The following is a 62,669-nucleotide window of genomic DNA, read 5'->3' on the forward strand; positions in this document are numbered from 1 at the left end:
CTTTATTGATCTTTCTTAATCTTTTCACACCAATTTGTAATTGAATAGGATCAATCGAATTCACAATTTTATTTTTAACTTCCTCGGAACTAACTCCATCCTTTCTTGGATAAAGTATCAAGTTTGCTTCATACTTGTATATATCACTATTATTATTATCGTTATTATCACTGTTATTGTTATTGTTATTATTACTGCAGAAATTTAGCAATTTATTTTGAAAAAATTCTTAATTTATACAATTTCTTTTCTTTATCTTGTTACAATAGAATGGACAGTTTACCTGGAATATTCACTTACAAAGCCAAATATTAGCGAGCTTTTTATATGGATTAATCGTGGCGTATATTCCAGCAGAGTTGATGGCTGAGAGGTTTAGTCCTCTATGGCTCGTCTTTGTTGGTATGACGATCTCTAGTGCCTGTACTTTTTTATCACCACTCGCTGCAAATACGAATGTTTATTATCTTGTGTATCTTCAAATCTTAAAAGCCACTGGCCAGGTTAGTAACTGTTATTTCATTTGAATAATAAAATTTACTTTTGCATGAGTGCCCTTTTTTCGTGTATAATACTTTGACATTCCATTAATTTAGGTATCAGGAAACTAAATAGTACATAAAATGTTACAATTGTGATAACGTAAGACAAATTTATCTTCTAATATCATTAATTTTCAGAGTCTCGTGTCCCCGGCTTTTAGTATGATGATGTGTGCTTTGGTACCTTCACAGCAGTTAGTCCGTTATGCTGCTTTTACGACAACAGGAATGCATACAGGTGCTTTCATTACTTACGGCCTGGCGGGTATTATATGCAGCACAGGTTTCCTTGGTTGGGAGTATGTTTTCTATATTAGCGGTAATATTTATATCTTAATGCAGTATTTTTTGTGTATTTACCAATACTACTTATATAATACTAATAATTAAGTTTAATTAAATTAAATACGTATTTAACATACTGGTTACTTAATACCAATCATTAATAGCTAAAATTTTGTTTGAAGCTTTATGAGTTATGAAGATAACAATTTTGTATGATGATTAAATTCATATACAAAACCGACAAACTATATTGCCAAAAATACCCAGATACCCACAGTTGTAATCAGAGCCTCATTTGCCACATTTTTATCGGATGGTGGCCCACCATTTTCACTAGTCACTATTTGCACTGCCCTGGGAAGACCACCAACTTTTGATATGTGCTCACAGGAATCACCTTTTATTTCTTCATGAGAGCTACGGTGAGTCCACCACTGAAATTGACAGTTTGGCTGGGAATGTATTCAACATTCTATTTCTTTTTAGAAGTGCTCGATGAGATTAATATGGATACTTCGTAAAGACTTATATCATCGAACCACGGAAATATAAACTTTGCTGAGTGAATAGAGTAACTTTATTTCTATATCCTAATGATATTCTAACGATATAGAAACCACTTCTCCTTGACTGTTACCGAGGGACTTCACGAGTAGAGCTGTTAAGAATATCAACATATATCTCAGAGTTCTTTTATATTTTTCCCAGGTCATAACAGCTAAAAGATCCAGGCCAAAGCACAGGAAATCTGGATGAACCATAATGTTTCTGACATCATATTTGACAGTTTATTCAGCACTTTGGCCGAGCTCTTACGCGTCTGTCTTATTGTTAGAACCAAAGAACTTGTTTCCTTAACAGATCATAAACCAGTGGCCGTGAGGTTTGCACCATTTCAACTGATGACTGGTAACCCTGATGTTAGGCTTGTAAGCGATCCCACAACATTCGATTATAGTATGACATTATGTCATTATGTATTATTATTATGACATTATGTCATTCAGTTGTGGATGACCAATCCTGACGTTAGAACGGAGATAAAAGCATTTTGAAAATGAGATCGAGTGTTCGCTGCTATCAGGGACATATGATTTTTCTTCTGATTTTGGCGTCAGTTATCACTAGGCATATGCCGTCTACTACGCCGTTTTTCTGTAATTTCACATCCTAGACACTTGCATTTTATTAGGCAAGATTTTACCTACAGTTCATACAGACAATGTAGCAAGGTTCACGTTTCATGAAGTGATCTATTGAAACGACGGCACTCAGTGATTGATGCCATAATTAAAATCACTCTTCTACTTACCCCTTATCTGTCTGTTGCATATGTATGATTTTCTAATCCTACGATCAGTATTTTTATCTCGTTATTACTACTCCGGAGTAGTATCTGGATACTTTTGGTCATATATAGTGTATCTTATGTCGTGTTGTGTAGAAAAATTAATTAATTAATTAATTAATTCCTTATCAAAAATTAATTTACTTGTATTCCAAATTAAGCTATACAACTTGTATTTTAATTAATCTGTGTGTTAATTGGTTTACCTTTAATTGGGGTTTTTGTAAGTTAAGATTCGACGTTGTATCATTCATTTTCTCTGAACGCGCTTGACAAAAGTCAACGGGAATGGGGTTATTTTCACGTTATACTCTTGAATAAAAAATAATTGGATTCTACATATTTTAAACTTATAGTGTCAGAAGCAGAAAAATTTTCACTTTAATTTAAAAGTACTTTCATTGTGATAGCTGAAATAGTTTTTGTTTTAAGCTCATTTAATTAAAAAAAATTTGTAATTTCGCTGGACTTTCAAAAAGGGAGAAGACTCTGCATTTCTTGTCACGTTTAAGCTGTTTAGGGACGAGTTACACCACGGTCGCGTTCTACATCCGGTGGGTTATATGGTTACTGTTTCTGCAGGTGCGTTGGTTGGCGAAGTATGGCGTCGCTGGGTAAAATGAGTTGAACTGCCTGGTTGAAAAAAAGTAAGATTTTTTCTACTCTTATATGCGAGGCGTTTTTGTGTTGAGGTTGTCCCTATTTTGGGTGAGTTTAGACGAACTTGGTGTACTTTCGAAACAAAAAGCAGGAGAGCGCGTTTTTCGCGGTCTTGCTCAGTTGTTTCTCATACCTCAATTTTCGTCGTTATGTTGCGTATTTCACATAGGGGTATTTTTGCTCAACAGCGGTACGAGACCATTATGTATTTCTCCGAACTGCAGTAGCTGATTTCTTAAATTTACTTGATTAAAATCATCACCATAACAGATTTCAAAGTGCAGAACTTGCGGAATATGTTAAATTTAATTACGTCTTTTACAGATAAGCCTGAGTATATTCACCCTCTTCAAACAGAACGAAATTTGAACTCGGACGAGTTTCATCGACCATGTGAACTTTCTATCCTTCTGCCGTTTTAAGGTTTCTTCCAAATCGAATAGTTTCTTCGCTCCTAGAGTATGGATGCAGCCGGTTGTCTTCTCTTCGTTTCTTCAACTCATCCAGTGAGTGTGGACATATAGCTGAAGGCTGAGGAATTCCTGTGCCAGCGGGAACATTTGCCTCTTGTCCTTGCATTGATCTCGATTGTCTGCGGCCATGATTTCCAGTCATCGGATCCGGTCTACGTTTTTACGTAGGAACGTCGTGTCCATGTCTTCAGAAAATAGTCTTCAGAATTCAGTCCATGTCTTCAGAATAAATAAGAGTTTTTTTTCAATTATTATTATTATTACACTAGGTTATTTCGTAAGCTAGTAGAAAAATGTAAAGTAAAATTAATTCCTCCCTAAAAGTAAAATTCTGATTAGTGAGTAGAATGGTTCAGCTTAAAAATTTATTTCACCAGCAGTAAGTTAGAAATATTGAATCAGCAGTTCCTTTGTTAAATGTAGGTGAATCCCAGTTAAGTGGTTTAGTGGAAGAATTCTGGGTTTAACGAATTAGTTATAATTCTTCTTGTTGTTATGTTATTCGTTAGAAAATGACGTTAATTGTTAGATTGATAATTGTGTGCAATACTTCTTAATAGAAATTTGCTTTGATTAACTGAAAATTCAAGTAGGTTAATAATAATAATAATAAATCTGTTAATTTTCGTATGACAAATGGTATAATAAATAGAGTTCTTAATAGCTTTAACATCACATTAAAATGTTAAGGTGCAATTCAATATGATTTTATATTATTGTGTTAAAATATATATTTCTAATTTGTTAAATACTCAAAGGAAGGGTTACTTACGGTTTCTTGTTAATATTATCATGTCCAGTTGATCTGAAAGCATTATGTTATGAATGAAAAGAATAAGTTATAGTATATTTTTTAAAAGAAATAGTCTATGTTTAATCTGTGAATATGTGCAATAGTAATTTTATCTCTCCCGGGAGCTTCTGTCAAATATTCTAATTGTTTAATTAAATAGTAATAGTAGAATAAAATTCAAATTTTACATTGGATAAATTTAGTATGTTTTTAATTGCCTTGTCGACACGACAAGGCAATAAACACAATTTATACACGATTTCCGCCAGTTATCAATTGGGTTGTTCGGATATTTATTTGCAAATTGATTTACACAACGCTATAAACGTAATTCATTACTTGATTGATATTTGACAAATTTTACTTATTGCCGCGGAAAGGCGCTACAGAACATTTGTATACACATAACAGAAATCTGAATCCTTATAATTCAGATGTTAAACTTATATGTGATACATACAACATTGTTTATATTTAAACTATAAAATTCATCAGGTCACATGATAAATTTTTTGTCCCAGTTTCATTTCTAAATCCTTTTCTTTCAAAATAAAACCATATTAATCGCAAAACAGTATAATAAGAATATTTTAAAATGTATTTTATCTTTTTTTTATACATCATTATTTTCTTACCTAGTTTAGTTATGCTTCAGCCACATGTTCATAAATGAATTTTTTGTGCACATTAAATTCGGAGCATCTGTCGTAAAAAGGTACTAGATGAAAAAGTGCCAGTTTCCAAAGAAAAAGAACTTCTTTACTACTCCCAATCTGATATTTCTATATTTTATTTCCATTACTCTATACTAAACTTTCTACATTAAAATTTTAGTTTATGTTTTATCTAAGCTTGGGATAGCTCATATAAGCGTGAAGCAGTGAAATAAATTATTTTTGAAGAGAAAATATTTATTATACAGTTATAGTTATTAGCTTATATTAGAGTTAGAAAAAGAAATAACCCAGTTTTAAAGGCATTTAAGCATCTTAACAGAGGACAAACAGTCTAATTTATTTATTTTGTAAGGATTTTCAAAAAAAAAAAAAAAAAATTGAAGATTGGGGATTATGATAAACGTAGAATTTTATTGCCACGTAATGCGATTTGTTATTAAATATCTATGAAGCAAATTACGTACCTGAAATGAAACACATTACATGCTGATGTGACAATACCGTATTTACCGTATTTATTTCCATGCCTTTCCCCTTTTTTACTAATTTTATCGTAAGAAAATCGAGAGAGGAAAATTATGCGTATAATTTAATTTTGGGTTGATTCAATTATTCTAAGAATATAGCAAAGTGGAAAGTATACCTATATAAACTACTGATAGCTATTACATTAATTTGTTTAAGACAAACCTGCTTTCCAATAAGAACACATATTAACGTTTTCCCTATATCCTGAATCCCGCCTGCTTTTAATTGTTGTCCACAGCTACTCCCTAGGCTTCAAACATTCAGTGCTGCTGGAACTGCTGGCTGTACTGTCTTCTACAATCTGCAAGTCGTCTCCATCGTCATCATTTTCATCGTCTTCAACGTCTGTCTTACCACGAACAATAACTTTCAGAATCATGAAGAGCATTAGATATCCTCGTTTCCTTAAAGCTCAAGTTCTTTACTGTTATGATTATCAGTTAGAGCGCATGCACCCAAAATCTATGAGCAAATTAATTTGTATGAAGAGAAAACAACCATTAAGTGAACGAATCCATTTTAAAATTTGCGGAAGATCGCTTTGAGGAAAGAGAAAATTACGTGGTTTCTTAAGAAAAAGTTTGTAGTATTGTGTTAGAGTTAAAAGGAAAAATATGCAGCGAGGATGAAAGTATGAGAAAATTCGGTATTGGCCCTACCTATGAAGCGGATTACATGCCTGAGCAAATTTCTGGAATTGAGCTTCTTATCAAAAAAGGTCTGTCTACAAATCGTTTACCCACTTTTGATAGAGTCCTCACATAGGATAATTCTGTTCCTTTCCATTGCATGGTTTCCCAGCATGACAAATGATACATTATCATGCAAGACAAATAATCTTTATTCAAGCGTTGCTTCATTTTCTGGTAAAAGTTGATCCTAGATTGTGGTAGCAAATGAATCAAAATCTCGAATTAAGAAATCATTGGAGCCAAATTAGTTCATAAAATGTGTGATGGAGCGTTGCTATGACGGAAATTATTTCTCATTTATAGAATTTTCAGATCTGTTTAGACTTTCTGATTGCATTTGAATTGAAAATGAAGTGAATTAATTTAAAACCTCTTTGGCAATAAGATTCGGCTGTTTTATTACTGAAGACTAATTTTATATTAGATCATTTCATTTTCAACCAATGTACTCTTTTTAAACCTATACTTACTCACGTGATATCGTTGAACATAACCTGAAAAATCATTAAAATCCCAAGCGTAATTTAGGCATTGTTATCTTGATCATTGATTGAATTTGTTCAACTTTATTTAGCTTATTTAGTTTTACTCTTTAGTTCCTTCTGAATAAAGTTTTAAATTTTATGTTTTATGCGTTACTGGCATATTCCTATTCTTTCTACCTGATGACAGTTTTGTGCTATTTGTGAGGAGACATATTTCATTCTTACTTTCAACAATTCTTAAAATTAACATTTCAGACTTTAGTCTTTATCTAAGGATTTTTCTTATGTTATAAGGTATTTCCCCCACCTTCTTAGAATGCCTCGTGGTGCAGAATGCCTCAGCACACTCGCGCGTATTCGAGAGGTCCATGGTTTGAGTCCCGGCGAGGGCATTGCTGATTTTTCACTTCTCCAGCATCGAAATAGCCTAATGTCTCTACAGTGGGGTCCGAACTAAAAACGGTGGTGAATGATGATGCTTCACCACCAGGATTTGGCGATTGGGTCCCCTAATCTCCAGTCGCCCTTTAAAAGGGGAAGTATATAAGGTATTTCTCCCACCTTCTTAGCATGCCTTCGCGGTGTAGTGATCAACACACTCGGCACGTATTCGAGAGGTCCGTGGTTCGAGTTCTGGCGAGGGGATTGCTCATTTTTCACTTCTCCAGCATCGAAATAACCTAATGTCTCTACAGTGTAAAAGAAATACCATTCAGCTGCACGGACTAAAAAGAAACAATTTTTTTTTATTCAATTTAGCTTTATCTTCTAAATTTTAACTTCGCATTTGGTGAAGAAAATGCATCTCTTATTTTTAATAAATACTGAACTCTGCACTTCCTGTACAGCTATTGGACGTATAAGATCAATGAAACAATGTTTAAAATTTGTTTCAAGATGAATTTTAACTTTTTCAAATTCCAGTGCAGCTTATATTTTAGATTATTCTTACACAAACATTTACTTATTTGTTTTGATAATTTTTCAGGAGCATCTGGAGTTGTATGGTGTATTTTCTGGTTTTATTTGCAATGGGACCATAATTTTAGGTCGGCATTCAAAATACCAATATTCATTCAAGAAGATGTTAAGAAGGTAAATAAACCTTAAACGTTTGTTTCAACTGAAGAATTTTTTAAATAAGTAACATAATTTGTTTATAGGTCTTTTATGTGTATTTACAAGCGTAACATTTTCCGTCGACAATACCAAATCAAAAAATTAAGAATCCAGTTATGCAAAGATAAAATGCACAAAATTTTTTCTAAAGTCTCCTTTCGCAAATTCTATCTAGTAAATGGAGCATTTTAGTGCAAGAATTTGGAGACACATTTTGTTCAGTCGAAATATAAAACTAATTAAGTAGATATTTCTATACATTGATTTTTTTTTTTATTAAAATGAAGAGGGACATGTATTCATTTTGCCCTTTAAATGCTTGATCATTGATATACAAAGACTACATGACTGGCAACTAATTTTTTCCCCTACAAATCAGAAATATGGCAAATAAGAAGATAGACTGAATGAAACATTTCATCATGTCATTATTATAAATCAGTTAAAACTTGGTCTTTAAAAAGAAAAATAGAAATAGCCTCAAAATTTATTATTATTTCTGTTACGAATCATTATTATTCCGATCATTTGCCTTCCTTAACCTTTCCGCTGTCATATTGGAAGAAAGACTCTCCTATGCAAAATGAGACTTACGCAAAACAGCAACATTATTTTGGCCCAGATTTTGAATAAAGCTGTGTGGATTTTGACGGCGTCAGACATAGGTCCCTTTTCTTCAGGAGCAAAAGAAAGACCTACATCGTTCACAAAGACCTAACTGATCGTTCACAAAATTCATAGAATTTTATTCATCAGTTTATTCATTTATCATTTCCCCTTTCGTTCTTTTCTCCGCCATGTTTTCGGCTATAACTAAGAGGTGTACGATTTCTAAAGTCTCATCTTGGCAACTTTTATTCACCCTTTATACAGATAATTTTTCAAATGCAAACAGTAGCATAATTCCCGATTAAGTTGACGATATGTCTATTTTCCCCAATTAAAGCCTAGCAGAACTGTTTTAATACACTTTTTAAAATTAGTTTTAAAGCAAGATAGCTGATAAAATAGGTGCTGCCCGTCATGGTGTCTTCAAATATCAAGGTGCAAGACAAAAAAGTGAGTGGGAATCACGAGAGGTTGAGTTGATAATTAAAGCTACAATTTGATGCTTAAAGCTAAAATTGCTTTTTAAGGATTAAAAACAAATAAATAAAACACACATTTGAAAGGTACGTGACTATGCCGAATCTTAACACAAACTCTCAGCGATTGCCGATGCTTTCAATGAGGTGATCATCCATCACAGATACTAGCAGTAACCATTCCTGAATTAGGGTTGTTTCCACATGTCTGAGACTGGCTGGAGCAGGGTTATGTCCTGGGTCCTTTTAAGTCCTGGGCTGGAGGAGGTAAACATGCAAAGACATCATGCCCGAGGGCATCCCAAGGGTTTGGAGCATGGAGGTAGGAAATAATGTAGAAATGAAGGATAAGAATAAAAGTCATGGAGATAAGACTAAATATTTATTCATATCTCCATGATTTTGAGGGAGGATTCAACTATAAAGCGAATCCTCATCGGCCATATTCCTCCCATATGTATGACTCATCATAGTAAGCCTATTTTTACTTCCTTGTACGAAGTAAAAAGGAAGTATTGTAATCGCGAAAAGTTTCAGGCAGCATATTTCAACGAAAATATCCATTTTGACAGCTATCGAATGCAATTTAACGATGTTTTTGCGTGATATCTGTACGTAAGGACAGAATAAAATACTCTTTTCCTTCAAAAAAATTATAAAACTGCTTAAATTCTAAAAAAATTAATTCTGAAGAGAATTTTTCGTGGCGTCTGTACGAACGTATGTACGTACGTGCGAACGTACGTACTTATCTCGCATAACTCAAAAACGAGTAGCCTCAGAACGTTGAAATTTTGTATATAGGACTGCTATAACATGTAGATGTGCACCTCGTATTTTGGTTGCAATCGGCCGCACCAAACGTATATAAATATATTTATATATATATCCATTCTGTTACCCGGCTCAGTGATCTCAGTTTCTTTATTCTTATATGTTTGTAAATTGTACATTTTTTGCTTTAAAAATGATTGAATTATGTTGTTTTTATCTTCCGGTTAAGGATTTTATGCCTTTAGTAAATCTGTGTGCAATATTTTTAGAATTATCAGCAATTTTAAAGTTCTTTAATTGCCGCTAAGCCTGTTTTTAATGGCGGCCTTTGATGTTTACATTTGAAACAGGAGACTAGTGGATTTGTTGCCAATCTAGAGAAACTTAGCTTCGCAACAACAAAGATAACGCATTCATTTATTATTGCCAATTAAATCATGCTTAATTCTTTCTGGAATTTTTTCGAGGAAATAAGTGTTTGAGATTTACTTCGTAATTTTTAATGTAAATATTTTGAGTTTTTATGTATTTTTGCCTTCTCGCGAACTGAGAACTGAATTAATTAAATGACAAATACTCAATCGTCTGTGAAAAACTGTTACTTTTTTGTTTTGTTTGCTTAATTTCTTTTATACATCATTCTAGCTTTATTATAGTATTTGAATAGAACATGTGGCAACGATTAGATAATTCTATTCTTTAAATGATATAAATTTTGTGCATTATGAGTTATAATATGAAACAAATATATACGTTAACTGTTATATAATTATTGGATTATATAACAGTTAATTTAGTTTCCGTTATATAATTATTATATAAGTTAATTGTTATATAATTATTAATACTGTTAAGTGAATCTAGCGCCAGAGTGTCGCTATGGTAAACAAATACTAGAATGAATTTTAAAGAATGCATTTATTCTATTGTGGTTTATGCGCTGTCGGCGAAGTAGATTTAATTCAATCCAATAAGTTTAAATGAAATGCAAGAAAAAATGCGTATAATTCAATATTCCAATTTAATATTCCAATACAAGGAAGTCATGTGGTGTACACATCAGATTTTTTTAATATGGGATATTATGTTGCGTGTGGGCGCACGAATAGAACGCCTAAAAAGATCCTAGGATTACTTTTCATGTATTAAGTAAACATGTTTAAAAGTGTCTCCCCTGTCACGTATTTTCTATTCCAAGTGAGAAATAAGGTGCGACATAGTAATCAAATCAAAAAAAGTGATTTGATTACTTTTTGGATTTTTAATAAAAACACTTTTTTGTTTCTATTTATAATTTATATCGCTGTTTTAACATGCAGTAATATATGCTATAATTAAAACTATGCTATGTGAACAGTTTAAGAAATTTGTGGATAATTTTCATGAAAAGTAAGGAACTGATTTTACTCCTTTTATGAATAGTAAAAGCATTAATAATAGCATGATTTTAAATACTTTTATGAACTGTATATTGTACTGAAGTATTAAATATAGTAATACAGGTGATATGTTGCTTGCATGAAATTATATGAATATTAAAAAATATGTAAATTTCCGTTTTAATATATTACAGCTTGAAGCTGAACTATAAAGTGTACTGAGACAAAATGACTTTAATATTCCTAAACATTTTCTTATGGAATGATTCTTTATTAAATTACAACAATATTATGAATAAATCAAAGCTACGTATTTTTTAAAGGAAGAATTGGAAAGTAACAGCTATACTCATGCATTTAGATTTCACACTATTTCTTAATTGTTTTGTGTTTATAATAAATATAGATATTATATTTATTACTTTGGAACAAAAACTTCACAAAAGAGTGGAATTTCATTTAAATAGAGCGGAATGCATTAATACTTTTACTTTAAAATACATGCATGGAACATCCCAGAAACATGTAGGTACATTTCGGTGCAGTTGAGCAATGTTTTGATTTCATTAATATGGCCGCCGCTTGTCAGGCAGTTTTCATTTTCGAATAGTGGAGAAAACTGCGAAATTTACCTCCTTCTATTCTAACCTCTTTGCTTTATAGGTACTCGTTAATGATGATGCCTCGATGTGAACAGACATCATCCTCCATCAAGAGGAAATGAAGACCATTCCAGCCTATATGATGATGGTGCCACCTCTGAAAGTGTGATGTTCGATGATGTTCTAAGCTCGATTCTATGCGTCTCGTTCTCTCGAAACGCTTACACGCTTATCATCTGATCCCACGGCAAATGTGGACTCATCTGTATACAGTTTGTTGCTTCAAATTGAGACAATCCAACTGAAATACAGACGACACTACATTAATTTTACCTTGCTCCCGGATTGGCCGATAAGTGAAATGCAAACACTTGGTAATCCGACTTACATTTCCTTCGTGGGAAGACTTCGGCACACAATGTTGGCACATATTTTCTTGCCAAGTGACGCTGCAGTAATAAATGCAACACTTGCGGAGGTCACTTGACGATTCCGCTTCACTGCTATAGCTATAACCCTTGGTCGACTGGGCACAGGACTCCAAGGAACTATTTGACTTGCTTGAAATTATTTCGCCATTCGCGAAATTGCTGATTAACAAAAGCCAAAGAAAAGAGCGATTTCTTTCGTTGACTGTCCTGCTTCAATGCGTCCGAGAGCATGCCAATAAACACTATATATCATTCTCCTCTTAGACACAGAAATGGGAATGCATAAAAAAATATCCTATGAAAATTATAACCTTTCGTTTCAGCATTTAAATGAATTCCTCAAACACTTTAGAAAGCTAGTGCCTTCAACAACTACCTAATTAACATACGCTTGGACAGTCAATTGGGATAAGCTGCACCACACAATTTTTGTATACCGCTATCTGCATGTGCAGATTTTTTTCAGCCACTTAAATATTCAGCTATGCTTTCGAAAATTGCTGATTTGCATTGCATGCTTTACTTTTGGAAGCAAGAGTATTAAAACTAAGTATTATATTTGATTAAGAAGAACGATGAAGATGTCTTGCTTTTTTGCAGTGTTAATTCACACTGCCTTAAATTTAAAGAGGATATATTAAGTTAAAAAAGAAACAGCTAATGGTCATATACCATTAATTGTTTGAAGTGAAAGATTTCCAAATTTTGACATAGAAATGCAGAAACTTTGTTCTCATAAGAAATTATTGAAGGACACATAATATGCTTACATATATAACGGTGTAAACAAAAGTTATCGTATCTAGATAAAACTGACGCTCGTCTGAGCTGAAGAGTGTAGGTTTAAATTTTGCGTTAAGACTCATTCGATTATGTCTTGTTTTTCTCTCTCCTAATAAGTGAAATATAAGTTGCCCGTTACGAAACACGTTTGTTAAAGCTGTCATTGATAAGATGGTTAAATAACGGATGAATTCGACCAGTGTTTCTGATGAACGTGCATTCGATAAGCGTATGACTGCTGAGCAATTAAAGTAACTAAAATAGCGAAATTTATAAACAACCACCGAGAGGGGGAGACATCATCATTTTACCAAGAGGTAAGGTGGTATTGTCTAGCGTCAGCTTATATCTAGCATTAGGAGACACATCAAATAGCATTGTGAGATATTGTTGCCGTTGTGGCTCAAGACATAACTACATAATTATTACCTAATTTCAAATGCAGGAAGGTAGTTAACTGAAAGCCAAAGGAAAAACTCAATGCTCTGTTAACGAAATATTTAGCGAAATATGAGATTGTGTTCCAGCCGGGGGAGGGGAGGAGCAACTCCCTATATTGAACACCATATAAATATCAGGAACTATCCTCCCGTTTCAGTACCACCGATACCTGATGTTTCCAACTAAGAAAGATACTTCATAGAAGGAGTTTGACGATCTGTTGAAAAGGAAATAATAGAAGAATATGAGTCTTCATACGCTGCGCCAGTGGTTCTTGTCCCCAAACCAAACATAAGAATCCGACTTAGCTTTGAATACCGAAGACAGAATTTTTTTACGATCTCAGGCTCATATCCATACTCATATCTCATTTACGGCTCATATCAATATCTAGATCTTAGGCTCATATCAATATCTAGATCTTAGGCTCATATCAATATCTAGATCTTAGGCTCATATCCATATCTGCTATATTGTGGGGAGAGGGCGCTAAACCAATTAACCTAATCAATAAAGGCGTGATGCTCATTTCCCCTCCCGTAAATAAATAAATAAATATCCATGCCCAGGATGGAGGACTTACTCCATGCTCATATATAGTTATAGAAACATTAGGTATTTTTTGAAAGCAGGATTGATGAAAAATGAGCAATGCCCTCCCCGGGACTTGAGCCACGGACCTCTCGAATACGCCCCGAGCTTGCTGGCCACTACACCACGAAGACATGATAAGAAGACGGAAGAAATACAGTACAGTACATATGAGAACCACTGATTTATGATCTGGTACCATCAAGTCAGCGTTTCCCCTGCAAGCAGAGACAAAACAGCATTTGCTTACCCTTTCCTGTATGTCCGAATGCCTTTCGGACTGAAAACTACTCTGGCCATTTTTCAGAGATTAATTGATAAATTCCGAAAGCGGCTTGAAATATATACTTGTTCTGTGTTACTTAAGTACTATTATAATACTACCAGAGACTTTTGAAAAACATATAGCGGATCTAGAAGCAAATTTCGAGAGACTGTTGCAATTTGAGCTTAATGCAAATCGCAAGAAATGTAGTTTTGCTTGCAATAAAGTATCTTGGTTAATGGATTACTCGTGATTAGAAGTTGATCCATAAAACACCTCTGCAATACAGAAGATGCCTGCTCCAAGAAATGTTAACAAGTTCAGTCTTTCTTGCATACCTGTTCCTGAAATAGAAGATTCATATCGAAATTTTCAGAGATAGCTAGATCTCTACATAATCTGACTAGAAGAAAATAAGCTGGACATGGGGATCAAAAATAGGAAACTTAAAACGTTAAACCATCATTACATCTAGATATTGAAACTACTTCTCGTTAACCCTCCCGTTTTAAAGAGAAATCATGCGACAATGCCTTACATTATTCGAACGGATGCTAGTATCAAGAAAAAGGTTCAAAGGATATCCAATAAAATTTTCTAACCGCTTGATATCCGCTCTCGAAAGAAATTACTCTACAACAAAGCTAGAAACCCTTGTTGCTGTATGAGCCTTGAATAAATTCCTCGGCTATATTGATGGAATTTGTTTCTATAGCAGCCTAAAAGTGTCCAGAAAAAAATATATAATAGTAAGAAAATAATAACAAAACGAATGTAACGCTATCTTTTGTGCAAACCGAAATTACTTTCTTGCCAGCCAAAGATATAATTAAAATGTATTAGAAGACCGCCCAAAACTGCTTTGGGACCGCGAATGTGAGATCAGTGGTCTGGGCAGAAAAATGTCTGTTTCCCCACACAGAGATCGGTGCTGTTTGTTAAAATACACAGGAAAGGAGCTGTGTCCTGTAATAAAATGTTGTCAATTGTCGGAAAGTGGTGTTGCGTCGACATGTGGGTGATGTAGTAATATATACTTTGCCTTGATCTCACTTTATATGGTATTTCATTTGTAACCTGCGTTTCAGTTCCCCCCCCCCGAGTATGAGCCTGACGAAATTGCTAGTTGTACATAACGAATACTTCATGACGTTGCCTCCTTGGTTAATATGTCAGCAGTCTCGTTATCACTCACTCCAACATACACTTTCGCCCATGAGAGCGTGATGTTATGATGCTGATAGCTTTGTAAGCCCCTCTGGATTTGAGTAACTAATTAGGGATGTGTGGTGAAGGTTGAGCACGGATAGAAATGCCGATATGCTGTCTGTGTGGATACTGATCCCCTGTACATTTTTCTTAGTGATATACTGGATACCTCTGGACATAGCTACTGGTTCTGTTGTTATCGCTTAATCGCTGTTTCCATACGTGTAAGGAAGGCTTATAAACAACTTAGGCTATAGGCTTATAAACAATAGTGAAACTTATGGGAGCTGCAGTGGTAGTTATTTTATTAAGAAGCTAATTGCATTTTTTAGAGTACCAAAATATTAAGTATGTGTTGTTTATAAAAGAATATTTTACTAAAATTTAAAAGGTACATTAAAAATTCTAATTGAGAGTAATTACTCGATTTCTGATGCCCACTGTTAATTTTCTTTCTTTTTTCAGAGGTTAAAAGAAGAAAATATTTTTAAAAATACTTCCTTGGTTTTTTGTTAACTAATTATAACTCGAGCTCTCGAGGGCTATGGAGTGTCGGTGGCCCTCGAGGCTTACAGTCTGCCAAGGAGGAGAAATGTCTTAGTGGAGAATCTTATAAGGAAAGCTTTATTATTTTCATATTTTACATACGAAGAAAAGGTATACGCTTCCCAATCGATGCAAAAGTCCTCAGTTAAAGAATCATTTCATGGGAAGTTCTGGAAAAGCGTAATTTAGACATGGTTAAGTCAATGCTTTACCATTATTAGCGGAAGGATTTATACAGCCGATTGAATTAGTTGATACATCTTTGGCTGAAAAGTAATAAAAATGCTTGTAATGGATTTCATTAGTTTACTATGTAATAAACGCATTTGTAGATAAAAGTATGAATCTCACGAAATATTGAAAATTCCGATTTTTCATGAAATTTTATTACCACAGATATAAGTTTCACTATGATTTCCTCTATCACTGTTAATTATGTGTATGAACTAACTGATAACAAAAACTGAGTGACCAGACAAAAGCCCACTGGACGAAAGCGCACGCGACAAAAGGCCACAATAAAGACCCCACTGTGATAGTTGCCCACGCGACAAATACCCACACCGATGAAAGCGTACATTGATAAAAGCCCACGCAGATAAAACATGGAGGTAGGAAGTTAGATGGAGTGGCTATAAACCGGTTTCCCCATACCCTGCTTTGAAGCACTGGCGATCCCTTCTTTGGTGACCGAAACATTGGGTAATTTACCATTGAGTTCAATAGGTTTTGACAGGATCGGATGTAAATATTTTGTAATTACGTCGTAAATATGCATAGAAATGTACGAGTATATATTTTCTTTTTCTACAATACTTCAGTGTCCTAAGTATATGAAAAGAATACATTTTTAAACAACATTTCATTCTGAACGGAATTAAATGCTATAATTTTCACAGAACAGTTGGTTCAGAATGGTTTAATTTGAAATATTTTCACAAATTTTCGTTAATAAATTAGAAAAAAAAATGTGGTAATTCGATTTGATTCGGTTAAGGATTACAAAAATTAAGGTCAAAGTTTATTGAATTATTAAAATTATGCATTATTTCTTTTCTATTTATAGAGCTCCTTCCTAAAATACTTTCTCAAATATGACATGATTTTTTAGCTTCTAAGGCATCTTTTAAATCGAAAACTATAAGTCAGTTTATAATTAATTTATTTATTAATAGTGTATTCGGTCCATTTCAAATTAGAGCACCTTTTAATTTAATAGCGAAATACTTTAAATAGTATTTAACATTCTCTGAATATTTCTGAAAGGGAATAAAGTAAGGATTATTTTTTAAATATTATTTAAAACTTGTAACTGAGTTATAAAATGTAAGGGGAATAATTCTTTTAATTATACTTATTAGATTTTTTTACCCTTAATTTCAACAATACATATTCCAAAACTCTTCTTTATTACTTTCTTAAATACGCATCTCATAGAAATTGCTTTACAATACCTTTTAACAGATTGCTTTCCAGTACGAACAATTCTTGCTTAAATAGTTTTATGACGTATTTGTCTGCAAGATTTCAATTTATGTTTATAATTTTCAATGTTAAGGTTATTATATATTTAGATAATATTTATAATAATTATAAATTTAGATACATTAAATAATTAGATTTCTTCACATTAACTTTCACAGTTGTTTATGAATGAATAAATCCTTCATTTCAAATACATTTATAAATAATTTAATAAATATTTACGTATTTTGTTAAAGGCAGATACATGCTTTTTGGAAGCCCATGCATAAAAATACCCATGCGTATTTCATATTTTTCTTTCCGGCATGTAGAAATCTTTAATTTCTGTGTATTCACTATATTTTTCGAGTAAAGTAATTTACACTAATTTTAAAAAGTACATATTACAATAATATGTGGATGTGAAAAAAAATTTATTTTATTTAAAAACATTTTGGCGTCTGGAACATAAAATAAAAGTAGCGAATACTGTATTAAGGGTGATCGAAATATGTATACAATTTTAAAGGTCTGGTGAGTTCATTCTTTAAGTGTAACTTTTTTGCTAAAATCTATATTTTTATAGTTCAACAGCTTAGAATTTTATGAAACTAATTCATAATCAAAATCGCTATTGTTAGTTATCGAAAAATAACCAAGGTGTGATTTTTGCGTAAATGTCGCTAAACTATACAAATTGCTATTATCCATCTTACTAGGAATGTTTCTTTTATGCGGAAGTGTCCCGTTTTTCGATTTGTATGGAACTGTCCCGTTTCTCTATTTGTATGGAACTGTCCCGTTTTTCGATTTGTGTGTCGAAATACTATCAGAGCGCTGTCAAGCGAGCTTCTGAATATAAAAAGAGAGGTGAAAAAATAAAAAATATATATGAATATAAAAAGGGAGGTGAAAGGGAATACTGATCCCACTTGCTTCTTTTAATTCTACAAAATTATGAGCAGTGTAAAATGTATGCAAATTTTCATCATATACAGAGAATTATTTATGAATAATTTAACAATTCAGAAAATTTTGCATATAATGAATTTAATGTGGAGAATTAAAGCCGAACTTTAATTTCAACGAAAAAGATAAAAGTACCGTATTCTAGTAATGATTAAGAAAACATCTGCGTGCGCTATCATAAATAGTTTTAATAGTAAATTAAAAGCACGGCTTTAAATAGTTTAGTTAAATTTTGAAACTTCGCTTTTACATAAATCAATTTCATTCCCACTCGAAATTTCATTTTTAATCATAATAATTATTATTCGTAACATTTTTCAGAATGTCTTAGCTATTTTGTATTTCCTGAAAATGTGGGCAGTTTTTAAGTGGGCATTCATCTTATGGGTTTTTATCATGCAGTTTTCTAACTGTCCGCTGACTATTCAGGTGGGAAACCATTGCTTTCCTTTTCTTTTGCCCCCAATCCAATCCAGTCCATGCATATATTGCCAGTGCGTCGCGAGTAAATGCAGCTTTACCGGCTCCTGATAGTTTGCCATGATGGCACTTGGGAGTTGGAGGTAGCAAATTGGTGGTAAAGGAGGAACTGAAGTCTAGGGAAAAGAGGAGGTGACCATGCGTCACAAAGGTGGAAAACCAGACAATAAGACCATGGGAGACAAGACTGAGTGCGGGGAAATGATAAATTCTTGAAAAATAAGTCCTGATAAGTAGGGTGGTAGAGCATACATAAGCATGATACAGAAATGAATTAAAGTACAGTAATAATACAAACAAAATAAAAATACATTCATAAGCAATATAATAAATAACTGAAATAAAATTCTGGATTAAATAATGAGAGAAACGATTCTAGATTAATAAAACATAAAAATATAGAATAATAGCTATGAAACAATATATACACAAAAGACAGGTGTCAGCTCACAGTTTTAATTTATTCAGGAATCTAAAAGAAAATATCTCTAGAAAATCTCCAAATTATGATTGTTACATTCAAGAAAGCTTTCAATCAGAAATATGTTTAAAATTTGATAAGCTCAGTCTAAAGTAAATAAAATATCTCTTAACCAAGTTTTCATTGTGCTTAATTACATAAAAGTGTTTTAATATTACTAAACTAAAAAGGAACTAAAAGAAATTAAAGGAACTAAAGGAAAAACTAAGAAGGAAGAAAATAAAATTCAAGTGTTTTTTCCATTAAAAAGTTAATAGTTTTAATAATGAAGCATAATTATATTTAATCTCAGCTATATTACCTTAAAAATAGCACATGAGGAGCTTCATAATGATATTTTTCATTTTCACATACACGTATTAAAGTTAAGTAAGTAAATAAATCATAAAATGCATTTTCAGATTTCTCATCGAAACGTTATAGCTAATCACTTAATCAGAGAGCAGAAAGTTTGCTTTCAACCTAATAAAATGAGCAGACAAAGTAATGATAAAATATACAAACAGACATATTTTTGAGATAATTAAAATTCAGAATACTCCATTTACTATAATTAAAATTATAAATCCATTTTATAGTAATAAAAAACCATAAGTCCCTTTTCATTATGTGGGCTTTTATCAATGTGCGCTTTTATTAACGTTAGCTTTTATCAATGTGGGCTTTTAACTGCGTGGGCTTTTGTCGCGTGCTCTTTCGTCCAGTGGGCTTTTGTCTGGGAACCCAAAAAACTGTGCTATTTAGCTGGTATTTCTAAAATAACTTTTATAAGTATTATGTAGAGATGGGAAAAAAGGAAAAAGAGAGAAAGATTTTATTCAAATAGCCATAATACTCCCAACAGTATTAAGATCTAAAATTCAAGAACTCTGTAAAATATGTAAATATTTTAATCGTAAATCCTTTGAAAGTGAGTGCATTTTAAAGTCATTCATAAAATGATTTGCTTTAACAATGCATCTAATTCAAGGTCTCATTCTGCCTACCAGGTGGTAAAGTCGCTTAATATTCATAGCTCGGTTCGTGTTCGAACCTCGAATAGGCTGGCCGCACTGGCGGTTTCGTGCTTCTCTCCCATGTGTAACGTGTATACGAGCCAGTTGCCATTCATTTGCCATTCAAAATCCTCCACTTAGGCAAATAGCCCTGGAGTGCTTTGTCATAATCAAATAAACCAAATGAAGATCTGATTTTTTGGAAGAATATTAATACAGTTGAACCAACGAACTTCAAGGGACTGGAAGTTTGTTCACTATATATGATTCGATAAGAAGAGTACATTTTTTTGCAAAAGTATAAAATCAATATTTTTATATTTTATGGAAAAAGAAAAACAAAAATAATCACGAGTTTTCATTTAGCTTTCACTTAAGATATGTATAGCTTACGAAAGAGATTCATTAACTTTTTTAAAGGATATCTTTTGTCTTTCAAAAGACCTAATAAAGGCAAAAGTCCCTTTCAGAGGGACGTTAAAAAGCATTTATGTTTAAAAAAATCCAATAAGTATTAAAAAAATATTCCCTAAAAGACGAATCAACTCTATAACTCAAATTCGTAAGATTGACTTCTTCCTGAATGATGAAAATTTCAAAATTTACATCATATTATTAGCCTTAAATAGATTCTGCCTGGTTATCTGACAACTCAGTCAAAGAATTTGAATGGAACCAAAGAAATCACTTCTTTTTTTTTTTTTTTTTTTTCCCTTGGTGTGTGTGTGTGTTTAATGATTACATAACCATACGGCAAAGAATACCGCATGATGTCCTAAGATTTGCTTATTGTAATTTTTCCTCTAAAACTTGCAGAAATTCTGGAAAAATTTAGAAAAAAGGCATAATCTGATTTTTATGCCTTTGAAAGTTCGCTATACTAATATTAAATAACATTAAGTGTATAGAAGATTGGACGGGACCAAAACATTCGTTCTCTATATCCGGGATCTGTTATAGCGGGGCTCCCCTGTATATAATTCTAAAAAAAATTCTGAAAGATATGTGTGTCCTTTGATTGCCAGTAGATAAAATTAAGGTGAGGAATTACACTTGAAAGGAAGGAAATCAAGAACATGCGTATAAGTTATCATATTTATGCGAATTGTATACCTTGAAAAAACAGGGCTACGTGATCTAGAGATTTAGAAGATAGCATATTTGCGTGCAGTATTCATGTAAAATAACTTTTAGAAATATTATGTAGAGAGGGGAAAAAAGAAAAAGAGAGAGAGATTTTATTGAAATAGCCATTATACTCCCAACAGTATTAAGATCTAAAATTCAAGAACTCTGTAAAATATGTAAATATTTTAATCGTAAACCTTTTGAAAGTGAGTGCATTTTAAAGCCATTCATAAAATGATTTGTTTTAACAATGCATCTAATTCAAGGTCTCATTCTGCCTACCAGTGGTAAAGTCGCTTAACATTCATAGCTCGGTCCGTGGTTCGAACCTCGAATAGGCTGGCCGAACCACTTTCCTTATTATTTATTGTTAAATTGTAAAAACTTTACAGTCATATATTTCTAGTTAATAATTTAAAAATAAAGTTTTGAGACTGAAAAAAATTTACTAATTATTTTGTTTTATGATTCATGTATAAATACTATCCTGCAATAAATTGCTTTCTTTTTTCAGCATAGAAAACTTCCTATTGCTTCAATTCTCAAATCTTATCCAGTATGGGCGTATATAGTTGTTGGAGTGGCTTCCTATTGGTCCTACAGCTTCAATATTTTGATGCTGCCCATGTACTTCAGAACTGCTTTCGAAATCGAAACCGAGTGGGTTAGTGATTTTATTTCCTGAAGTACTATTTAGATCTAAAAATGTATTATATTTAAAGATATTTTCGAAATACTGTACAAAAATTCAACACCCTATCAACAGAAAATTCTCAATTACTTTTAGAAGGCTTCTCAAAAATTATTTTTTTACTCTATATAAAAATGTTGTTGTTTTAGTTATTTTAAACGGAGAAAATTCCGCATTTTGAAAATGAGACTCGTGTTGGTTACAATATTTAATTACTACAAAAATTGATAAATTTTAATTTACGCGAAGCTGTTAGATTTGGAATATAGAGACTGAAAGCACAGAGATTATACTCAGTAAGCAAGTAAAAGAGTGCTTTGGATAGTTTTTTTTTTTTTTTTTTTTTTTTAATTCAGAACAGAATACTTTTGTCATAGCTTTTCTGATAATGGTATTTCATCAAAATAATATTATGTGGTTCGATTTATCATAATAGCATAGTTTGATTTTGAGAAATAGAAACACTCAATAAAGTATAGTGAATGAATTAAGCGAGACAAAACAGAAATATTTCTTTAGCGAAAATCTCTCGAGAAATAAAGGTCTTGGATTTGGATTACGGCAAAACAGGCAAAGGGAAGGGATATCTTCAGAAAGAAATTTTTAAGAGGAACTGGCTTGTATTCACTTCGCACATAGAGAAATCTACGAAAATTTCCATACGTCCAGCTCGTTTTACTATGATTTGAACCCTAGTCGTTCTACTGGTATTTAGCTATTTTACTTCATAGACACTTGTGAGCCATAAAGCGCCGTTTACACTTATTATTCTAGCGGAGCTAGAATCGAATGCTCGCGCATCGAACACAGATCTATCTAACCTAGCTCGTCTACACTTGCTGAAAGCGTTCACTAGCGACAACCAATAAACGAGCAGAAAATCGTGCACGCTTTCATTTATTTACATTTTCGTAACTGACGATATTTCGGTTCTATGAGCGGATCTATGAGCAGTACTGCGAATTCCGAGCGACGTTATTCTTAAAATGGTTCGACGGAAACGTATTGCGAGCAAAAAAAGAAAAAAAGAAAATGTACTCTTGTGCTTAAATTTTTCCTTGAAACATATGTAATGTATGAGACATAATTTTGTCAACTGTAATAAATGAATATTAAAAGTTTAAAAGCATTGTCCCATTCTGTTTACAAGGCAAAATTAGAAAATGCTTTAAATGACATATTTCATTAACTAGAACACAATTAAATACAATTTTTACAGCTTAATTCAAAGCAATAAATTAAAAATATTAAGATAATTATCACTACTTGATAAAATGTTAATACAGAATATCAGTATTAAATAATAACCATCATTAATTTTCTAGGTTGAGTAATTAAGCACAGCAAAGTGCATAAGGATTATGAATCTCTTTCCCTTCCAAAATTTGGTAATTTAATATATATAGGTTTCATATCATCAAGAATTATTTAGAAAAATCATAGCAAAAATAAAAACGTTTTATTATCAGTATTTTTATTCCAAATGATTATGAGTGCTCTCGAATTTATAAAGCTGATCTGGTTCATTTTATTTCGTGAGTTAATAAACAGTATCATTCTTTTTTATGATAAGAAAGATTTAGAAGAAAAAATATTACATTAATGCATTTATCTATGCTTTGCTTTCACTTAAAATTCCATAGGAAATATTATTATACAATTATATTTATTATCTGAGATCTTTGATATCAATAATTCAAAAAATTATTTGGAAAAATTATAGTAAAATAAGAACATGTTTTGTTATCATGTTGTACTATCAGTATTTTTATTTTTAAAAGATTAGCGAGTGCTCTCCAGTTTATAAAGTTGTGATTTATTTTATTATATGACTTACTATTATTCTTCTTATGATGAGAAAAATTTAGAAAAAAAGAAAATATTATATTAATGCGTTTGTCTACACTTTGCTTTAAATTCCATAGGGAATTTGATAATACAATTAAATATATTGTTTGAGATCTTTGGTATCAGTGATTTAATTAATTCTCCAGATACAAAATCTAAACCCCAAAATGGTACTAATTAGAAAAAGGAATTACTATCCTGATACCAGATGATCTGCAATCATCATCCATGCGCATTCTTTCTTGACTTTGTTTTTGTAATCTTTCAGTCAGCTGTCACATATAATGGGATGCCGCTGAATTTCGACAATCAGATTGCAGTCTTCACACAAATCGTCAGCCATGTTTGTTTATTTTAACTTAGCGTGCCTGTGCTGATAATGATGATTTCAAATATTCTCTTTCGTGATTGGTCGGATCCATGTGTCGAATAGCTCTGTTTTGAGTGAAGTTCAGATTTTTCAACTGGTTCCAATGTGACAAAAAACTGTTTTTTTCTAGCTCATCGGCTGTGTCGGTTGCGTCAGATGTGTCCGTTAGCTCCGATACTTCCCAGTGTGAACGACCCTTAAAGGAGCGTTCAGACGATGATATGCCTGTCGCAACTTATGTAAGCCAAACTCTCGTTGCTAGGCAACTAGCTATTACTACCTCACGAAAACCGGTATAAGGTTTTTGTGTAATTTTCCTAAAAAGTTCTTAAGAACTGTTCTAAAAAGTTCTGATCTTAGGCCAGATTTTAAGGTTCATCTTGTCAAGTTTATGCCAGCCTGGCATAAGAACCGATAAATCACAATGAAGGAAACTTGAACTGACTTCTGGCTTCACTGAGTCAGCTACAAGTTCACGCTTGCACAACTTTATATTCCTTGATTGGCTACGGCAAGGAGAATGAAGGTAATACTCCTTATGATTACAACAATTGTGATAACTATACCCTGTCTGAACGATCTTTAAAAGCCTTGTAACAAGGATCATGTTGTTGTTGTTGTTACTAATCCAATTTGAGCAGGAAAGCCTACACCAAGTCGAAGAGACCTCGCCGCACAAGTCAATCGCTGACATCATCCTGCTCAGCCGACAGCTGTCTGAAGATGACGCCAATACAATCCAGTAGGTGAGCGGGAGAGGCAGGAACGGAACCTATTCTATGGTCACTGGATCTGCCTACAACTTAAGCGAACAATATTGACTCAAAAAAACCGGTATAGACAGCCGTCACAACTTATCGGAGAAAGCCATTCTGTGGTCCTCAGTTGGTGGGCGGGTGGGTCCATTTGACTTTACTGAAAGGGGACAAGGCTTCAAGGAGCTTTAGACCAATCGCAGTACAGACGAGTGACGAAATTTATAGCGCGCGCTGGCTGAAGTTCTAGGAATATTCTCCCATTATTTCACTAACTCACACGCTGCATTTGTAGTTCGAAAAAAATTGCACAAAACAGTATTATGACCAACATGCAGCAGAATATGCTGCTGCCTTATGTGAAGGAAAATCCCGTTTTTTAAGGGGAAAGTTAACGCAGGAATTTAGAGCTAAGAAATAAAGAGTGATATGGGATACCACGAAAGCAATGGTAAATAGATAAGAGTAGATGAATTAAGCTTACTTCAAATCCTTTTAGAAATAAACAATTTTAATCATTTAAATTTATAATATGATTAATTTGCATTACAGTCTAATAGCAAACTAAGTTTCCCCCTCCCCATGCTTACATTAAAACTGTTTTCCCGCAATTTATTTTACAGTCACTATTGGAAAAATATCTCTTTAAATAAGAAATTATTTCTTTCTTAATATTTCTTCCCTTTTTTTATTTTATTTTTCTATGAAAATTATTTCTTTCAGGAAAAGAAATAAAATTCATTCACTATGGCCGATTGCTGCTGCATTCAACTATCACACACGCATCAAAATGCTTTATTTTAAATAATTTATTCTATAATTAACATGAAAGAAAATATTTTTTCAATATAAAATATATAACCAAAATTAAACTAATCTATCCTGTATGTGTGATTAATTCGTTTTGCAATTTTTGTCACACAATTACTAATACCTTTTTTTTAATATTACATTGCTGTTATTTTAATTTTATATATATATAAGAACTGCTTGCTCAGTTTAAATATTCTTCCTTCTCAAAAGATTTTATTCTGTGAAAATAATTAAAAGATAGTAATATTTTCACAATGCAGGTACTAAAGTAAAAATAATCAGTGTAGGTCTCCTGCAGTTGAAGTCCTTGTCAAACCAGCGTTTCGACATATTTTAAATAGAAAACTAATAATAATCAATGTAAAAATGAGAATGCTATGAACAGTAATTTTTTTTTTTTTTTTTTTTTTTTTTTTTTTTTTTTTTTTTTTTAAAGTTTGCAAAGAAACAATGATTTTTGAATACTATAATAGGTTACAAAAGTACTATTCCATGAAGAAAACCCCTCAGTCTTATAGCATTATTACTTTATAGCATAATGCAATAATAATTCTATTAACAAGCCCACCAGCCGCCGAGCGGTAGAGTCGCTGAACGCAGATAGTTTGGTCCGAGGTTCGAATCCCGCGAACGAGCTGGCCGGCGTTTTCGTGGCTTTCCCCATGTGTAACGTGTATAGGAGCCAGTTTCCCTTAGAAAGTCCTCACTTAGGAACCAGTTTGAAACATAATAAAATTTATACACACACACCCAAAAAAAAAAAATCTGAAAGTCTTCAGATTTTATATTACTGAATATTACATTTATATTACTTCAGATTTTATATTAAGGTCCATTTTTTAACTTTTTGCGTGTTATCTTTATTTATTAAATATCATGTTTTTCGCACTTAAACCATAAAATTCAATTCAACAGCAATATCATATAATTTTAAAAAAGCATATCTTTAGAATTTCCAATACATAGTCTCGCGCGCTAGAGATGAAAATGCTTTTTTTCCTCTTTTTTTTTCCCGTACAATGTTGGCATTGCTCGCTTTGAAATCGTTGGGTTTCTTAATCAAAAACTCATAAATGCTTTACAAAATATGAAATAGATAATAAAACAAATTCCCAGTTCCAAATATGGGCCTCCAGATGCCTACATTAGGATGGAGGATTATGTTATTCAGCATTTCATGGCTCTAGGTACCGTTGTTTTATCACAGTGCGAGAAACATTCATACATTCTGCAGATTCCTCATTATTTAATTTCTTTAAATATAATAGAGTGCGATAATACTTGGTGGCAACGATTTGAAAAGTGAAGCGCCACAAAATGGCAAAACGAAATTAATAGGCCCTCTGTGCTAAAACGTATTATTAAAAGTATCACACTAGTAGTAGTACAGCTACTGAAAAAAATATTTTAAAGCTATTTTATAGTTTTATAATTTTTTTATTTTTATTTTTATTTTACAGTAGTGTGAATTTCGCGTAATGAACGACATTCCTTTTTGTGGTCACAGTATTATTCGTAAGGTATTCAACTGTTAGATTTTAAAGTAAACGTAATTCTTGCTGTACAAGAAGCTTATCGGATGTCTATATTTGTATTAAATGAAGAAGGTTTGTGTGCTTGATAAACTTATTATCTTCTACATTTTTAAAGCATACAATTACAATTTATATCTATAATTTCAGGAACAGCATAACCTTTCTTTCAGTAGAAATTGCGTTCTTGTTTTCTGAATGTGGCTGCAAATACTTTCTCAGTTCATCGCAAATTAAAATAACTATAAATTTTGACAATCTGAAATACGCAATGAAAACATCTTTTGGCAGAGCAAAAGCATCAACATATTTTCTATAAATTCGCCACCGATTCAGAGATTTACGACCGTATTCTTCGTTTAAATATGAAAAAATCAGCGGCGAAAACACATACAAAGCCATTGTCTACTTAGTACGTCAACTGCACAACCCTGATTGACGACGCGGCAACACTTTTTCAGGCGCTTTCGACAACTTCCGTACTCAGAGAATATAGGATGTCGGGCAGACCTGTTTTTTACTAGCAGCGACATCTGGCGGCCCACAACTTGCTGTCGACTCTCGTAGCGTAGAATAACCGTCCAGTCACGCGAGGTCCTCACCCCCCCCTCCCGTTGAATTTTATGTATCGAAGATACTCGCTTCTGAATTTAGCCATGGCCGCTTGGAGAAATCTACCTCTTTTACTCTGTAGTAACAGGCCTTGTTGCTCAGCGATATACCAGTGGTGAGCAGGAGGAATTTTCCACGCCTTGTTTGTTTTATTTTTGTAGTGAGAAAGTACACTGCGGGGGGGGGGGAATATGGGACAGTTCTATTTCTCCCGTTTTACTGGGCCGATTGACGAAATTCAAATTGCGTTTTTTATCTCTCGAAAGGGCGATTTAGGATATGTATTAGATTTATATAATATAGGTATTTTTGACACAAAATCGAATTTTTTTCTGAAATGACATGCCAATGTTTTTCTATATTTCGATTCTACGACTCAAACTACGCCAAACTGCTCAGTTTTGTAAAACTCCCTCCCTGTTCTTAAAAAATTAGCTCTCAAAATTTTAGCTCCTCAATGTTAATTGAGTTTGGTATATATTTATTAATCTCTCATTTTTCATTAAACTTATTTGATTCTTCCTTTATTTATTATAAGCGATAATAACAAAAACGTGGCTTAGGCACTTTGTTAAAATTATTTGAAAGTAGGAACAATGTGACTTTTTTCCCCTCTCCTGCACAATGGAAGGGAAAGAAAAATAGGCTGCCATATATTAAGAAGTTCGCCAAGTGAATTATTCTTGGCGCAAACTGAAAAAATTGTGCCAAGTTAAATTTTTAAATTTCTCCATAAATGTCTCGCCAAAAATTACAAAATTTAAAATGTAGGCATAATTTAAGTCATAGAATCGAAATATGGAAAAAAATTGGTATGTTATTTAAAAAAAAGTCCGATTTTGTGTCAAAATACCTATGTTAGAACAATGCTATATATAAATCTAATACATATCTTAAGTCGCGCTTTCGAGACATGAAAAATACCACCAATAGCTCTTCTTGGAAGCTTGCCAATAAAGTTCTATTCCAATTTCAAGGCAGAAAGGAATGTTTATTCTCCCATTTTAAAAGTGATTTAATTTTTATCATTTCTCCACTTTTTGATTTTTTGTTATTTTAGAATTGCATTGTTAGTTCTACATAGAAAGGAAGTTTTAGAAAAACTCAAACCTACAGTTGAAAGAAATTAGTTCAGAAAGTTAATATTTGATTGAGTTGATCTTTACAATGCCATTGCTCGTTCGATTTCTTCTATTCTTCGCTCCAGCCTCGTTAACCGTTCTTGATTTCCTCCTCGTTCCCGATCATTTGTATGAATGTTAATTTTAGGGAGTGGCGAATCATAAAAAAGAACTGATTCAGTTCATTGCGCGAACGGTTCTCATCCGATTCCATAAAAGAGCGATTTCGCTAATATCTACCTCACATGGTCGATTCTCTGACACAGACGTATCAGGACATCAGCTGAAATTCAAGCAGTAATATTTTGGGTGCTAAGCATAAACTTAGAGAGTATAATCAAGATTCCTTTGACGTCACAATTCCTTTGACGTCACAATTCCTTTGACATCATTGAAGGTAATAACGGTTCTTCAGATACTGGACTTCGATAGATATACTTTTTTTACGAAACTTTGCGTAGATTTAAGGTCGTTTCAAAATAATTATGTCATGCCATCTGTAACGATGCTATTCCAGAAAATTTGAGATTTTTTTCAATTGCAGCAACTGTTTTATTGGACTAAATATTCATAGTGTGTATCATTTTACGCTCTTAAATACGTACCTCATCCAGAAATTATGATTAAGGACCAGGAATCTGTGAAGAAACTGTATTTCATTTCTAGTTCTAAATTCGCTGCTTAATTGTAATAGCTCTCAGTGCAACATTTTGTTTCAGGTAATCAAGTTCATTTTTAAATTCCTGTAATGTATACTGCTTGAAATAACCACCATTAAACGAAAATTTTTAACTCTTGAAAAATGTAACTTTCTGCTTCATTATTTTCTGGAATTAGTTGGTCAAGATGGTTCTTTCAGAAATATTTAGTAAGAAATTAAAAGAGTGATTTTTGAATTTATTTCGCAGAATGGGCTGGCTTCATCTTATCCAAATCTTCTACAGGCTTTTACATTTCTCCTCAGCAGCTTAATGTCAGATCGCCTTTTAGAGAAAAAGGTTGTACGAAAGATTTCTGTTAGAAAATTTTGCGTTGCAACAGGTAAGCTGATATTTTGTTAAAAAAGATCTTTCAACTTAAAAGTTATAAGTTTGTAAATAACTTGTAGAGTCGTTAGGTTGTTTTGAAGCAGTAGACATGAAAAATGAGCAATGCCCTCGCCGGGACTCGAACCTGGACTTCTCGAATACACGTCGAGTGTGCTACTGTTACACCACGAAGGCATGCACAAAGGAATGAGAAAAGTTTAAAATGGTGATTTTTATTTAAAATTTGCATAATCTGGAGTAAATTATAGTTTTACATATTGGATAAGCTTTTTTAAACTCATTATTTGGCATAATCAGAGTAAAAATTATTTTACTTACTTTTTTAATTTTCAGTTAGTCAGCTGTTTAATTTTGATTGAGACCATTTATTTGATATATCTAATATTGCCATGTTTGTTAATATTAATTTCTTACGTACTCTATGTTTTGAAATTGTATTCAAATAAGGAGTGAACCTTCTTTAAATTGTCTATCCACAGTTCAAAATCATTCTTTTTCTTCTGTAGAGGTTGTCATTTTTAAGAGGTACTATTAAAAACGTTCTCAGAAATGCTGGTCACTTTCGGAAGTGGGGCCGTGAGAGACTCCCTGTATTATGTAATCAGTATTATTGTATGACTTATAAATACTTAAAACTGAATGCTCAACACTTTTTACAAAGCATCTGTAATGTACTTTGTACAAAATTTCTATTTATCTTTTTGTGAATATAGAAAGTCATCTGAGTCTGAATTTTTAATTCAAAAAAGTATTGCTATAAAGGAAAATATAAATTTATCATTAAAGTCTGATAAGTAATGTCCAGAAATGTAAAAAAATAACACATGCGTCTTTCACTTTTCTCTGTATTTATCACTTATTTCCTCCAGAGATAAAGAAGTTTAAAAACCTGAAAGCATGGGCATCGAATTATTTTGCTTGCATAATTCCTTTCCTTTTGTTCTCACATTGAGGTGCAGCACAAGTGTCTGCTGAACATTTATGTAATAGTTAACTGGATTGAAAATTTTAATGGATTAAATTTTCATCTTTGATCTGAAAACTAAATATTACAAATGTATTTTAGCAACCATATACAGCATAACTAATATATATTTAAAAAATTAGTTATTGTTATTGATTACATTTTAATATTTTAGTATTTACAATTTTTGCAAAATAAATAAAATAAAATTTGAAATAAATTCTGATCAGAAAATGAAAACTATCTGCTAAGGAAATGTCAAATTACTAAAGTAACTCACTAAACTCTTGGAGAAAATATCATGTGTAAGCTTAGGAAAAATATGAAATTGCAGTTTGTAAAGGTTGAAGAAAAGAAGCTGATTTTATTTGCTTAGAAATTTATTTACTGCTATATAAAATTGTGCCATACGTTGTCTAATAGAGAGAAATGAAGATGTGACTTAGCAAACATTGTCCTGTATTTCAAATATAGTATGAAGGCAGTAATCAGCTTTGTGGTACATGTATTCCATGTGGAAAATTATTTATTGCTGAGGTGCATTAATTCAAAAGTTTGTGTTATCTCAACTCATCATCTTAACATATGTGGTATCTAACAAATATCCAGAGGGAGGAAATAAAAGCTTTCAGATCTATATTACTCCCAAAGAAGCATTTTTTCCATTTGCACATACATGTTTTAAGAGTATTTTGGCTAAAAATATTTAAAAACAGCATATCTTTAAAATTTCTAATATACACTCTCGTGTGCTGAAGATAAAAATATTTTATTCCGTACAATGTGTGGCCACTTCTCACTTTGAAATCATTGAGTTTATTAATAAAAAATTTGTTAAAGTTTAAAAAATATGAAATAGATAATAAAACACATTCAAGATTTGGGCTCCCACATGTTCATATTCAGATGGAGGACTACATTATTCAAAATTTGATGTAATCTAGATAAAACCAAAATGCAGCCTGCCAGTTTGTCTGGGTTCAAGCGTGGGTTGAGCTACCAATAATATTCAGTGAACTGAACTGCTCAGACATTGTTGGGTCCTGCATCTTAATGCATTAGTGACCTTATAAACCATCCAAAAAGTAAAACATATAAATAAATAAAATATTAATCAGTAAATAAACTCGGAGAAATTATATGCTGGTAGATCTATATTAAAATTTTATTTGAAAATGCTTTTCTTCTGCTGAATGAAAAAGCGTTCTTTTTCTTACGTGAATTATATAAAGTAAGGAGGTTCTTTAATGCTAACTTATTTTACTCAATATTTTAAGCAATTTGTATTTTGTTTCACTGAATAACAAAACCAGCGTTTTATGAAGATTTCAAACATAATTTAAAAGCATATTCTTTAATTTCATGTAACATTATTTACATGCAAGCGGAAGAGAAATTAAAGGAAACATTTTGAAATGATATTAATAACTCACTACTGCTGTTTTGGCCTTGCTAGCAAAAAGAAAAAAGAAACCTCGCAAACTGCCTGAGAAAGTCATATCGAACTTTTTCTCTTCTAATTATTGAATTTTAAGCTAGTCTAATTGCAAGAACTGACACATTGCAACGAAGCAGATACGAAATGACATTCAGTGAACGATTTTTCTGAGTCAGCTGCACATTCAATAGAAATGAATGATATACTATTAAATATTGTAATACACTCATGTCCATAAATTAAGAATAATTCGGAGTTACGCGGAAATCGAACTCTAAAATAAATATATCACCTGTAAAATCACTACACACATCTTCAAAAATCATATACAAATTTCAGGAAATAACCAGATGACACTGATGGTACGTCACAATGACGAGAGTGCAAGAGAGTGATATATAAGGAATACAGGCAAAGAAGTAAAATTGTTTGCAGGCGCTTTAGAAGCATTTCAGTGCAATAACCGAATAGTTATGACACAAAGCATGCATTTGGATGATTTTTTACGTGGTAGAAATATTGGCCGTCTGAAATGTGGGCGTGTCATCTCCAGGCTTTGGCAACAATTCCAAGATGATGGTAATGTGAGTAGACGTTACAGCACAGGTCGCCCCAGAATTACAACGCCGAATGAAGACCGGTATTTGGCAGTTACTGCCAAAAGAAACAGGCGGAGCACAGCCTCAGACCTGTCTCGTCAGCTCTCTTCAGCCACTGGTACGACAACTGCAAGGCAGACCGTGTACAGACGCTTAGGGCAGATTGGTCTATATGCTCGTAGACCTGTCAGATGCGTTCCACTTACTGCAACTCACTGTCGCCTGCGGTGAGCCTGGAGTCGAGAGCATGCATTGTGGACACCGCAACAGTGGGCTTATGTGATGTTTTCCGACGATTACAGATTTAGCTTGCAGTCTGATTCTCGCCGGATTTTCATATGGAGAGCTCCAGGTACCCGTTACCACCAAGAAAACATCATTGAACGACACCGTTACGGTGGTGCAGGAGTGCTCGTTTAAGGTGGAATTATTCTGGGTTGCAGAACTGACCTGCATTCTCAAATTGGAACCATGACAAGCCAAATCTATCGGGACGTCATTCTGGAACAACATGTACGTTTGTTTCGGGGCGGCATGTGCGCACAGTTTGTGTTTATGGATGACAACGCCTGTCCTCACCGTGCAAACATCGTAAGCGAATGCCTTCAATCGGAGGACTGGCCAGCATTCTCACCGGACTTGAATCCAGTAGAGCACGTGTGGGACATGCTTGGCCGACGAGTTGCAGCCCGTCAACCTCCTCCTACATGTCTACCGGAACTTAGGAGAGCAGTGCTTTTTGAGTAGTGTAATATCCCCCAAGATCAGATCAGATCGATAATTTGATACTCAGCATACCCAATCGTTGTACGGACTGTATTGCATCGTCTGGGAGACATACAATGTATTAACAATCATACCAACCATGTAATATTGGTTTTTTGTAAATAGGTTTTTTTTTTTTTTTTTGTAATTTGCTCCAGGGAGAAAAAAGTCGCTAATTTTTTTAATAATATCAAACATATAGCATCTTTTTTTTGCTCTTTACCTTTTGTTTAATAAATAAGCTTTACAATTAAGTCAAATTTGTTTTGCTTCTAACGCTTCCTTTGCCTGATTTTGTATTATCCTTAATTTATGGACATGAGTGTATTAATAATACTATGTATTCTTATTGGAATGTAGGTTTGTTTTAAAAGAAATACTGTTGTGATAGTTAGCTGTAGTTTATCCATTGATACTTTTAATTTATCTTACTATAATCGCATCCTTCGAATATTAAATTATTCGCGTAGTTTTCCCCTCTAGATACTCAACGATAAAATTAATACAAATGGAAGAAATACGGTATTCGCTAAAAAGTCCCTATCGAACAAATTTCTGAACCGAAAATTTTTTCTCTGTTACGTATGTGTATATAGGTTTGCGGGAGATAAATATGGAGGGACTTGTAAGTTTGAAAAATGGTAAACCTTCACGACTTAAAAAAAAAAAAAAAAAAAAAAAAAAATTATAATATTGATAATGGTTTTGATCGGAGAATCAATCATCATATGCTTATGGAGGCAATAGCAACTGCTAATGAAATACCCTTATCTAATAAAAAATGCAGTGCCTGCTGGAACAAAGAACGTGTCTTAATATTAGCTGTTAAGGATCGCGACGTGATAATTTTTAACAATAATTCAACAATTTGAACGATAAAAGTAATTTCGAAAGGTTTTCGCAAAGACCAATATTAGAAATTGAAACTCAGTTATAAAAGTCGACAGAGAGAATGGCAAACAGAATTTTATGTTGTTATCATAAAATTAAAGTTCGACAGAAGTTAAGAAGTATTTTATCGGTTATTGTCAAATGTACAGTAAGAGCAGTGCTGAGTACTCATGTAGGATATATAATTTCATTTAAAACTGTAGAAGGGGGCATTGCACTAATTCAAAAAACAAGGCCCAAATACCAACTCATAAATTTATCATAATTGCAAATTATGGAACAAAAACACATAAATAAAATTCAAAAAATAAAAATGAAATATAAAATTCTGTAGAACTGCCGAATAGAAAATGTGTTTAATTTTTCTGTTGAATCTTTTTTGCTATTTTTTTCTGCCGCCTAATAGTGGCCAAATGAGTAAGATCACTGAACGCTGGTAGTTCGGTTTGGTTCGAATCATGATGAACAGCCTGATTGCATGGCCATTTTCCTGGTGTTTTGAGTAAATAAAGTGAGTTCAATTAGTTTTCTCAGAGAGTTTCCCCCTAAAGTTTCCAAACGGTTTGGCAAGACAACTCTTAATTGCTTTGTCAGAATTTATTAAACAAGTTCCTCTTATCCTACATCAGATAGAATGTACGTCTGAAGAAGGCTCAAAATAAATAAACAAATTATTCAAAAAGATATTTATTCGACTGGTGATCTTGTCAGTGTACTTGCTTCGTGTTACTCTTGTGGTGCGCTGATAAAAGTATTCCGGCACGTGAGAGGTCTGACTTTCAATTTCAGACGAGGGTAATTTTTTATCGAATCCCTGTGTTAAATTAATAAAGTCATTACAGTCCTTGTAAAGTTTCCACCATGCACTTTCTTTCCATGTTCTGGTCCTTCTTTCAGTGTTCCTCACTTTACGTAGTCAATTCCCGGAGGACATAGTATTAAGCTCTATCCGTTCTTTTTTATTCCATCGATGGAACCCAATAGACTGAAGAGCACCTAACTCAGTCGGCCAGCTGTTCTGTCGATAGCGAAACGAAAAGAAAATCCTTATAAAGTTTGGCAGAAAAAACATGAAACCTACACTCAACAATAAAAATATAAGAAAATCAAAATGTACTGATTTGATTGCATTTTTTTTTTTTAAATATTTATCTCATTAAATATCAAAGCTTAAAACTTAGCCAAGTTAACAAAAATGCTGAAGGTTCTGATGCGAAGCAGCAAATTTCATAAATCAGTTTCTTCTGCATGTTGGCCAAAAATTCAAATACGCGCTATACGCGGGTATATAAATGTCAGAGGGAAAACGTTCAAATTCCTCTTGCAAAGTAATCTAATCTCTTTTGCTAAGTTTCAGCTTTTTCATGGTTCCCCCGCTACAGATCAAACTATTAGAACCATGAAAAATATAGCGTAAAGCTTCAGTGAAAATGAGAAAGTTGCTATACGTTTTATCGATATAGAAAATCTTTTGACAAAGTATGACATCATAGCCTCCTTCACATGAACCTCAGTGTTAGAGAAGACGTTAACGTCAGATGAATGGGAAGACTTTCCGTTCTCCATTAATACTTTTTTACTTCCTTGTAAGAAGTAAAGAAAGTATTATAATCTCGAGGTATCATATTTCAACGAAAATATCCATTCTTATCGCTTTCGAATTCATTTGAACGATGTTTTTCCGTGGCATCTGTACGTACGCACAGAACAAAGCACTCTTTTCTCCAAAACGGGTTGTAAAATGGATTTAGAAGAGATTTTTTTTTTCTTACTTTTTGCATATATACTTTTTGTAGGTATATGTCTCACATAACTCAAAAACGAGTAACCTCAGAATGTTGAAATTTTGAACATTGGGCTGCTATAACATGTAGTTGCGCTTCTCCCTTTTTGGTACCCACTCTGATACCCGGCTCGGTAAGCTCAGTTTTTTATCCTGTCTTTAGTTAATCTGCATGCAATACTTGTAGAATTACTAAAAATCTAAAAGTTGTTTAAGGGCTACTAAGCCTAACGAAACAACGATTTGTTTACATTTGAAAATCTTAGTAGAACAGCGAATTAAGTCAGTTTCTGCACCAACTTCAGTGTCTTTTTGCCGAGTGGGACTGAAAGTAAACTTTAAGTTTTGCGCACCACTAAATCAGTCTTTTTGCCCGCTGGCCAAATTGCTTGTTTTTGAGTAGAAACTCTAATTTTAATTGTAATCTTTTTAAAGTGTTTTTAACAGTATTGGGTGTTTTATGTTTTTCTGCATTTTACAATTTTTAATGAAGATGTTTTGAGTTTGTATGTATTTTTGCCTTGCCGCGAAGTGAGAATTCAACTGATTGAATGAGAAGTATATCTCTAATGAAATTCGAGGAAAGCAGTTTAAATGAATGTAGAAAAAAAAGCGCGTATTATTTAATAGGCCGTATAAGGAAGTCATGTGAAGTCCACATCAAATTTTCTTAATCTTTATTTTTGTAAATGTAAATGCATTCATTTTTAAGTGTTTTAAAGCCTCTTTCACCTAATGTGTACACTTTTTTATATTGTCATATCTCTTTTGCTATATATATGTATCAAAGATATTCTGAAACATAACGGAATACTTTACCAATATTACGGCAATGTTCCGTGCTTATCCTTGCAATGTTGGCAATATTTGTAAATGTTTGAAGTGTGTCTGAATTCTTATTTTACATGCTGGCTTAAAATTAAAAGATGCTGTTAATGTCATCTCCCCATGGTTTCAGTGTTCAAAATTAAAATCAACTTTTAAAAGGTTCTGTTTTTTTTTTTTTTTTTTTTTTTTTTTTTTTTTTTTTTTAGTAAAAATATTTGACTTTCTCGAACTCCTGAGATTATTTTAAAAGATATCTTACCATCAAAGCCTTATTATCAAATGAAACATAGGTAAAATACCTAAGTGTTATTTCTGAGGAAAAGTTTACTTTAAAGGATCATATTATTCACGCTAATAAAGTACCTTTAACACTAGTACCATAAAGATAATTATGGATTCTATTATCAGACGGAATCTTTCAATAAACGATGAAGTTAAAAGAATTAAATATCTACCTGCAGATGATTTCATCCAATTTTACTATATGTGTTGCATAGATTTCTGCTTCGAAGATTGCAGAACAGGGCGTTAAGAAGTATTTTGATTACTCTTTAGTTTATTAGCAACACTCTAATTCATCAAAATCTAAATATCAAGTCTACTGACCATGAAATAGTAGTTACCTCTAGGGATGGATGGGGATGGTCTAACCGGCGAGTAAAACTTGCGAAAAGATTCCGGCATTTTTTTTTTAAAGTTACCCAGCATTTGCCAAGGCGCAAGAGCGCAGTGGTACAAAGGTACCGAAACCATCGCGAAGTTCGGTATTCTGAGGAAAGAAACCCTCATCAAGATTGCCGTGGTGTCCATGTAAAGGTCTTATTCTTGGTGAACAGTCGTTAATTTGAACAAAGGGGCCGGTATCCAAAGTTCGGTGTCATGTAGAAAGCAGTCCTTATCAAGGCTTCCGGAGAACCTATATGAAGGTCTTAATCTCGGGTAAATAGTTGCCTGCTTGCTTAAAGGTGCTGGCATTTTTATAATATTTTATGAAGTAATCCGGGAGACAATACGCAAAAATTCCTTACTTTTACTGCTGAAGTAAAGAATTAGATCAAACTATAAAGAATTTGCGAAAAGATAATGATGATGGGGTTTAGATGTTGAGGTTAATACGGGTTTAACAGTTTATCTTCCGATATTTTTAGAATATCATTAATAAGTCTATTAGTATGAGTTTAACGAACTCTACGATTATGATTAATGTTTCATCTTTTATAAGCCATAGATGTCAGGAAGCAAAGCAGCGTCACAGGCACCAGCGCCTCTAGAAATTTTCGTAATTCCCAATAGTCTCATCCGCTCTTGGTCGTCTTTGAGAAAACATTTCCAGGAAATCAGAACAAAACTTAGCGGACTATTTATTATTTTAGTTATGGAAAAACACAGAAAGCGGAGTAATTCTTATAGAGTTCCTCACTTTTATCCTGTTAAATGCAATGTTGAGAAACCTAGTGAACTAGTAAGAGAATAATCGCTTAAGTCCAAGAACAGAAACGTAAACTCAAGAAAGGTTAATTACCTTTATTTCACTTAAAATAAGATTATCAGTCGGCCTCTTTCTCAGGGCGTACAGTAAAATCTCCACTTGGATTTACCTCAAAATGTAAGAAATAAGAATTAACTAATGACTATGTAAAGAGATATAGACGAAGCTAACACAATTAAAAACTAGTCGGCCCGTAATATTAAATTAGTCAGCGAACTATCAAAAGGCACGTAATACGGCCGAGAGCAGTAAAAGCTTAGAGAGACTTAGCCCAAAGGCAAACGCGTTCTGTTCAGGAATCCTTTCCCTGGCAAAGTCAGTTGAACTTGATTTAAGTATTATTCTCCTTCTCATTTGCATTTAACGCGATTCTAAAAACTCGTTCTGGAAGGGACTTGTAAGCTGAAGCTAGGAAAGACAAAAAAGATGAACTAAATTAAAATAACTATTATAAAATTAAAATATGCCTTCCATGCTAATCACATCCTAAATTAATATATCACACCATGCCCAGAGTTTCCGTTTGATCCGAACTTCAGAATTCTGAATCTATAGCTATTTGAACTTCAAGTACTGAAATTCTGAATAGGTAGCCAGTTATACACTAAGGAGATTTATGTATGAGAAGCGTTACGTTATCTTCGGGTGGAAAACTATTTCACATGAGAAAATTGGTTCATTTCACTTGGTATGAATCAGTTCAATCTTGCCAATGCCAATGATTAAATATTTCGGAGTACCTATGGTTCTAAACCATGTACCTCCACATCATAAAAATATCTAAGTAGTGAGCAGAAAAAAGAAAATTACATAAATAGTTAGTTTGATGCAAGCTAGAGGGAACCACATTAGCTCGAGAGAGTTTAGGTATAGGGAAAAAAATCATTAAGTCAAAAATTTTGATTTTTTTCTTTTTTGGTTTTTATATTTTTTTATTATTTTTTTTATTTATTGTATTTTATATTTTATGACATAGATAAAACACAAAAGAAAAAAAAAGAAAGGAAAGATTTTAGAAATTAAGAGGCTCATTGGCATATGGCGCTAAATCAGAATGTAGTAAAGTTTTTGAACACGCGACGAAATACCCAAGGCAGAAATTAATTCTGCGGGCATGATGTGACTTAAAGGAACAGATTGATAACAGTGTGAAGAGGGCCATTTTTCAGTTGAACTTGAGTAGAAGATATCAATTTGACTTAGTCAGTGATTAATAGCAATTTTAGAAGATTGAGACGTCCTATCCGGCGTGGGGGCTGGAACTGAAGAGGTGGGATCGTGTCTACGCCTTTTAGGAGGAGGATAGATGCTGTAGTCTCTGCCCATGATGGCTCTTGTTCCTTTTTGTGAACTTGGAATACCAGGATTGTAGACAGGAAGCTGTTGAAGTGCTCGATTACTAATCTGTTCAATTTTGAGGAACAAATTTTGACTAAGTTTTTTTAAAATTGGCTTAATGTTAAGGTCCGAGTGAATCACATCAGTACGGGCGTACCAGGCTGCACTAAGGATCAACCTAAGGTTTTACTTTGAAAGGCTTGTAATTTTTTTATGTGAGTCTTCGCAGCGGTACTCCAAATGGTATAAGCCTACATAAAAATTGGTCGAATAATTGAAATATAGAGAAGAGCTTTCTTTCTGATAGACAGATGGCTCTTTCGAGCTAATAGAGGGTAAAGTTGGAATCTGACGCTCTTCGCTTTATTGAGAGTATTCTCAATGTGAAGATGCCAGAGTAGTTTTGAATGAAGTATCACTCCTAGATACTTATATGAGTTTGACTAGGGAATATAGTCGTCAAAGAATTTTAAATTAATGGAAGGGTACCTGAGTCGGGAGCGTATGATTATCATGGAAATACATTTAGCGACGTTAATTTTGATTTTCCAAGTAATGAGCCAGTGCTCAAGGCTTGAGAAATAACTCTGAATGTTGTGAACCAGTTTATCCGATTGTTTGTGCTTGGAGAGGATGGCTGTGTTGTCTGTATAAAGTGCTAGAGTGAAACTGATTTTGGTAAGTCATTAATGTAAATGTTGAATAAAAAGAGCGCTAAAAGACTACCTTGTGGGACGCCACTTAGAATTGGATGGGTCGTTCAAATGATAGAATTAACTCGTACTGAAAAAGAACGATTAGTGACATTAATTAATTATGTGAATAAGTTGAGCCGAAATATCAAGTCGCATGAGCTTGATTATGATTCCCATATGCCAAATCCTATCAAATGCATTGGCGATGTCAAGAAAAAGTACGCCGGTAAGCATTTTGCTACGAAAGCTTTCGTGAATGTACTCCACAGTCCTCTGAAGCTGGTGCGTTGTGCAAGTTTTTGCTCGAAAGCCAAATTGTTCATCAATAAGGACCTTTTTTGCTCCGGAGAAAATCATTCAGGCATTTAAGTAGCACAAATTCGTATGTCTTAGATAACGAAGACAGAGGAGACTGATCGGTCTGTAATTTTGAGGATTTGATTGGCACAGGCCAGGCTTCTGAATAGGCACTATAACTGCACTCTTCCAGCTTTGAGAGAAAGAGTAATGCAATAACATATACACTCATGTCCATAAATTAAGGATAATGCAAAATCAGGCAAAGGAAGAGTTAGAAGCAAAACAAATTTGACTTATTTGTAAAGCTTATTTATTAAACAAAAGGTAAAGAGCAAAAAAAGATGCTATATGTTTGATATTATTAAAAATATTAGCGATTTGTTCTCCCTGGAGCAAATTACAAAACAAACCTATTCACAAAAAACCAATATTACATGGTTGCTATGATAGTTAATACATTGTATGTCTCCCAGGCGATGCAATACAGTCCGTACAACGACTAGGCATGCTGAGTATCCAATTATCGATCTGATCTTGGGGGATATTACACCACTCAAAAAGCAATGCTCTCCGAAGTTCCGGTAGACATGTAGGAGGAGTTTGACGGGCTGCAACTTGTCGGTCAAGCATGTCCCACACGTGCTGTACTGGATTTAAGTCCGGTGAGAATGCTGGCCAGTCCATACGGGGGATATCCTCCGATTAAAGGCATTCGCTTACGATGTTTGCACGATGAGGACGGGCGTTGTCATCCATAAATACAATTGGCGCCCCGAAACAAACGTACATGTTGTTCGAGAATGACGTCCCGATAGATTTGTCTTGTCATGGTTCCAATTTGAACATGCAGGTCAGTTCTGGAACCCAGAATAATTCCAGCCCAAACGAGCACTCCTGCACCACCGTAACGGTGTCGTTCAATGATGTTTTCTTGGTGGTAACGGGTACCTGGAGCTCTCCATATGAAAGTCCGGCGAGAATCAGACTGCAAGCTAAACCTGGACTCGTCGGAAAACATCACACAAGTCCACTGTTGCGGTGTCCACAATGCATGCTCTCGACTCCAGGCTTACCGCAGGCGACAGTGAGTTGCAGTAAGTGGAACGCATCTGACAAGTCTACGAGCATATAGACCAATCTGCCCTAAGCGTCTGTACACGGTCTGCCTTGAAATTGTCGTACCAGTGGCTGAAGAGAGCTGACGAGACAGGTCTGAGGCTGTGCTCCGCCTGTTTCTTTTGGCAGTAACTGGCAAATACCGGTCCTCATTCGGCGTTGTAACTCTGGGACGACCTGTGCTGTAACGTCTACTCACATTACCATCATCTTGGAATCGTTGCCAAAGCCTGAGATGACACTCTGGGCAATTCCAAGTTCGTCTGATACTTCCAGTTGGGTACGCCCACATTTCAGACTGCCGATAATTCTAGCACGTAAAAAATCATCCAAATGCGTGCTTTGTGTCATAACTATTCGGTTATTGCACTAAAACGCATATAAAGCGCCTGCAAACAATTTTACTTCTTTGCCTGTATTCCTTATATATCACTCTCTTACACTCTCGTCATTGTGACGTACCATCAGTGTCATCTGGTTACTTCCTGAAATTTGTATATGATTTTTGAAGATGTGTGTAGTGATTTTACAGGTGATATATTAATTTCAGAGTTCGATTTCCGCGTGACTCCTAATTATCCTTAATTTATGGACATGAGTGTAGTTTATTAACATTACTAAAAAAATATATAGCTTGTGAGAAGGTGTTTTAATCATATGATTAGAAATAGAGTCCAATCATGGCGCCTTTTTAGGTTTGAGCTTAGCTACATATTCGCTGTGTTGTGTATTGTAAGTCCCTTCTACGTGGAAAGTGGAGAAATCGTTCAACATCGGAAGGAGCTTCGGAGTATTAGAAAAAATTCCTTCATTATGTGGTGTGAATTGAGTTTGGACACTGTCAGCTAATAATTCAGCTTTCTCCGTGTCTGTATTAACCATTACTGCGTCCTTTGCTAAGGACGGAATGCATGATTTGTTTGCGTAGTCTGGCTGATGCATGCCAAAGGCTGTTATCTGAAGTCGTTAAGGACTGAATGTATTCGGTGTATCTTGACTGGCTGCGCTGGTCCCATATTGCCGTGATCTCATTCTGGAAAGTACGAAATTTTAAATTTAAGTCTGGACTCCTAGTTCTTTGCCATTCAATCTTATGAATACTCCGATGTTCTTGCCTAGTATAATGTTTTACTTGATTAATACGATCGGCGTATGTATTCAACTATGTATTATTATTTCCTTTCCATCCTACTTTATATATCCAGTTTTATATATCCATTATGACGTGTTATAAAAGTTTGTCTGTAAATACTGAGTTATGCCACAACTATGACATTTCTATCCATCATTTTGAGACTAGCACTGGAAGCTTATCTCTGTAACTGTCATCATCGTGCAGTTATACCAATTCATAATAAACTAAAATCGGAATTATTTGATTAACCTGACGAACAACACTTAGAAAGCGTTTATTTAAGTGAATTATTATATTTGTTTCAGAAACAGTTTTGTTTGTTTGTAAATGAAAGTTTCAATGCTTTTAAAATTCTGAAAGAAGTGGTATTTAAATTTTGTTTTTCAGGTTTATCTTTAGCCGCTACTTTCATGGTACTTTTGACCTTCATTCTTTGTAGCCGAGCATTAAGTACTTTGGTGATGGTATTTGCATTAGGCAGCTTAGGACCTACACTTACAGCTTTAGTAAACATTCCAGTAGATTTATCACCTCGTTATTCAGGTAACTTTTCTTTACTATCATGCTTGCATATTATACTCACGTACTGTGATTGCTACTATCCTTACTAAACTCTTTCCTCCACCAAGATAAAATTATTATTAACTATAAAACAATTTTACACCACGACGTTTAGACCTAATATAAAATATAATCCTTCCAAAATAAAAGTTTCCGCTCTTGTCTTCTGCAGAGGTCTTGATGAAAGAAAACCACTTTGACGTAATTCGGGCTTAAGGAAATGAGATTTGTGCGCAAGTGTTCTAAGCAGGCATTGAAATGAAACTGACTTTAAACGATAATTGATTCAATTTCTGTGAAACATATCTGCACATCTATTCAATATCTGTACAAAATTTAATGTTTTTAATTTAAGGAACTTATTTTTTCAGCAGTTTATTTAAAATAACAGCACAATTTAACAAGTATAGTTTCACTATTTATCGTATAGGTATAGTCTCGCCCCATTAACTATGCCCCAATTTGGAGGGGGGGGAATCCCGAAGGCCGTCTGAGAGTCTCCTATCCTTTTTTCCCTGCCATCAGCTTTTCAAGAGGACTTCAGGCTCGACGTGCATTTTGAGTATCGCCTCGCTTCACAAATACTATCCGCTTACAGACATCTATGCGTTCTCCGAGATTCGGGGACCATCGTTAGGGCGTGTTAGCGTCTCTAACCACTGTACCGGTCAGGTGGGTAACATAATTCAACAGAAATTATTTAATTATCATATATATTAGTTATCGAATTTAATACAATTATATAGGCAAATTATTAAAAACAACAACATATATAACTATGGCGGAAATTTCTATTTATCTATTTCTATTATCTATTTTCTATATTGAAAAATTCTGTTTATTATTTTATGTAACACAATTGTGTCAGCAATTTAATGAAAAAAATAGCGTTTATAAAGAACCGGAAAATTCATTTTACACAGACTACTTTTTGGTGGCCACAGTTTTGCAAAGGCTGCAAATAATGCCTCAAGCATGAACTATGGCTTCCTTTAACCGCTGGTAGAAGACTGAAAATAGTAAGCATAATGCATATTTTACAACGAGAAAACGTTATATTGAAACAAGGCAATTATGAAAAACCAGTCAGATGGTTAACTGTTTGTTTCTCGCACATGAGGTATATCGGTAACCGTTTAGTTCTTCCCAAAGCAGAAATTCGCCAAATCAACACTCTCGACAAGTTTGGTACAGAAGACTAAATATAAAAGTTTTCTACATTATTGGATTTAACTAGGGACATTCGTAATTGGGCTAACCAGTGGGATATTAATTTCCTTCAAAATTCAGTTCCAATGACAGTTTAAGCTGTTTTGCCTTGCCGTCAAGGTGATAATTGCATTTGCTAAAGAGAAGAACTGAAGCCTTCGAAATATAAAAAAATTATACTTAAAACGTTTAGAAGAAACTTTATTTAGGACGAGACAGAAAACTGATTACTTTAATGAGAAAAATTTGCTTTAAGTAAATTTATTTTGCCGTATACAGTGTTATTTGAGGAATCCTCATTTCTGTAAACTGATATTTAAGTAATAAATTTCTTTATTAATTTCTTTATAAATTTATTACTTAAATATCAGTTTCAATCAGTCACCCAGGTAAATTAATTGACATATTGAAAAGCTACCTCAGACAAAGAAGCGTTAAGGTGATTTTAGATAACATCATAGTGAGATATAACATAACGAAAGGGTCTCCTCAAGGCTCATGTCTTAAGCCTACGCTGTGGTAGATTGTCGCCAACATGGCATTCATTCCCTACTTATGAGAACAATGACTACTATTTCTTGCTAGTGATCTCGGAAATTAGCAATCTGCAAACAAAAGCATAAGAAAATATCTATAAATTCGTAGATTGGGTAAATACCCACAAACTTGTTATCTCCTCAGAAAAGACATAAACTCTTGTAATTGGCAGAAAAGATCCTCTGATGAGTAATTCTTGAGTTAAGATTAATGGGAAAAGCATTTAAAGGTGTGTAACAAATAAAATACTTAGGCCTGATTATTGGTAATAAAATCTCGTGGTTATCACACATCAAGTGCAGCGATCCTAGCTAATCTTAGCTATTGGCAAACTCGATGCAGCGAACATTTTCTCTTAAATGGCAGGGGGCACCGCATCTTCTTAATCATTGGTACCTTACAGTTGTAGAACGAACTATCTTATATGGTGTTACTACACAGGCTGAAAAACTAAACCAACATCTAAAGTTTATCATTAACTCAATCCAACGTCCATTCCTACAGCATATCAGCGAGGTCTATCGGACAACTTCAGTTGCAGCCCTTTAAGTTCTAGCGTGTAAACCCCCACTAGAACTAAGAGTTGAGCAGGAAGCCATTCTGAACAATATTTCAAAACTAAAGCAAAGCCGAAGCCTGTAGAGCATAGAATATAATATAAACGACTTCGGAGACCACATTGTTACCTTCGAACATCATCCGGTGCAATTAAACCTCGATGCAGTAATTCACATGGATTCTTATTATGTAACTTTAGCTCCGAAAACATTTTATACAGATGCTTCGGAAATAGACAGTGGTTCTGGGAGTGGTTTACATTATATTGATAATAACTCTATGAAATTAACCTAGAAACATAGTTTGGACAGTCACAACACGGTCTGTCAAGCACAGCTATTTGGCCTTGGAAGTAGCAATAAGCTATGCTAAAGATTGTCAAGGCCAAATAAACATTTATACTATTCGATTTCAATCCTAGAAGCAATTGCGGGTAAGTGTAGGAGAAGCTATTTCATGAACAACGTCAGAAAACCTTGTTAGCATTACCACAGAACCTGTATTGGGCTCCCACCCACATTTCAATGCATGGGAATCAACTTGACAATGTACTTGCAGAGCAAACTGCCAGTGATGTAACTATGCCACAATAGCCTACATTATTCCCACTAGTCTTAGCTCAAGCATATTACAAATGCGCACCTTATGAATAAATGGCAGGAGCAGTGGTCATCTGGAAACACGAGTAGATGTATCTTTCAGTTCTATCCAAAAGTCAAAATGGAGCTATTTAGCAACAGTTCATCGGTGACACAGTTCATAACGGGTCAGGGCCCTTTCTCAGCTATCTCTAGCGATTTAGAAAGAAAAGACCAGATCAATACCATTGTACAGAAAGAGGATACTCCCGATCCCTATGTGTTTGCTTGTATCAATATAAGGAACAGCATATTGGAAAACATAATGCTTCGAGCTGGGCAGCAGAGACAGAGAACAGGAAATCTAACCCTTGAGCTCTCACAAAACTGTACCATATATTAAATTACTGTGCTATGATAAGCAATTCCACCTCTCGAATTGTAGCTTTACTTTGATCTCAGGAAATAGATTAATGTGTCAAGAAATTTACATAACTATAAATCATGTCAGCTCTTACAATATGCACTACATATTGTAATTCAAAATTGTAAAATCACATGTATCTTATAATATCTAAATTCAATTAAGAATTTTCTTACTTATGATTATCTTCTAAGAAAGGAAGATTAAAATTATTTTTAATTTAATCTATTCGAATTAAACTGTTAAGAAGATTTGGATGAAACTATTAAAAATATAATAGTAATGGACTTAGAATATAATTATAATGGACTCAGAAGAAATTTAAAATATATATATATGTGTGTGTGTATGTGTATAAATAAATATTATAAATCACAAAAAATTTAAAGAGACAATTCTTGTTGATCTCGTGGAAGAAAGTTGACTTATGAAGGTGAGTTATGTTTCTTCCGTAAAATCCGCAACAATTGAGAATGCTCGTGTTTCGTCTATTTCAATGAATTCTTTTAACTTTCGAAAAAATCTAACATAAAATATTTGGATTTACGTTATTAGCTTTCACAGAGACAAAGGAAATTTCTAGACACGATCAAATGGACTTTTTGTTTTTAAATGATGGTAAATACCAAGAAAAGAATCAAAAAAAAATTCGTTAATGTACAAACACAAAAGCATTAATTATACAATAAAAGTCGATATATAAATATATGCCAAAAATATAACTTTAATTTTAACTTAAAGTTTTAATCCTAATCTGCAAATGTGACATCCATTGTTTATATCGCAAAAGGAGGTTCGTTTGAGCTGACGCTTAAAGGACGCTTAGGTTTGCTTTAAAGAATGTCGGAGAAATTGTTACTGTATATTACGTAGATCTGGAAATGCGAGAAACAAATTCGAAGGAAGTTACTGATTGGTTGTAGAGCAAGAAACTTAAAGTGGTACGGGAGAAGATGAAAGGCTTTTATTTCCTTTTTCGGCTAGAGTAAGAAATTAAATTGTCCAAAAGTAAAACTAATAAATCAGAATGATATTTAAAAGTATAATTATTTCCGTCTTACAGTCAAGGAAAAAGAAACTAGTGAGAATAACAGTCACTCAGTAAAGGTGTAGATCGGTTCATATGACAAAATATCCATAAAGCACTAAAGTTCAGGTAATATGTTCTGATGAAGTCCAAGGTTTCATAAATTCAACGCAAGTGCTTGTTTCCATAGGATTCACTCATTCAAACAGTTTGGATACGTCTGTATTTGCCGTAGTTCAGCTTTCGTCTCACTGCGCACACATCTAGATAGCGCTTTTACATAATCTTACTCAGTTACAGTTCCTACAATATTTATAAATTTAAATTCTCCTCTTTTATCAAATAGTTTAACTTTATTGTATTAAATTATTCTTAGATCAAGAAAATTTATTTCTTGTTGACTTGCACTTGTTTTAAAAAGTGTTAAGCAAGAAGGGTAAATTGGGAATTTCTCTGTAGATCCAAAATTGTTACCTTTAAAGCTCATTTATGCTTTTAAGATTTTTGCTTATTTACTGAATTATGTATATTATGTATTAAAAGTTCTCATGCGTTAAACAATTATGCTATAAACACATAAATATGTCTTGCTTTCTAATTTGTAAAGGGAACTTATTTTCTTCTTTAGGTATCTTATCTGGAATTATGAATACCTTAGGAGCACTAACAGGATCGCTTTTGCCTTTTATGGTTGGGTACTTCTCAAAATCATCGGTAAAATATTTGTTTTAAAACTTTTATACTTTTAGAACTGAGAATGTGTAAATGGAGCCACATAATTTCCGAATGCAGAACGTAATACTTTAAGAAAAGTAATTAAATTTGGAACTGCAATTATAAATTCTCGAGATAGCGTGGAAAGTCAAACTGTATATGATGCTGAAAAATTTCGCTTTCCATTCCGGAAAAATAACCCATATATATTTAGCATAACCATAATATATTTGGCAACGCGCGAGAATTTTATTATTCAATAATTAAATGATCGGAATCAGATCACTATGTCTTTAACTATTTCTAGAAAAATATTTCTCATAGGTGAGTGCATAATACCATAATTCTTATATAAAAAAAGAAAATGTCTCCAACTGATGATAACACAAGGCTATCTTGAATGAAGAAGCTTCATCATTGGACTTTTACATACGTTAGGATCCTAAGGGGATTAATTCAGGAATCTGGAAAGAGCAGGAGTAGTGCATCTTCCACTGCATGCCAGAATAACCAACCAACTATCAAAGTATCAAAAACTGATGATAGATTGCATTAACTGATTTTATGATGTAGCGGCCGCTCAATATATCAATGTATTATTTTTCTATATGACGCGAAACAATGTTATAACTAGAGTCATTTGCACTCTCATGAGAGCTGAAATTAATTTCTGTGTATCCTGTTTGTTTGTATTTACATAAGTTTTATAAGAAATTTTTACTCTTTTAAATGCTTAGAGATGAATACATGAAAATTATGGTCCAAAAACGTCTTGTTTTTTTATGAAAGACAAGCGCGTTCTAAACCTTTCTACGCCTTTTCCTTGAATGGATGACTGCATGATTTTGTGATCTGATCATTGGACCGGTATTATTATCTCCAGTGTACGGAGGTAACTCCTCATGCTTTCTTAAAATAAACTTTAAGATGGAAGCAATATTGAATTTAAACTGTTTTTTAGGTCATCTGGTCATCCGGGTTGGCAACAGGACTTTCTTTTTTTATCAATATTTAAAGTGGTATTCATTGTGAACAAGTAAAATAATATGTACATAATTCATTTGAAACGAAGAGAAATTGGGCTGTTCCACGTCCCAGATTTCTTTCAAAGAAACAAAAAATAATATCTTTAATACATTATTTCTGTTTAAGTTTTTTTTGCGTAATAAATTTTTAATTATTAATTGATGAAGAAATATTATCAGATGCAAAGAATTTCTTAAATTCCATTATCATTTCTTTATCCAATTCTCGATCAAATTATCCAGTCAAAACCGCAAGATTTCGTACCGCTGTTATGTATATTGTACGAGATGAAAAGACCAGAATTAAAATACGTTATTAACTTTCGTTATCGCTTTCAAATTGGCATATGTTATCCAGTTCTTCATCAGAACCACATGATCTCAGAAGCATTATTACCAAATGCAAAGAAAATAACTTATTAACTTCCGGTGTCAATTTCAATTTGACATATACTATTCAATTCTTGATCAGAATTAACTAATTTCAAAGCACTAGGAGGATATTAAATGCAAAGAAAAGAATTTATTAATTTTCGTTATAACTGTCAAATTGACATATGACTTAGTCAGAAGCACGATGTTTCATACCACTAGCTTATTGCCATATGCAAGGGGGAAATTTATCAACTTTCGTTGTCCTTTTCAAGTAGCCATATGGTATCCAATTATCGATCAGCACCTTTTGTGATTTCATAGTTATGGTAAATTTGTTTTTGTTTGTTGTAACATCATAGTCAAAATGCTAATAATTATTAATTATACTATTAAATATAATATATGGATATTTAGCAGAAACTTAAATATATTCAGTTATAATTTACTAAGTCTCGTTAACTTAGAATTTTAATTACTCGTACATTTTTCATGTCCCTCCAATTTCGATTCGTTTAATTTCTCCCGTATTACTTAATGTTAAATTTTTTGTAATATCGTTGTCAAAATTACTATTAATTATACAATTAAGTGTAATATTACGGATACTTACGAGAAATTTAAATATTTTCAGTTGTAATTTACTAAGTTTATTCTCGCTAAGTTTAATTCTGAGTTATCTATTAACTCAGAATTTCAATTACTCGAACATTTTTCATGTCCCTCCTATTTCGATTCGTTTAAGTTCGCCCGTATTATTTAATTTAAAATTTTTTAGTTCTTAATTATCGTGGATTTAACTTTTTTCATTTTCATTGTAGGATGGCATGGAACTCTGGGGAAAAGTCTTTTATGCCACATGTTTCATAAGTTTTATCGCTGTAATTATTTTCCTTGCTTATGGGTCTGCCCAGATTCAACCTTGGGACAATCTAATAGATGCAAATCCGAGCAATGTTCCGAATGAATCTGAAAGCTTAGAAGCACTTCCACCAGCCAACTGGTCTAATGAAAGTTTGCTGTCTTCTTTGCCCGAACAGCCTCTTAAAAAAGAAGAAAGGTCTACATCGAAGATACCTGAAAACATTTTTAAAGCTGACTTTGGCAATATAAAAAAATATTAACTTTCAAAATTGATATTGCTTCCATCCAATGTTGTGGTGAACATTCGAAATTTCTATATATGCCCGTCTCAATATTATCGAGTAGACAGTGTCAATGAATAATATGTCACGATACAGAAGAGAAAAGGAAGCAAAAGTTTTTTATCCTTGCAAATATTTAAACTCCTATACCCTTTGTAAGTATATTACATTAATTTTAGTTAATTGACTTATCACTACACACCGAAAACAGTTTGTTTTCTAAATATAAAATTTAATTCGTATTAGTATTATTTACAGTTCATATCTCTTCGGTAAGTATCCCCAAATCTTACTTATAGAGGGTTTCTCTCAAAGTTTTACATGAATGCGTAGAAAATGACTAGAAGCTTTCTTTAAGTATTGACCCTACACATACACTTCCGATTTCAGAGTCTTATAAAATATAGTAGAGAATTCTGTGAAAAGTTTCAGCATTGTGAGTGCATTGTTTCTGAAAAAATAAAATTTTAATTTTTATGTGGTCCTCACTGACAAAGATTACTTTACTAAATTTCTGTTAATAAAACAATCTTTCTGCTTCCATCAGTTGAAAACAAAAGGTACCATGACGTTAAGGGCAAAATTCTATCAGGTGCGTGTTTAATAAGTAAGCCTACCCTTCTCGAAAAAAATAAGATGTCAATTATATATTGAACATTGAATGGTGATTTGTCCAGGACGAAAAAGTATCAATTAAACGAGAATTTTTTGTTCATTATTGTTTCTTTAATTTGCTCTAAAACATCTTAAATTATGTACACTCTTAGACAAAAAAAAAAAAAAAAAAAAAAAAAAAAAAACCCGCACCACGACGCACCGAGATCTGATCTGCGCAACTGGCAGGATATTCAAGAGGAGAAATTACGATCCCGTTTGCATTGTTTGATATGTTTGATTTTTCTGTTCAGATAACTGAGGTAAAGTTTATCACTTGGCTTCCAAGTGATAAACGTTACCTCAATTATTTGAACAGAAAAATCAAAACTGAAATTCAAGACTATAGATCTAGGAAATAATGGGACTTCCTGCTTGAAAATTTAGAACCTAATAATAATAATGCAGTATGGAAAATTGCTAAATCTTTCAGACAAAATAATTCCAAAAATCAACATACAATAGAGCATATGGGAAATATTTACCACTCGGATCAAGACATTGCTAACTTATGGCAAAGAAGCAAGAAAAAATCTATCAGCCTCTACCTCTTAATAATTCTGAACTTGAAGAAAAGCAATGGATTATGTCAATAATATAAATAGGAGTTCTCCTCAAAATCTCATTTAATTCACTACTACAAATGAAATCAAAAATTTTATTAAATCCCTCAAACCAAGAAAGACCAAAGGTTACGACCAAATTAATAATGAAGCACTAAAAGCCCTACCTCATAGATGTGTAGTCAATTTATGTAATATTATAAATGGATGCATACGTTTATCTTACTTCCCACAGCAATGGAAGCACTCCATCATAATTTTCATACTTAAACCTGAAAAAAATCCAATAGAAACTTCTAGTTACAGGCCAATCAGTCTTCTCCCGGCCATGGGAAAGATTTATGAGAAAGTTCTTAATTCCCGCCTCAATGACTGACTACCTAGAAAAATATGATTTAATTGATAACCTGCAATTTGTTTTTCGCAAAGGACATTGCACCACTCACCAAATTTTAAATCTTGTTGAAATCATTGCTTTAGCTTTTCAAAAAAAGAGTGCAGTCGCTGCGTGCTACCTCGATTTTGAGAAAGCCTTTGATCGAGTGTGGCATGCAGGGCTTAAGTATAAGCTTTCTAATTTAATGCTCCCAGACAACATCATCAAAATCATTTATTATTTTATTAAAAATAGGACTTTTCAAGTGCGCATTGGTAACACTCTCTCTGTAAAGGAAAAGGATGTTTTGTGGCGTCGCTCAGGCAAGTGTCCTGAATCCTAAGCTCTTTAATATTTATGTCAATGACTTACCACATCCTATCAATGCTAAAGTTCTTAAATATGCCGACGACACCATCGTTCTATCCGAATCAATTAACCCACAATTGGCTGTTAATAATCTGCAAATGCATATCAATAACATCGCTCACTGGTGCGACATCTGGAAAATTAATCTAAATGTTAACAAATGCTGTACAGTGCTTTATATGAGATATAAAAAACTTAGAAGAATCAACTCTGAAATTAAAATTAATAACTTGCCTATTCCTCAAGCTGATACTTACAAATACCTAGGAGTTTATATAGACAAACAACTTACCTTCAAGGAACACATCCAACATATAGCTAATAAAGGAAATGCAGCCTATATGGCAATCTATCCCCTTATCGGTCAAAATTCAAAACTTAATCTCAGAATTAAAAAAAAATACTTTATACATCCTTAATACGCCCAATCCTGACTTATGCTGCCCCGGCATGGGCAATTGGACTTAAAACCGAAAGGAAAAAACTTGGAATACTTCAGAACAAAATTCTTAGATCCATCACTAATGCTCCCTGGTTTGTTAGGAATAGGGAAATTCATAAAGATCTAGAAATTCAGCCTCTTATGGATCATATTCTCACGATTTCACACAACGTCTTTGAAAACATGAGGAAAAGCTCCTACTCGACGATTCAAAGTATTACGGACTATGACCCTACCATTGACTACATTGTCAAAAAACCAAAAACGATTCACCATAATCCAAAATGGTAATCCTGTATATATTGTAAATATTTTCTTATTTTTTCACTATATTTAATCAAGAATTATTATTTAATCAAGTATCTGAACTTTTTTTAACTTTATATACTCATGTGACCTACAAGGTCCAATCAGACTTTTTCATCGCCGTAATCTATGATAGATACGTCGAGCAAATTCACGTGACCGCCTCACTAAGCCAAATCGAGAGCTCAGAGGAACGCCGTCGTAGGAGAAAGACGTATTTAGAACCGCAGCTCTCTGCTTATCATCCTAACTGCCGTACCACTCCCGCTTCTAAGACTTGATTATGGACTGCTTTTGCATTTAATTGCTTGCCACTACTCCCCTGATTATGACCGTTTGCTTAATTGCTTCAAACTCCTGACTACTTAAACTGCACGTCGCTTTTCATGATTATGACCGTATTGCTTATCAAAATTGCCATTTAATTGCCAAGAAGAAGATCGCATGTGACACATATGTTATTCGCCTCCGGGTGAGGTGTATATGCACCGCTTTATTACTTACTAATCGGCCATAGGCACTATTTTAAGTGACAGGATTAACACTCTTATGCAGTCAAGGCCTGATTGTAATAGAAAAAGATCCGATCCGATCCCGTTTGAAGTGGTGTCGGACTCATTCGCACTGGAATGTCACTGACTGGAGTAGAATAGTCTTCAGTGATGAGTCCCGCTTTAAACTGAGCCCCGATAACCAGCGAGGGTGAATCTGGAGACGCCCCGGACAGCGGTGTGATACCAACCTGACTGTCTTCCGGCAGACAGGCCGACAACCAGGAGTGATGGTCTGGGGTGCCATTTCATTTCATAGTAAGACCCCTTTGGTTGTCATCCGTCGCAACCTTACAAGCACAGCGGTACGTCGACGAAGTTCTAAGGCCCATTGTGTTGCCCTTCATGTCACGCCACCCTGGGCTTACATTTCAGCAAAATATTACCCGTCCCCACACAGCACATGTTTCTACTGCTTGCCTTAGTGCTTGCCGAATAATACCTTGGCCATCAAGGTCGCCGGACCTCTCTCCTATTGAGCACGTTTAGAGCATTATGGGCAGGGCCCTCCAGCCAGCTCGGGATGTCGAAGATCTAACTCGCCAGTTGGACAGAATTTGGCACGATATCCCTCAGGAGGACATCCGCAACCTTTATCAATCGATGCCAAACCCAATAACTGCTTGCATAGGGACCAAGGTGGACAAACGCGTTACTGACTTTTTCACTTGGTGAAACTCTATCACTTCAATAAATAATCCAATTTTTCTCAATCTGTAATCATTTGTTTTTCTGTACATGTACGTCCCTTCTACCGATTTTCGTCCCATTCGGATAACTCCTTCTTGGTGCGCCCCCCCCCCTTTTTTTTTTTTTTTTGTCTAAGAGTGTATTTAAAATTTAGTATATTCGTTTTGGTATAATTTAAGAATTTTTCTATTTAAGTATAAGTACAAATTTTGTGTGGTTTGATTGATTACGGTAAAGCACGCAATAGCTATGCGCCTGAGAAAATGATGTCTTCGTAGAGGACACTTCAAGAGAAACTGGCTCGTATCCACTTTACAAGTTTAAAGGCAAAGGGCTGTTTGGGTGAATATTAACTCATCAAAACATAGTAAATATTTTACTACTTGAAACTTTACTCTATGTGCAGGATTGCCCACCAGCGGCCGAGCGGTAAAAACGCTGAACACTGGTAGTTCGGTGTGAGGTTCGAATCCCGCGAACGGGCTGGCTGCATGGGCGTTTTCGTGGTTTTCCCCATGTGTAACGTGTATACGAGCCAGTTTCCCTTAGAAAGTCCTCCACGAAGGCATCCCTCCCTTTAGGCAGATAGCCCTCGTGTGCTTTGCGATAATTGAATAATCCAATCCAATCCTATGGGCAGGATTAAAAAAAATAAGTATTCGAGAGAAGATCTAGTAACAGTATTTAAAAACTTACAACTTGTAGTCTTTTTTACTTCTTTGTAATAAGTAAAGGAAGTATTGCAATCGCGAAAATTTTCGAGTATTATGTTTCAATGAAAACATCCGTTTTGACCCCTATCGAATACAGTTTAACGATGTTTTTGCGTGACATCTGTACGTAAAGACAGAACAAAGGACTCTTTTTCCCCAAAAAGGGTTGCCAAAGGAATTTTAAAAGGATTCAGAAGAGATTTTTTCGAGATGTCTATACGTACGTATGTATGTATTAAGTATCTCGCATAACTCAAAAACCAGCAGCCTCCGAACGTTGAAAATGTGTATATAGGACTGATATAACATGCAGTTGTGCACCTCCCGTTTTGGTTGAAATCGGCCGCATCAAAAGTATATATATATATATATACATATACCCACTCTGTTACTCGACTCCTTGAGCTCAGTTTCTATTTTTTTGTTTTATATGTTGGCAAATTGTGCATTTTTTGCTTTAAAAGGGATTGAATTATGTTGTGCTTATCCCGTTAAGATTTTTATGACTATAGTTAATGTGTATGCAGCAATTGTAGAATTATCAATAATTTAAAGGTTTTTAAGTGCAGCTAAGCCTAGTTCTTTTTACCATAGCAGCCATATCGGTTTACGTTTGAAACTTACCAGAATAGTGAATTAAGTCAGTTTCTGATGCTTCAGCGTCTTTTTTCCGAGTGGCACCGAAAGTAAACGTTCAGTTTTGTGCACCGAAAAATCTGCCTTCTTGCCCGCTGGCCGAATTGCATGTTTTTGCGTATTTTTTAATTCTAATTTTAATTGTAAAAATTTTTTTAAATTGTATTTGGTGTTTTATATTTTTTTATATTTTTCAATTTTTGATAAAGATATTTTGAGATTTTATGTATTTTTGCCTTGTCGCGAAGTGAAAACTGAATTAATTGAATGAGAAGTATATCTCTAATGCAATTCGAGGAAATCAGTTTCAGTGAAATGCAGCAAAAAAATAACGTATAATTTAATATTCCGTACAAGGAAGTCACGTGGTGTACACATCAGAATTTTTTTTTTTTAATTCTTTGATTATTCCTCAAGAGAGACCAGACCTGACGAACATTCACCAAGGCATGGCATTTTCATCACTTTCTCCAAACTTGAAATTTATATAAAAAAAAATTTCGTTAAAATTTTCTTTGCTTATATTCGCCAAAGAAAATGATTTTGAAACGCGCCTGCAAACCAAAAGTACCTTCAATCAATCAAAAGCACAGGATTTATAGCATTATTTTATTTTTAACACCTCCATTATTGTAGTAGCCTGAATATTTTAACTAATGGTATTTTTATTTTCCAAATTTCAAGGATATTTTATTTACAATAATAAATATTTATGAGATGATATAATTCAAAGCCCTCAAAAGATCAAATTTCAGACAAAAATAATATCGAGCTTTATTTGGAATTTATATACGCTGTGATGTCATGAATATTGTCAAATTTTACGTATTTCCGGTCACTTTTTTGTTCCTCTTCTACGTGAATGGGCTTTAGACAATTTAAAATCTCATCCTCATATGTGGGTGTAGCAATACAGTCTTTGAGTAATAAACGATCTCTGTAACGATTGTAAGTGTTTTAATTAGCATTTTCTTATTAATTTTAGTTATCCGGAATTTCGGTAGAAATTGTAAGTAGTATTAGTTTTGCTAATCAAATTATATTTTCATATTTTCAATAAGCAAGACAGAAAAATCAGAATTTTGTTGCTTTTCGAACCCACACTTTTTAATTAGTGTGGTATGTACTGAAGTAGAACAGTCTTCAGTGATGAGTCCCGCTTTGAACTGAGCCCCGCTTTGAACTGAGTCCCGATGACCAGCGAAGGCAAATCTGGAGACGCCCCGGACAGCGGTGTGATACCAACCTGACTGTCTTCTGGCAGACAGGATGACAACCAAGAGTGATGGTCTGGAGTGCCATTTCATTTTCATAGTAGGACCCCTTTGGTTGTCATCCGTCGCAACCTTACAGCACAGCGGTACGTCGACGAAGTTCTAAGGCCCGTTGTGTTGCCCTTCATGTCACACGAAGAAGAAATTATTTATTAAATTAACAATTATGGTTACCATTTTTAACTAAACATATTAATTTTAGTAGTTACGAACCGCTTGCGAAGCCAAATTAAAATAATTATTATAGCCTGCTCGTCAAAATTAAAAGACAATCTGAAACCGTGCTTACTAATTGAAGATTGCAATCAGTGTGTGATAGTACAATTATTTGTCTAATGTTCGTATTCTGAAGACAGGTTATAAGCACTGCACAAGTAAACACACTTTTATTATTATTTTCTATTAAGTAATTTTATATTCATTTATATTTTAAGACTGCGTGGAAATTAAATGTTTAATTAAGAACACAAGTAAATTTGAAAAGCTATAATTCTCAGGAATTTTGATTATATTATTTTAGCTTACAACATATTGTTATTTTCTGTTATTTCAAACGCGTACAGAACCTAGTATTTTTCTTTATAAACCTGCCATAAAATTGCTGTTATGGTCCACAAAGCCGAATTTTGACCATTGTTTTCAAAAAAAAAAAAAAAAAAAAAAAAAGAATGAATTAAAATTATATTATTAATTGCTTATTACTTTTTTCTTTTATTTTTATAGCTTAAAACTGATTTTTTCTATTATGTACTTGTTTGAAAAGGGCTATGAACTTTTCTCCTAGGAAGACACGAATTAGTACACATGCTTCACAGTTTTAAACAGTTCTCAAACAGTTATGATCTTCTTTAAAGAATTTCATAATGTGTGGCATAAATGTGCGAAGTAATAATTAATAATGTGATACGCATAAATAGTAGTAGTTTGCAGTATCTTATACTAGTAGTAGTAGTTTGTAGTAATTAGCTTCAACTATGTTTCAATAATTTAAAACTAGAACTCTTTCCTTCCTGATGTAAAGTTAACACTTATTACGGATTATTTGAGTTTTCTAATCGTAAACATTAAAAATCAAAGTCAAATTTCAAGCACACTATTAAAAACTATCAAGATAATTCTACGTTTTATTTTCATAACTTTGAAAAATATAAAACTACTCTACATTCACTACATAAAGCAACATTAGAACCAACTTAATGCAAAAGGTTATTAAAAATTGATTCACTGCTGTAATAGTCATTCATCAAAAAGACTGCTATTTAGTAAGCTTTGGTTCTTAATAAACAAACTTTGTTAGGTTAAGACCAGGACAGTATGCTGATTTTCTGAAAAGGCGATAAAAGACTGATTTGGTGCTTTATAGTCAAAATGATTCCCATAATTTAAAAGAAAATTTATATCCCTATGAGATCAATTTCTTAGTACAGAAAATGTTAAAAGAATTAATAAAAATAGTATCATATAAAAGTGTATACCTGTATGAGCTCATATAAAGGAAAGCAAAAACCAATGACAGTCTCTTGTCAGCTGCCTTTTAAAGATTCTAAGAATTTAAGGTAAAACATTTCTAACAGAAATACTATTTGGATAAAGAGTTAGAGTGACTTATTTGAAATAACAAGCGCAAAAAAGCTATCAAGTTTTTTCTTTTGGGAAAATTCTGAAATATCATAAAATGAACAATTATAATAGAATCACTATCATCATTTGAAATAAACAAGCATTTATTTATTTATTTATGATATTAAATACTTGTATATTTATAGTTTATTTATTTATTTATGATATTAAATACTTGTATATTTATAATTTATTTATTTATTTATGATATTAAATACTTGTATATTTATAATTTATTTATTTGTTTATTTATTATTTACCTATTATAATTTTGTAAATATAATATATGCATCTGCATATATTTACCAAGTAAAAAATATAAAGATTTTGTTTACATCTTAATAGAAATCAGAATAACTCAGTTAACTCATTATTCTGAACTACTGGAGCTGATCAGAAACGAATAGTGCTCTGAGATACTGTGCTCTAACTCATTACAAACAGAACATTTTCATTTGCATGTAGTAACTTCATTTATAATTCAGCATGTAACTTAGTGCATAGTTTTAAAATTAGGCAAAACAGCAACCATATTCATAAATACCACACATGAAGAAAATTCCGGAACATTTACGTCCCCAAGCCTACTTACGTGAATTTTTTTCCGAGTTATCAAAGGCATTAAAAAATTTCTGATAGAGAAGAGTGCGAATGATACTGAGGTCTTCTTTCGATCTCAAAGATTTTACTTATGTCAAAAAAGAGCATGACCAAATGCCTTTTGAATGCGTTATACTTTTTGAACTTTATAATATTATTTGAACTTAACAATAATTTTGAACTTAATAATATTATTTGAAAATTTTTGTAGTAACTCCTAACACTGCGATGAAAAACTGCCAGTTTATTTATACATTGTTATATATTTTTTCTCAAATGGTTCATTTCAAATTACTTCTATATAATTTCGAATTACTTCTATATATATAAATGCTGCTACACTGATAATAAAGCTGTACTGGCAGAACCTAAGCTAAGGCCATCTTCCATACAAATAGGTACATCTCTTTAATGAATATATAAGCAGAGCGCGGAGCTCGTACAGGTGAAGTCATTAAATAGCACTGAAAGAATCCTGTTCTTTAAAAGCTGACTTAATAATTTTATGATGATTGCAAATGCTTGAATCCAAGTAAAAGAGGAATACTTTTTTCTTTATAGAGCTTATAATTACCTAAAAGAAAAAATGGTCAGATAAATAAATTGCCTTAGCAAATAACTTAATATTGGTAACAGCTGATAAGTAAAACTATCGGATTCCCGATTACAATCGCCACCAAATTTTCGAGGGTGATCAAGCATATGAACAAACCAATAATTACAAAGTGTGGCAGTTCGGAATCTCCCCAACGTTCATAACAGGACCTATAAGGTCAACCTCATGCCCGCAGTATTTGCCTTTTCAAGTTTTTATTTGTTTAATTAATTATTTTTTATTTAGAAAAGTTTTGGGATTAAGTTAGCATAAAATAGAAAATTGAAGAAAACAGCACTCTTACTTCTAGGCTTAAATAGTATTCCTGTAAGCTTATACAGTGCTTCGCCCGTTCATACATGCGGCTTGATACTTCGGAGAGCTCATCTTTTGAAATACTATTAAGCCTTTCTGGCTGTGATTTTCTGAATTTCTTCAGTGCTGCTAGAATAAGGACCTTTGAAGTAATACCTCATTTTAGGGGAAAAAACGTAGTCTATAAGCGCTAGATTTCATGAATGTGGGATTGTTTCATAATTGTAAATCCCCATTTGCCTCCAGAAAGATCTTGACGATAATAAAATTATGTGAAACCCTTTATTCGAACATTTTTTAGGCCTGAAATGTTGAATGTCTATTACATTTTTACAAAATATGGAACTCATTATCTGTCCCTCGAAATTAAATTCCTAGTGATTATTGGAGGTGTTAAAGAACAAGAATCAGCATATATTCGTAAATTCGCAAGACTAGTTTAAATCGCAGAACCTACAAATTTACGAATATTACATTGATGCTTGTTGCCGTAACACTTTCAATAATATTCTTTCTATGTGTTGTTTAAAATCAGACTTAAATTCCTAATGAATTATCCCTTTCGATTAAAAAACAGTCATCAGTTTCTTTATTCGAAAGTTTCGAAATCGAAGTGCATGTAGCTGCTATGGGTTTTCTCCAAACCAGTCCTTCATATGATTACTGTTTTGCTTCAGGTCATATAAGAAAAAGTCAAGTTTCATCTGTAGTCATAATTTATTTTTTAAAAAAAATCAGGATTGATATTTGCCATTTGGACTAAATCATGAAAAGCAGAAATTCGATCATCTTCCTATTTTCAGTCAATGAGCACAGAAAAATTATTTTTAACACAAAAGTGCTTTAGTTTCGAAATAAGATTTTCCTCCGAATCACTATAAATGCGTCGTTTCGCCTTTCATTCGAATCTGTTGGTATTCGGTAAAAAGGTAAGATATTTATCTTTCAAATTGAATCTGAATTATAGGAAGACCACTTCTAGGTTCATGATCTTCTTGTCAATCACGAAATCATCCGTATAAATAAAAATCATTGGATCATTGCACCAGCGGCGGATGAGGCTATCGGGAATTTGAGAATTCTGTTGCCTGTGATGCTGCTTTGTTACCTGATATCGATGGTTTAAAAAAGATGAAAATCAATCATAAAAGTAGCATTCACGCAGCAAGAATGCATTTGACGGCTGTCCACCTAAGAGAAGTGATGCCTTCATCTTCATTAACAAGAGTGGGTACATACTTTATTATTATTACCACAGCTACCCGAATGCATTCCTAACCCCACATAAAGAAAACTGCAGAACAAACACCTTCTAGGCTGTTTGAGATGATGCCGACAGAACGAGGTGCTAAAGTGGGCTGTTACTGGGAGAGCTTGTCATCGATTTGTCTTTTTTCATTTCATTTTTAGCTCTAAATTGTGTTTCTTTCATTCTTGGCCTCTTTATGCTAATGAAAA

At 33.4% G+C, this 62,669-nt stretch overlaps 2 protein-coding genes across 2 annotated transcripts; both read left to right on the forward strand.

Annotated features, from left to right (window-relative positions):
• Positions 1 to 710: 710 nt before the first annotated feature.
• LOC118201764 (sodium-dependent phosphate transport protein 1-like) lies at positions 711 to 46,815 on the forward strand. Its single transcript, XM_085825163.1, has 6 exons — positions 711 to 861; positions 7,472 to 7,578; positions 21,740 to 21,889; positions 29,876 to 30,008; positions 43,745 to 43,900; positions 46,781 to 46,815. The coding sequence occupies exons 1-6, from the start codon at positions 711 to 713 to the stop codon at positions 46,813 to 46,815; spliced, it is 732 nt and encodes a 243-aa protein (XP_085681289.1).
• A 2,062-nt stretch (positions 46,816 to 48,877) lies between these two features.
• On the forward strand, positions 48,878 to 52,297 carry LOC146995177 (uncharacterized). The gene is made up of 2 exons (XM_085826118.1): positions 48,878 to 48,965; positions 51,184 to 52,297. Exons 1-2 carry the CDS (start codon positions 48,897 to 48,899, stop codon positions 51,484 to 51,486), a joined length of 372 nt encoding a protein of 123 aa, XP_085682244.1. The 5' UTR covers positions 48,878 to 48,896; the 3' UTR covers positions 51,487 to 52,297.
• The last annotated feature ends 10,372 nt before the right edge of the window (positions 52,298 to 62,669 follow it).

Source organism: Stegodyphus dumicola, chromosome 10 (assembly GCF_044657685.1).
Source record: "Stegodyphus dumicola isolate Sdum_Otavi_A_Nest chromosome 10, ASM4465768v1".
Taxonomy (NCBI): domain Eukaryota; kingdom Metazoa; phylum Arthropoda; class Arachnida; order Araneae; family Eresidae; genus Stegodyphus; species Stegodyphus dumicola.

What these genes read in the sequence shown, in the direction of transcription:
- LOC118201764 (XM_085825163.1), top strand. Translation starts at nt 711, where the DNA reads ATGTGTGCTTTGGTACCTTCACAGCAGTTAGTCCGTTATGCTGCTTTT. An exon ending in TTCAAGAAGATGTTAAGAAG is followed by an intron (nt 7,579 to 21,739) that starts GTAAATAAACCT and finishes TTCTTTTTTCAG; the next exon opens with CATAGAAAACTTCCTATTGC. An exon ending in TCGAAATCGAAACCGAGTGG is followed by an intron (nt 21,890 to 29,875) that starts GTTAGTGATTTT and finishes TTTATTTCGCAG; the next exon opens with AATGGGCTGGCTTCATCTTA.
- LOC146995177 (XM_085826118.1), top strand. Translation starts at nt 48,897, where the DNA reads ATGAATACCTTAGGAGCACTAACAGGATCGCTTTTGCCTTTTATGGTT. An exon ending in GGTACTTCTCAAAATCATCG is followed by an intron (nt 48,966 to 51,183) that starts GTAAAATATTTG and finishes TTTTCATTGTAG; the next exon opens with GATGGCATGGAACTCTGGGG.